The sequence below is a fragment of the Vidua chalybeata genome, chromosome 4 (assembly GCF_026979565.1).
Source record: "Vidua chalybeata isolate OUT-0048 chromosome 4, bVidCha1 merged haplotype, whole genome shotgun sequence".
NCBI classification, from domain to species: Eukaryota; Metazoa; Chordata; class Aves; order Passeriformes; family Viduidae; genus Vidua; species Vidua chalybeata.
The window spans coordinates 67,400,911-67,471,009 of NC_071533.1; the positions used below are offsets into that span (position 1 = coordinate 67,400,911).

At 49.2% G+C, this 70,099-nt stretch overlaps 1 protein-coding gene and 2 long non-coding RNA genes across 15 annotated transcripts in view; 1 reads left to right on the top strand and 2 right to left on the bottom strand.

Annotated features, from left to right (window-relative positions):
- Nucleotides 1-3,571: 3,571 nt before the first annotated feature.
- On the top strand, nucleotides 3,572-24,302 carry THNSL2 (threonine synthase like 2). 12 transcript variants are annotated; one of them, XM_053941163.1, is made up of 12 exons: nucleotides 3,572-5,638; nucleotides 6,310-6,537; nucleotides 7,198-7,392; nucleotides 7,642-7,794; nucleotides 8,471-8,701; nucleotides 9,549-9,697; nucleotides 12,348-12,473; nucleotides 13,392-13,531; nucleotides 13,654-13,862; nucleotides 17,817-17,881; nucleotides 19,158-19,212; nucleotides 20,331-22,615. In XM_053941163.1, exons 2-12 carry the CDS (start codon nucleotides 6,315-6,317, stop codon nucleotides 20,591-20,593), a joined length of 1,809 nt encoding a protein of 602 aa, XP_053797138.1. In that variant the 5' UTR covers nucleotides 3,572-5,638; nucleotides 6,310-6,314; the 3' UTR covers nucleotides 20,594-22,615. The 12 variants fall into 12 exon arrangements, with proteins under 12 accessions (XP_053797138.1, XP_053797137.1, XP_053797134.1 ...); XM_053941162.1 differs by having other exon boundaries at nucleotides 6,313-6,537; XM_053941159.1 differs by lacking the exon at nucleotides 3,572-5,638 and adding an exon at nucleotides 5,658-6,187 and having other exon boundaries at nucleotides 6,313-6,537.
- On the bottom strand, nucleotides 9,408-9,921 carry LOC128787185 (uncharacterized). The gene is made up of 2 exons (XR_008430600.1): nucleotides 9,873-9,921; nucleotides 9,408-9,709 (listed from the first exon to the last, which is right to left on the bottom strand). It is a non-coding gene; the product is annotated as an uncharacterized LOC128787185 (long non-coding RNA).
- A 41,712-nt stretch (nucleotides 24,303-66,014) lies between the features above and the next one.
- Nucleotides 66,015-70,099, bottom strand: part of LOC128787157 (uncharacterized) — a 9,751-nt gene continuing 5,666 nt past the window's right edge. The window contains exons 4-5 of one of the 2 annotated variants that reach the window (XR_008430587.1): nucleotides 68,070-68,142; nucleotides 66,015-66,287 (exon numbers count right to left, since the gene is read on the bottom strand). This is a non-coding gene — a long non-coding RNA (uncharacterized LOC128787157). Of the gene's footprint in view, nucleotides 66,288-67,481; nucleotides 67,705-68,069; nucleotides 68,143-70,099 lie in introns of those variants that run through there. The other variant, XR_008430586.1, reaches the window with a different exon arrangement.

Genomic DNA, 70,099 nt, shown 5'->3' on the forward strand with positions numbered 1-70,099 from the left:
TAAGATATGGTAGTTAGAGAAAGTAGCATGTAGTTTTTAGTATCCTCCTTTATATAGTATATTAGTGTATCATAGCATAGTTATAATAAAGAAATCATTCAGCCTTCTGAACTGGAATCAGACATCATCATTCTTCCCACTGGGTTTGTCTGCATTTTACAACAAGATCCCACCACACATCTGCAGTGCAAACATTTCCCTTTGACCCAGGCACATGAAGAGCCCCTGAGACACAGTGGGGATAAGGAAATTTTTATCTGAGCAAGTGCAGGAGACCGGTGTGTTTGGCATGGAAAGGGCAGCAGCCTCCAAGTGCCCACAGGTGGTCAGATGAACTCCAGTCCTGCAGGGACACCTGGCTGTCACTGTGGGCCAGTACTCACCTGCCCAGCTGTGCTCCCCTTCATCCTGATTTATCAAGCACAGTGGCTCACTCAGTGCTCCTCACAGAGGGTTGCAAGTCATTAGTCAAGGAGAGCGTCTTGGGGCCAGACAAGTGTGGGGAGGAGCCTGTTCCTGTCTCTCCCTGAGGCAAATATATAACCACAATCTGTGTATAAAATGAAGCAAATTTCAAGCAATAACCCCCGAGACCTTCTCTAGCAGACAGTGCTCCTTGGCTGGGGAAAGCAATGAGCCAAGAGTGATGCACCAGCCAGAGGGTCAGTGCTGAGGCAGGACACAGCTGTGAGGAGGGCAGAGAATTGCATGGAGTCTGACAGCAACTGAGCCTTCACCAGGTCCAGGGCCACAGAGGTGCTCCATGGGGAACAACCATGGTGCCAGCAAGACCAGAGCTGTGGACAAAGCCCAGGACTGCCACTGTCCACATCCCACTTGGTTATGTTGTGTTTTTATAGTCAAAGTGCCTCCCTGAGCACAGGTATCCCCCCTTTTGCATGTTATGGTGCCTGACTTTTCCAAAGTCACCTGGAGAAGCTGATAAAGCATCTCCCTTGTTCAGTCCCTAATTGGGGGTCATAGAGCCCACATGCTATGGGATTGCAGATTTTGATAAAAAATGTGGCTATGGGGAATAATGTAAACTTTAGCACAGTAGAACCAGATTGCACAACCTTCTCCAGGATACAACAGCTTCTCCAATATCCCACCAGTGATGCCAGCACTGTGCAATTCCTTGAGTTCCATTTCTGCTCTGCCTTTATGAGTGGGTCCTGCACTTTGGCCTACAAGACCCAAACCACAACACAGATGTCCTTGACCTGGTTGTGAAACACCTGGCTCTGAGGCAAGAGCGTTGCACCCAAATGTGGGGAAAGGGCCAACATGCTGGCAGCTCCTTGCCCTGCAAAATCACCAGAGGGGGAAAAGTCTGTATGTGCACATTTGCAGATGAGAGGAGGTGATCCATGTGGAAGTTCTGCCTCACATCAGCTGTGATATTGGCAATTTAGATCAGATTTAGAAAGTGGGGGAAAGAGCTACCTTTGCTGTAATACAGATGCAGCTTTGTACAGTTTAATTTACTTACAGTCATACATTTCTGTCTTCTATCTCTTTGACATGATGCTCAAATAAATAATTCTGGGTGCATGTTTGCCTGTGCAACTAAAGACATTCTGCAAACTTCCTTAGCCCCCTTCCTGGTGTAGATTCTGAGCCTGACTAAGTTGTGCCTGCCTCTGAGAAGGCACAACTGAAATACTTTGATTTCTGGCCAGAACCTTGCAGTTTTTACCTAGAATCTCCCTGTTCTCTCTGTGACTGTTCACACTTCTGTACATGAGAGGGCAGGGGACACATAACTTCAAGAACCCCCAGTGATACGCTCCTGTAAATTTTCTCAACATAACACACTTCCCACTAGGAGGTACTCTGTACAGGGCAGTAAATGGCATTGCAAAATCCCAAACACCCTGGTCACTGCCTTTCTGGACCTGCCTGGTGTTGTCTGGGTCACTTATATATGAAAGCTTTTGTTTGAATGTGGTTTTCAGACCCCAGACAACTTGTGGGCAGAGACAGACTGGAAGTAATGGGGATATTTTTGTTCTGCTCAGGGTTACATGTTTTTTTTATTAAATGTGGTGCTTTTTGGACCTGGATGAGACTTGGAGTCTTTTCTGTGTGTCCTCTTCTGAATGTCTCACTGGGGACAGGAGAGATCTTGCTGAAAAGAAGGTAATAAAATCCCAGGATGGAATCCTCTGGGGATAGGTGAACATGAAGAACCTCCTTCCCACCCCGATGAGCTCTTGCATCAGCTTTGTATCCAACCCTCCTGCCGCAGGACACCGCCCGTGCTTCCTTTTTCTCAGCTCCAAAACTTTGGAGAGGAGTTTCCCGGCTTTTGTTGGGATAGCGTCCGTAACGCGAAGGGTGGAGGGACCTGTGCGAGGGTGGGAAAGGCTGGATGGGATCAGGGAAAGGGATGTGCATCTCCTCCAGGATCCTGGACACAAGGCACTGCCGCCATCTAGTGACTTGGGATTCACCGGTGGCTCCGGCAGAGCCGCTGGTCCACAGCGCTCCTGGGGATGCTCTGCCGGGAAAATGGGCCGGGAACTCCGACCCAACGTGCCTCTTGTGCTTGGGACATCTAGAGGGGCACACTTTGCTGGAGAGGACGGAAAAGCTGCTCAGCAAACACGAAGCTGAGAGTTTTGCTGGGCTTGTCTTTGAGTGCTGCAACGTTTGGGGCTGAGACATGCTATTTTAGGGGGATTTGTGCAGGAAAAGTTTGAATTGTTGCTGTTATACATGTCTTTATGCTTTCTCAGTCCTCATCACGCTTTGGGATGCCTTTGGAAGGTGGAGAGGTTGAGGAAATTCCCCTGGATGGATGAAAAATGATGCATTCCAAAAAAAGAACAAAAAAAAAAAAAAAAAAAAAAAAAAGAAAAAAGGTAAAGTCTGACAGCAGCTTTACCTGGGGTTTGCAAATACAGGTGATTCCTGATATATGAGTCCAGAGACCACAAACTGCTCAGGAATGGGCAAGGTCCAAAGTAGAATTGCAAATCCCAGCAGGAATATGGAGGCAGTGAGTAAGACCAGGCTAATTAGAGGCTATTACATTTTCCAGCTCTTCATCTGTTGCTGCAGTGGATGAGTCCTGACAGGCAGCATGGACACACTCTTCCCCTCTTAAAAATTCAAAATAACATTAAAGAATCATAGAATGAATAATGGAATCACAGAATGGTTCAGGTTGGAAGGGACCTTTAAGATCATCTGGTTCCAACTCCCCTGCCATGGGCAGGGACACCTTTCACTAGACCAGGTTGCTCAGAGCTCCACCCAAGATGAAATGCCACTGTAAACTTGAGTTCATGGAAATGAAGTAGGGCTGAGCATGGGAAAACCTCTCCAAGTAAATGGCAGTGTCATCCTGGTTTGTGTCCCAGGCTGTGTTCTGTGCTCACCTGTGACTGCCACATCAGCAGTCCCTGCACCCCAGCATTAACCACTGACCTTGTTAATGAGGGTTATCACTGCTGACAGACCCAGGGCATGGATAGGCCTGTGGCAACAGCCTCTTTGTAGATACAGAGCAGCAGGTATCCTATCCTGGTGTAATTCTTTTTTTTTTTTTTCTTTTTTTTGCAGGGCTCCTGCATCCCAGAGAGATGTAATACTGAAGGAATCATCAATCTCATTTTAAGCTCTTCACTTGGAAAAAAAATTTGGATGCATTAATGAAGTGATTTCACATAGTTAAAACACACATTAAAAGAGTTAGACAGAGGGTAAGTGAGTGCCCAGAGGTGTAAGGTCCCATGCTGGTGGGAATAGGTGAGGTCTCATTGAAGTGTGCTGGGTGACTCTTGCAAAGATGTACATTGGTGATATTAAATACTTGCACTAAAACTATCAGCTTGTGCAGCTTGTAATAAAAAATATCAGCTTGTGCAGTTCTGCCTATGGATTTGATCCTGTCCTTGTTCTAGCCTGAATCTGAGCTGAGCTCAAAGTGTGCTCTGCCACTGCATGGGCAAGGAAGGAAAATCCTGAATTCACGTTGGCACACCATCATGGGGAAGGGGAGAGGTTAGAATAGAGGAGGCAAATCACATATCCTGCAGCTTTTGCTATTTCTTTTATTTCTAATATTTCAGTGTTTTGTCCAGAGATACTACTTGCAGTTTTTTGTGTCAGCTACCACTGGAGCATGTTGAGGAGCTGACACTGTTTTGGAGATATCAGCCACTCCCCTCAGCATCCAAACAAATCATCACTGGGAGCTTCCAGTGACTCCAGGGATGGTGATGGGGAGGTTTCACCATCAATTTAGGACCAATCCCTGAAGAACAAGGTCCAGCCTTGCTGTTTTATACAGAACCTTCTGAAAAGACGTGGATCCACATTTGGAATGGGGACAGATCTCCATTACAGGGTGAGCACCCCACTGCATGCCAGTGTGACAAGAGGACGTGGTGACTACAGGTACAGGGAGGACTGTGGGGCCACAGCAGGTTTGGGTGGCTCAGGCTTCATCTTTGCAATGTCATGAGGAATACTGAGCACAGAGATGGTGGGGAGATGCAGGCTGGTTGGTGATATAATTTATATAATTATAGATAAGTAGCTCCCTTCCTAGCTGATTTCCTAGAGGTGTGCTCTGCTCTGGCCCACTGTTTGAGCTCAGATGTGTTATTAAAACACTTCTGTTTGCTTCCTGCTCTGCTACAGCTGCCCTGTTCAACCTTGAGCAATACCATCAAAAGCAGCTCTGTCCAGAGCCTGCAATTTACCTACTGCCTTTACCTAAAGAGCCTGCAGAAAGAGTCTTTTGGGATGTTGGGTGCAGAAAAGTCTTTTTCCACACCACTGCCCAGGGCAGTGACTGGACCACTGTCTATCAGAAATTTGTCTCATTGCTCCAGTTAGAACCATAAGAATAGAGAGAGGCAATGTATTTAGTGTCAGACTCCAGTGCTTTGGCAAGTGGTATGTTCCTTGCTGCAGATGTGGGCTCCATGGCTCATAGCAGGCTGTTATCAGCCATCCTTTGTACCTCTGCTCCTGCCTGCCTGGCCTGAAGTCCTTTTGCTTTCTCCAGCACTGAGCTGTGTCCTGGGTTTGTGCAGCCACCGGTCCTGTGCTGACCTTGCCCTTCAAAAAATGCTAATTATATTAAAATAAATAGCAGCAAAGGGATGCACAGCCCTTCCCTTTGAAGATGTGGATTTTTTTTGCACAACCTCTCCCATGTCTCCTCTCTCCCCTGTGCCTCAGTTTCCCCGTTGATGTTACAGGGCTGTTGGGAGGCTGAGCAGAGCTGAATTCCAGACTGATTGTGCTTGCAAGGGACTTCTGGGGTTTCCTGACCCAAATCCTCCTTTAAGCAGCTTCAATCTCAAATTTAAGTCCAAACTCACGCTTTAATCAGGTCTCTCCGTGTTTCCCCACTTGAAGTCGGAATGTCTCCAGGGTTATACAAGAGACCACAAGGTCTCCGTGCCCTGTGCCCGATCACTCTCAGGTTAAAAGCTGTCTCCTAATATTTAACCAGATTTCCCCCTAGCTGCAGCCCGCACCTGCTGCCCCTTGTCCGGACTCCTGGCACCGGCAGAACCAGCTGAGCTCCCTCTCTCCCGCATATTCCCATTCCAAGGCTTGCCGCGGGCCGTCTCTGCCGGCAGCGGGAACACCGGCGGGCGGCACTGGGGACAAGGTTTCCGTGAGCACAAGCGCAAAGGGTGGCCGGGCTGGGAGCGGTGGCCGCAGCTTCTCTGGGCACTTCCCCGCCGAGCTGAGCCGCGCTGAGGGGGCTGCAGCGCTGCCCAAGGGCCTGAGGCGGGCACAGCCGCGGGGCTGCGCGGGCTCCGGGCTGACAAGGCCGGTCCCGGCGGCCGCTCGGCGGGATTTGCGCCAGTCCGGAGCATTTAGCTCAGCCCTTCCTACGCTGCGTCAAATCCTGTCCTTAGTTTAACCCCTTTGAACAAAATCAGCCTGCTCTGAAAACGTAGTGATTTATTTTTTAATTGAAAGCTCCAGCTTTTGCAAACAGCCCGCAAAGGTTCATGACGTGCTTCTGCAGCGACTTCTGCGCCGTCAGGGCTTTTCCTCAGGCGGGAAGTGTCTCCCCGGGCAGGGGGGAGGGAAAGCGGGACAGGGAGGCTCCAAGCTTGGCACAAATCCCAGGCAGCCTTTCCACCCTCCTGCAAAATGCCGAGTGTCCTGCACTGACCCTGGCTGCTCCAGCTTCCTGTGGGAGGAGGTGGTTTGTTCCCTGGGGAGCTCTGTGTGCCCACGGGGGAGGTTCTGGAGTTGTTTTGGGATGAGGGCCTGTTCCTGGTGCGGGGGTGCCTTGGGTTGCTGGCAGTGATTGCGGTGCCTCCCCAGCAGCCATGGAGTACGTCAGCACACGGGGAGGCACGAGGGCCGTGGACTTCGAGGGAGCCCTTTTTTCTGGCTATGCACCCGATGGGGGCCTCTTCATGCCCCAGCACATCCCCTCGCTGGACAGGGACACCCTGCAGAGGTGGAGCAGCCTGTCCTACCCTGAGCTGGTGAAGGAGCTGTGCTCCCTCTTCGTCCCGGCCAGGCTGGTCCCGCGGAACGTGCTCAATGGTGAGCTGAGCGGGGAGCTGCTCGCGGGGACGTGCACGAGGGTTTGGGGGGGGTCTGCATTCATCTGCCTGCCTTTCCCCCATCCTCTTCACGGCTCCCAAGAGAAGGAGTCTGCTGCACGTTGCCTGCTCCTTTCTGTAGCCTGCTCTCCTCTGTCACCTTGCTGGCACTAGTACAAAAAGTGTCCCCTGTGTAAAAAATAGGGGTTCTGGTGACAGAAGCTGATGTTGTGGCCCTGCTCACTGTGGGGCTCCCTATAGGGCTTTCTGCTGCTTCACACTTGCCTTGACATGTGGTTTTTAATGTTTTTAACACTTATGAGCTATCTTTTCCACCAGAGGGCAGCTGCAACCTCTGTCTCAATGGCATGTTGGTATAAAACTCGGGTTTCCTGTATTTTATGTTTTAATATAGTTTTCTGATTGTGTAGCATGTCCCCTGGGATTACTTAGCACAGAGCTGTCAAACAGCATGAAGCTGGGCTGGTTCATTCCTAATAACCACGAATAACTTGTTGGGTATCTGTCACTGCACCAGCAACTGAGAGCCTTTGCTTGTGCAGAAAAGTACCCAGGAGCACAAAGAGCACACATGCAGGAAGCCATGGGTCAGAAAAACACTCCTTTAATTTAACAGGCCATTTAACCATTTTTCCTCTAGAGCTGATCGACAGGGCCTTCAGCAGATTCAGACACAAGAATGTCGTGCATCTGTCCAGGCTGAAAGATGGGCTGAACGTTTTGGAGCTCTGGCACGGTGTTACGTATGCATTTAAGGACCTGTCCTTGTCCTGCACAGGACAGTTTTTACAGTATTTCTTGGAGAAAAAGAAGAAGCATGTCAATATTCTGGTGGGTGAGTATGACTCCTTGGAGGTAAGGTTCTTGGGCAGGCCTTTACCTTGAGACCCATCATCCTACAGCCTTCCCCAAAGATGCCCCAGGATGGTATTGCCTCATAATCTCCAGGCAATGCCAAGGTGGCTGCTCTGGCCAAAAACATCTCATGGAGCATCTCTGCATCTTTTTCTTAAAGTGCAGTGATGCAGGTTTGATTGACACAGCAATTTTTTGCTTTTCTTGGTGCTTCCTCACTTTGAAACAGGGACTTCAGGGGACACGGGGAGCTCGGCCATCGAGAGTGTGAGAGGGCAGAAGAATGTGGACATCTTTGTTCTGCTGCCCAAGGGGTTCTGCACCCAGATACAGGAACTACAGATGACTACTGTCATTGAAGACAACGTCCATGTCTTTGCTGGTTGGCACTGCTGTTGGGACTGTCCACTTTATGGCTCTGCTGTGTCAAAACCTTGACCCTAAAAGTCTGAGGGGCTGCTCAGTGGGGTTTGCAGCTTTAGCAGCTGCAGCCAGCTGGGTCATTGCTATCACCATGCCCAGACATCTGGCTAACAGGAGACAACATCCCCAGGTTGACAGCCAAGCAGTGGTTGGTCCAAGCCTCCATGCAGGTGGTTGGTGTTTGGCTGAACTAAATTCAGCACTGTTTTTTGTCACTAAAAGGATCTGGAGCCACCCCTTCCCTCTGTCCTCTTGCCTTTATGGGTGGTCCACCTCCTACCACTGTGCCATCCCAGTGGATTGGCATTACCACTGGGTGCTTGAGCTGCTTGAGTTCCCATGAACTCCTCTGCTCAGCCTGGTCTCACCTTGGCATCTCACAAGGGGATGCAGCATTTGCCTTCCTGGCGAGTTTATATTTGGTAGAAGCAAGAGCCCAGAGTGCTGTGTCAGAAACCACCTGGCATCCACAGGGTGCCACTCAAGCCCTGGTTCACACAGCCCCCAGGGCAGATGGGCAACTCCTGGCCACAGCAAACCCAAGGCTTGAGACCAACCCTATTTCTGAGCAGAAACACCTCGTGCCTGATGCACTGCTGCTGGCAGATCTAATCTTTCCTTTCTCCTTTTGACAGCTCATGGGAACAGCGATGAAATCGATGAGCCGATCAAGGAACTGTTTGCTGATGTCGATTTTGCTGGAAAATACAACCTGATGAGTTTGAATTCTGTCAATTGGTCCAGGATTATGGTGCAGATTGCCCACTTCTTCTATGCTTACTTTCAGTGCACCCCATCCCTGGATACCACCCAGCTGCCAATGGTGGAAATTGTTGTGCCAACGGGAGGAGGAGGAAATATCACGGGTAAAGGGAAAAAGAGATGGGTTAGATAAGAGAGAGAGAATGCTCTGATCTATGGACCAAAAGCACTTTACAGATACTGGGTATTGCTGTTTATTAAAACACCCACTCTCTGGTAGGATTTCTTCAGAACCACTTATATTTTATTACTCATGTATGGTTATTACTCAATTTAGGTGTCACTGATGATTTGCAAGGTGCAGAAAAACCCAAACCACCCTTTGATGATGACTGTAACTATCTTGAGGGTGGGCACATTAGGAGAGGACAGAATGTGTTTGATGCAGAAAGGAGGGAAAATGCTGTGGCTCTGATTTCTTAAGTGAGACATTAACAGAGGTGTGGAGTCCTGCCTGGTCCTCACTGGTTTGCATGGTAATGCCTGGTGAGGAGAACCACTCTTAATTGCATAATCTGACCTTCTAAATGAGAGTCCTTGATTGCCTCAGTCCCAAAATAGGTGTAAAACTATCTTATGAAAGCAATAAAGGATTTTACATATTCACTCCTCTTCCAGGCTGCCATCAGAGAGGCAAAAGCCCAAAATCTTCATCTCACCTGTTTGTTGTCAGCTGCCTGAACTCTCTGTCCCCTGCCTATCCACCAGCAAAAGTGGAGATGAGCAAGGGTCTGTGTTCAATGGCAGGTGGAGCGTTGCATCCCTGGATTTTATAATCTGTACTCTACCAAACCACTGAAGTCAGATATCTCAGAGTCCACAAGGAAATATAATTTTTGTCTGCTTCCGAACTAGATGCTCAATCAATTTGTACAATGACTTCTTTGCTAAATCTCCTTCAAATGTTTCTTCATCAAGCACTTATACATTTTTTTCACTTCTTTTCCCTAGCTGGCTGTATTGCCCAGAAAATGGGTCTCCCAATTCGACTTATTACTGTGGTGAACAGCAATGACATCGTTCATAGGACTGTTCAACATGGAGATTTCTCACTGGCAGAGAGCGTGAAGGCTACGTTAGCATCAGCCATGGATATCCAGGTATGTAGTGAGCTGGCCAAAATACAAAAATAGAAGATTTTGCTGGGGTTTTTTTAAATTTTGTACTCTGTTCTACCTGTAAAATTCTGCCACTCGATGCATTAGGAGGTGTGACTCATATTGACCATTTATGATACAGACTGCTGAGCTGAGATAGATCAAACTCCTCCCTCACTTTTCAGGGCTTGACTTTCTGTTCTTTGTTGTTGAGTGCTGGGTTTCTGGGGATCATTCTGTGCAAGCTTAGCAAGACAGGGACATTTCCACAACATGTGACAGCTAGAGAACTAAACATGCCATCATGTCACAATGGTTTTGTTGATGCTTCTGAAAAGCTCCACAAAGAGCAAGAGGAAAGACTAGGAAGGAGGTAGAGAAGTCCAGAAGAAATGCCTTGTTCATGGCTGTCTGCAGCTTGCTCAGAGCAAAACAAGTCCCAGCAGGCAGGGAAAGGCCTTGGAAAGAAAAGTCATGGAAGTACAGAAACCAAACACCTGGAAGCACATACCTCCCCTTTCATTCCCATCCTGGGATCCCCAGGGATCAGATCTGCTTCCAAGCAAGTGATCAAAGTGGGAAACCCTTGGGATTGTAGCTCTATGGCCTTAAGCTACCTGGATTTTCTGAAAGCTGTTCAAACACACTGGGAGGACCTGGGAGTCTGGAGGGACTGCCATACGTTGCAGTCACTAAGTCCTTATGCCCCTATCACCAGGCTGTGCTCTGCAGCTTGGCTTTCCTCCTGAGCCAGTAACTTGTGGGGCTTCTCAGAGCTCCAGGGGCAACTGGGCTTCTCTCTCAGCCCATCTCCCTTCAGTAGCACTGGTCAGCAAATGCTGACTTTGGGATCTTGGGGGCAGAGTCAGATGAGGAGATTTCCTGAGATTCCTGAGGAGCTGGATGAGTGAATCCCTCTGCACATTCCTCTCCATGGTTGCATGGGATGCCATTGTTCAGCTCACATCTGAAGCATCCATGCAAATATTTCTGTAGCTAAAGAGAACATTTGTTCTGGAGGGGAATTCAGGAGGTCTCTGGTTAGGACTTGTTTATAGCAGGTTCAGCCTTCAGGTCAGGTGGGATTGCTCAGGGCTTCATCCATTTGGGTGCTGGAGACCTTCAAAGATGGAGGGTGTACAGCCTTTTTAGGTTGCTGCTTCTGCAGACTAAAATAAGGCAGAGAAAACTTTCCTGTTAGATGCTGCCTGAAGAGTTGAAGGTGAAGCAGAAAGTCTGGTGTGGATGAACCTTGCAAGGAGCAATCCCAGGACAATCCCAGCAGACGCTGTGTCTTTGCAGCCAGGCAGGGGCTGTTCTTTGTCCCTGAGGTCAGGGAGAACCACAGAGCTCATATCCACACTCCAAAACTTTGTCCCCTCCATGACCTGGGCCCCAACCTTCTCCTGGACATCTCTGATGGTCTGGGACAGAAGCAAAAGCCTTACTTAGATGGTGAGGCTGGTACTTGCATCAGTGCCCTGGCCCACTTCAACTTACTAGTGTCAACATAGTGTTCTGTAATGGAAACCACAAGACTGGTGGGAATGGAGGGTGAAGGGGAAATGTGGGAAGAATGTGGGAAGGATGTGGGAACAGCAGAAAGAAGGACAGGAGAAAGGGTGTCAGGAGCAAAGTGTTGGAGGCACCTTCAGGAGCAGCTCATGGAAGTCCAGGCATGCTGACCTGTATCTTAGGACAGCCTAAGACAGGGGACAGCCTAGAGCAAAGGACAGGCTACACCCAGACTAGACTGAAGATTAGAGGCTGCAGGCTCTGGGAGATGATGGTGGGAAGATGAAGAACAGAACTGAGCCCATAGGACACCCAGATAAGGACACAAAAGGCTGAGTAAATCCTGATGACTCAACAAGGTAGGACACGATGGAGTGACAAAAGGTCACAGGCACTGTCAGCTGCTAAAAGTTATGAAGAGTTTATCCAAACCCAACACTTGAGCCCAGGAGGTGAGATGAGGACTCTGTAAATTGGTGCCCTTGTCCTATCTGTCCCTACAAGGTATCTCAGCCAAACCAGCTGGATGAATATTTCTTGGTGCTTGTCAACGTGCAGGAACGAGGCAGGGCAGAGAAATTGGTTTGGGACCCTCCTGTATAGTCTTGCACAGAGTTCTGCTGCAGTGTTGCAATGCTGATTGCTACACAGCCATAGAGGCCAGTGGGGCCCTATATGTGCCCTATAAATTCATGGAGATTATCAGCCAGCCCTGCAGGGAGCTGGGTGTCTCATTAAGTCACGCAGGAGCTGGGTGACTCACAGCAGCATCTGCAACACTGAGTAAACAGCTGGATATTTCTGGTTCTCCAATACACAATGTGTTATTAGCCTGGGCTCCTCGCAGTGATGGTACAGATGTGGTCAAGCTGTTGATTCATCAGGCATCCCTTCATTTTCTGTTTTAATCTGATGGTCACTGTCAGACTGCTCTGACAGGTCAGAGGTTCAAAAGACATTGTGTTCCCAAAGACTTGTCTTGGGATGTAGGTGAGCAAAGGGAAGACAAAAAGCCCACCCTGGCTTCCATGAAGAAAAACACAGTGGTAGGACCTCAGCCCTAATGAGACATCAGAGAATCCACAAGGATGCTTCACCCCTTGTTTGAATTTCCTCAGCTCTTGCCTTGTTATCCCAGGAGCCTTACAACATGGAGAGAATCCTCTGGCTGCTCTCGGGCTCTGACAGCTGCCTCATAAAAACTCTGATGGAGCAATTCAACATCTCAAAAAGGCTGAAGCTGCCAGAGGATTTGCACAGAAAGGTCAGTTCCTCATCCATACAACACTGTGCCTGTGTGTGTGTGTGTAAGATTATTGCTACCAGGTATTTCCAACTCATTTTCAGAATAAAAAAAAATCATAGTGGAGAGTATGCAACCAAAAATTTAAGTGTGGCTCCAGAACAGTTTTATATCAATATGTGTGCATGGAGATACTAAAAACCCCTTCTTTTTTTTATTTTTAAAGAATGCTCTTTCTTCATCACAAAAGTAACTTTAAAATTACCTGCAGTTATTTAGGTAGCATATGAAATTGGCCTATCCTTGGCCATGCACTGAGGCATCATACAGTGGATGCTGGCACAAATTGGGTGTTTGGGAGTGGGTCTGCTGAATTTGGTGCAATTCAGCCTTGCTGTTACAGCAAAGGGGAGCACAAACACAAAACAGAGAGACATAAAAGAGAAAACCAAACATTTGAGTTGTAAAAGGGCCAGGTACAAAATCCTGCCTTTTCCTGTCCAATTTGCGACGTGCTCTCCGTCAGAGAGCAGCCTTTGCCCAGTGCCCACTCCTGCTTGTGCTGCAGAAAGATAAATACTGAACAATTTTATTATTAAAAGCAAGAAGAGCTGTTACACTGAGATGTACAAGTCCTCAGAAACTCCCTCAGAGTATGGAAATAGCAGTGCAGAGGTGAGGAGCTGAGTCCTGGCTCCTGCCCACCCACACTCACAGCACCTGTGGACAGAAACCCCCTGCCACTCTCCATCCCTGTGGTTTATTCCAGCAGTGCCTCATCCCCAAGCTGCATCAGCAACCCCTTTTCCTTCTCTGAAGGAACCCATCCTCCAGCCTCTCCATTTCCACATGCTTTGCTGAGTGCCTGTGGCACAAAGCCAGCTGGGAACAACACATTGGGTGGTGGTGCCCTGTGCAAACCTCCCTGTTCCCCCACAGCTCTCAGAGACCCTGGGATCGTGCTCAGCCTCTGACCAGGACATTGTGGGAGCCATGCGGCGCTGCTGGGAGGAGAACCAGTACCTGCTGTGCCCCCACTCTGCCGTGGCTGCTTACTACCACTACTCACGGCCACGCAGGTAGGGAGAGCCATGGTCAGGAGCATTAGGGATTGGACCATGACTATCCCCTTGCTCCTGCAGCATCTCCAGCCCCAGCTCGCTTACACCATAAGTTTTCTTTGCTTGTCTTTCCTTTCCAGCATCCCCCGGTGTTGCTTGGCTCCAGCCTCTGCAGCCAAATTTCAGGATGCCCTTCTCCGAGCTGGCCTGGTTCCCCAGATCCCCCCTGAAATCACTGCTCTGACAGCAATGGAGACCAGGTCCACTCCCCTGGAGCGGGGACAGCACTGGGCACAGGTGCTCCGGGGCCGGATTGAAGCTGTGGCGCAGCAGTGGGAGGCACAGACGGGTCAGTCGCTATCCCAGGGCAGGTAGTCACACAGACCTGACTACTGGGCACAGCTGGACAATGCCTCCCAGGGCTCATTCTCCACTCCCAGAAAAGCCCTGTCTTATGCTGGGAGTCTCCATGCAATGATTTACTGGCAAGAATTCACTTCCCTGTGTAATTGGACTATCTCATAACATTTTCAGTAAAGAGTTCAATTATATGGACAATTTCATAACATTTTCAGTAAAGAGCTCTGCAATTGTATCCCTTTTTCCTAATAAATCAGAAAAACTGATTAAACTCTGAGTAAACCTGGCCATTCCATCATTACTGGCTGTTACAGAAAGCTGTCACAGCACTACTCACAGCTGCCTGCTTCTTGAGCATTATCCAGTGATTCTGGCTCTGTGCCGGGATGTTCAGCCCAGCAATCCCAATAGCACCCAAGATGCTCAGTAGGAAACACATAAAAGAGTGGAGTGGATCCGCTTTACCCATCCCTGTAATTTAAGTAGTGCCAGGGATTGTTCTCAGGCATTGAAACTTGCTCTGTGATAGTGTTAAATAGCAGATTTCCAGTTAAAAATTTAGCTGTTTTCCCTGGACAAGTTTATCTTAAAGAGCTACTTTCCAGTGCTGTATCTCCAGTGCTTTTGGGTCCTAGTCCTCCTTCAGACTCTTCCCAGGCAACTTCCACTGTAGCAAGTAGGAAATGGGAAATTCCCTTTATCTTCTGCCTGAAACTTCAGGTCTTTCAATACCACGTTCTCATCATATACATATAAATACATAAATACCTTGTGTGGGAGCTGCCTCCACAAGTCATGCATCTGGCAGGAATCTCTTGTGCCTAAAAAAGGGGGAAGAAAAATAGAAATAATTATACCAGGGGGAAAAATCCCCCTTTGCCATCAAAAAAAAATTCCCCCTTTGACATCAAAGGAAGTCCTGTAATGGGAGGATTAATTTGAAGGTTTAGTGGCATTTAACAGGCTAAAAGTAAATTCTGTGAAGTGATTCAGCTTGGGATGTTGCAGAATGTGCGGGAAGAGTGGGAAGCTTGGCCTGGGCTGCAAGCTGCCTTGCTGGCACCCAGGCAGCCTTTTCCTTGGCTCCCTCTGGCACAGCTGGCTCTGTGCCACCTCCTTCCATCCCACCGAAACCCTGCAGGAGAGGAGGGACCTGTGCCTCCTCCAGGGTGGGGGCTGAGGCTGCCCCATCCCAATTAATGGGGATGAGGGAAACAGCTTAGCTGAAAATGATATAAAAACCACAGCACTTGGATGTTTTGCTAACAGCTCTACTTACATGGATTGAGCAGCTGGGAGGTGGGGTCCAGGAATGATTTTTCATGAGGCCATCATTCACCCTTCTTGAAGAGCCAAACCAGCAAAATACCTCTTATTTAAGCAGCACCTTCATCCTCACGAATAACCCTTCCCCAAAGCATGACTTTGCACTGGGGGTGGCTCAGGACGTCTCTGGGGGTGGCAATAAGAAACTTCTTGATCCCTTTTGACCCCCATGATCAGCTTCCCCTTTCATTGATGCAGATGTTATGCTCATTGGACCCCACTGCCCTTAACAGCTGCCTCCCCAAATCCTGCTGTTCTCAGCCAGGCCCAGTTGCAATTTAGCTCTTAATCATATCTCAAGACACCCTGTGAGAGGGGAGAGGCCTGAAATTGTACCCAGTTCTGCACCCAAGTGACAGGTTGCAAACCTGGCTGGCAAGACCCCAACCCCTCACTGGGGAGCACTGTGAGTGGAGCTGGACTTGCAGCCTGCCAAAATCCTGGTGTGTTTTGCAAGCAGAAAGCATGACGAATACATTCCATACTCCCATCCCCTCAAGCAGTAAGATGAGTAAAGGGTCCAGCCTCATTGCAGGGTGAAAAGGTGTTTAATTCTCAACCATCCCTGAGGATACCCTTCTGGGGTGAGGATGTTACGTCTCCCCCAGCCCAAATCAGACTTTTTTTAGGGTAGGACACTATGAAACCCTCTCTGAGATCTCTGGAGCAGAAGAACAGCAGGAAAAGCCTGCCTGTTCCATGCCTGGAGCCAAGGCAGAGGGAGCAAGACAGGCTTGGCTTGTAGGGGGGCTGTGCTCCCACAGAGGGCAATGCACAGCCACATGTGCCAGCCCAGTGCCTGGGCCCAGTGCCTGGCCCCATGGGCATGCTTTGTCCCACCACCTGCTCAGGGACCATGGCATCCATGGCCACTCTCACACTGGGAGCTCCCACTCTGTCCCCAGAACTGGTGCTTGGGGCTCTGCTTGCTCATCCTTGGGTCTTTGGCTGAGAGGGAAGATCAGCCTGGTTTGGTGGAAAGATGGAAAATGGAGGGAGGAAAGTCACACAAAAAGTGGTACCTCCTCACCCAACACTGATGGGTGGCTGCAGGCTCTGGCAGCTTCACATGTTCCTGGGGTTAATGGTATTTTAGTCCTGCACACTCCAGAGCTGACCACAAACCCAGGACAGGCTTGTCAAATAATTGATCTCATCCATCAACTGCTCTTGCTTTTCTCCAGCAAAAATTCCAGTTTCAGGTCCCTGACCCCAAGCACGTCTGACAGGTCATCCAGGAGATAGTGAAGCCCACAAACCGCTGACAATACTCCATGGGGACACTGTGTTCCCCCACTGAGGGACATGGATGGGACATGTTCCCAACTCCTACCTCAAGGAGAAAGTAATGTCTTGGGATGGAGGTGCAGTGTGTTGAAATAGAGGAATAGTCATAGCTCAGCTGGAGTTTCTACTCAATACCTCACATGTACCAAAGCAACTTGCTGTCCTGAGCCAAATTCACTTGTAGTTGGCGTGTCCCACGAGGGATTGGGGTGCCTGTCCTGGTGTGGTTTGGGGTCTGTGGGACTACATGTGGGGTCTGCCCTCTAAGCCATCTGCCTCTGTGCCCCATGGGGACTTCATCTGCCAGCAGAGCCATGCTGTGGTTCAGAAAGATATTTTGAATATATACTCCAATCTGATATACTGATATACTCCATTCTGATATACTCCAATCATTAAGAGTGCCATTAAGAGATCTGTTCGCTAAAGGGGGACATGAAATGATGCTGACTGCTGCTCTGGCTGAGATAAAATTGAGAGGAATATAAAATCCCGAAGGAGCTGTGGGTGAGGAGTCTCTTTCCCATGAGCAGAGCAGTCCAGCCTTCCCCTGTGCTTTGTCACAATGTCCATCCCCATCTTCCAGCTTGTGGCCACCCAATGAATTGATCTTTGGGCAATTACTCCACTGACTGGGCTGTCACGTCCTTCTACTCCATTTATGAGCTGGGAGGAGCCCACAACATGGTGAATTATAAGCCAATGCTTTAAAACAGTGTTCTGAAGGTTTGGGAGCTGAATTATTATTTATAATGTCCTGGGGGCCCCATGTAATTTATGGACAGGTATGAAGACAAGTAGGCGCTCAGACATGGGGATGAGCCCAGTGTAAATGCTGAGATAGAAGGGTAGATAGATGGATGGATGAAGATAAGCTTCTTGGCCAAGAGAGCTGGAGATTGAAAAGCTGGAGATGGAGAAGGCTGCTCAGACATCTGTGCTCTCCTAGGGTGATACCTACACTCCCACTACTCTCACTCTGTAAAATGTCATCTCAAATGTGGTGCAAATGATTTGTTTGCTCTTATTTTTTTGAATTTATCCAAAGTGCAAGGAAAAAAATAAAAAGGAATTGCTTTGTTGTTGCAATTTGCTGCTAGGCATTCCTATGTGTGCTAATGATAAGTATTAATTAAATAGCTTTCTGTTGTCTTTTAAATGCAGTTCTTTCAGGCTGTAATTAAAAACAGACACCCAGCCCTTTCTGTCTACATAGAAAGAGGCAGGTAGGCCTCTGGAGCACTGCACTTCTTTCCTTGTAACAGAAGTGGAAAATGAGGCAAAACCAGTTTCCATTGAAAACTCACTACCCTGTGCATGTCCTTCACAGGGAAGGCAACCAGCTCAAGGAAATTAAAGGAATGTGACTTCCAAGATCTCAGCCCTGCAATCAAAGTAAGTTTATTTGCCCTCTAGATCTTTCAGCTTCATACATTTAAAAGACAGAGGAGATCACTTTGTTTGATCTCTGGGCTACACAGGCTGCTGAACATCCTCCTGATTCATTCATCATGCCCAGAAGAAACTTGTTGTCTTGTGAACATTTTGATCTGAGTAGCTGGAGATATGATTCCATCCCTCTCACTTGTTTCTTGCTTTCCTCAGCTTTTTTCACTCTTACTGTGAAAAACCAGACACTGCTGTAAATCCCCATCCCTGTGGTGCTCCTCTGGTCATTTTTAATCTCCCAACTCAGGGCATGCTGCTCAGGGAAACTGGAGCTCCCACCAGCCCTACCCCCTATCCCTTTCCCAGCTTAAAATAGACTAAAGCCCTCTAGAAATACAAATAAAATGTCAGATGCTCACGTGATGGAAAGCAACCACCAAATTTCCCATTTGCCCACAACACTGAATGACACCTAAGCCCAATTTTTTTCTGCCCTTAAAGGCAACTGGGCTTCACTTATCTAAAATGCTGCTGTTAATCAATAAATACATGGAAAGACAGTGGCTGTCTGCTGTGCAGCTTATGAGAGTGCTGGGGGAAGATGCAGCTCACTCAGAGGATGCCTTGGTCAGAGATGGCTCATGAGACAAAAGTTTCTGTGTTCAACAGCTGCATATATATTTTTTTTTTGTGAATGGAAACATTATACATTTGAGTAATTTATAACCTGAGATGTGTAGAACTTGTGTAATAAATACACAGAGAATATAAAACAGACACATTGCCTGTGAGAGGATCCTCGATTTGGGGCAGTGCAGCACTTTGGTCAGCCAGGGTGTTGCTCCTCTGCCTTGATAACTCCTCACACAGTTCATAAAACAGCCACAGCCCTTTTAGGGTCCTATCAACCCAAGGCTGGATTTGCTGTGGGTTTTTCTGTCTCCCTCAACCCTATGGCTATGTCTGTCTTGTGATTTTGATGGAGCTGGGCAGGTATCCACAGGGAGTTGGGAACACAAGAAGTGGTCTGGGACACTCTGCAGACTCCTTCCCTGGTGAGGGGAGCATGGGGCTGGGAGCATCTTTGGGGCTGTTGGTGGCAGCAGCAACAGAAGTGGCTCAGAAGGGATTTTTTTCTCAATTGTTTGTGTTTTAGAAATGAGAAAGGGGGAGAAATGGGATGGAAAAAGCAGGGGAAAAAAAGTAAACATTCAGAAATTAAATAATTAAAAAGGAGTTTGAATTTGTTTGAACTGAATCAAAATATTTTTTTTCTTTGCAGCAAACACGAGCTTCTTTTGAGCACAAACTGAAAAAAAAAAGAGCCTTAAAAAAAGGTATTTTAAAGGAAAAATAACTTGCTTTTAGCCCAAATTGTTAAAATTATGTTTCGGTTTTGGGAAAAAGAAGGAAATGTAGAATTTTTGCAAATTCTAGGAATATTTACAACACCATACCACAAAAAAGGAGGTGTTATGGGGGAGATGAAAAGCAGAACAAGAGGGCTGGAAAAGACTAGCCAGCAGCTGCCCTCTGTGGCTCTGTCCTTGCCCTGACACCCCTGAGATCACCCGGAGCACTTTAAGATCACGAGATACTGAGAACAAAGAGTTTGTGTTCTCTTTTTTGTTCTGTAGTTCCCTGCATTTTCAGGCTCCCAAAGCTGGTTCAGCACTTTTAGGGCAGGTTAGAAACCAATTCTTAAAGAAAGCAGAGCAGAAAATCAAATATAAAGTGGCTCCAGGAGGGTGATGCTTTCAGAAAAATAGCAAAACTAATGATTCCTGAAAAACAAATAAATTAAAAAGTGGTGAGCACAGGTCAGTGATATTTCGTGCAATTCCTCACTATTCATCTCATTTCTCTTGCCTTGGGACCCCTCAAGCAGAGCATCACAGGTATTTGCAGAACTTTTTGCTCATGAAATGAAACAGCAGCATGATGCTGCAGTAAAAGAAGTGGGAAAGGGAGAAGGAGCTGTGTCTGAACATGGCTTTATTTTGGTATCTGACACAGGGAGTGGAGCAGGACTCACTGTGCTAAGTCCTGGACTGACATGGGAAAAGGAAGATGAAATATTTTGTTATTGAAGTTTGCAATCAGAGCTTAAACAGCAGGTTTTGAGGGTGGGGTCTTTCTGTCACTGACTTTCTGTGTGACCCTGGAAAGGGTCGAGGTGAGGAGCAGGAGGACCCTCCTGCAGCTCCCCCAGCCTGGTCACTGCCATCTGGGTGGCTCCCGGGGTCCCACAGTGCCTGGGGACCAGGCTGCTGCCACCTCCCTCACCCTGAGCTTGATGCCCTGCAGCTCCACTTGGTCCCTACCTGCCCGGCAAAGCAGCAGCACCCTGGGAGCTGCTCGCTTCCGCTCCTCCGGGATGCTTGTGGGGATTAGCCAAGCTATGCTCCCTAAACCCATCACATGTGTTTCAATAGTTTTAATTGTTGCCTTTAAGATAATTACAGGCTGGAGAGCGCGGACAGGAAGAGCCCTGTGGATTTGCACCGGGGCCCGGGAGCACCGTTGTGTACGGAATGGGATATCTGCCACTTGGAAATGTTTTTCCTGCTTGGGAGAGTGGTTTGCATGCCAGAAACAGGGAATGCCACAGATCCCCACTTCCCATGGCTGGAACAACTGGAACAAGGTGTCTCCCTGCCCCCCACTCCACCTGCCCTGGGGAAAGAATCCTCCAGCACCTGGCTCAGCAGTTACTGACCCTTGCTCATTTAAGCTGCAGCTTTTTCCTCTTTCCCACATCTGTTCAGAAGGGAATGAGGACCTGAAGTGAGCAGGATGCTGAAAATCAGGCTCAGAGTGGGGTAAGGAGCATCCAGAGCCCACCTTGCTTAGAGATGAGGAGCAGCAGCCAGCCCCAGCACTCTCCTTGGCTCTTAGTGGGGTGGACCATACTTGGGTTTTTAGTATATTATGGTTTGTCCTGGTCCCTTGCTGGCTATCCAGCATTCATCACTGGAGAAAACACTTTCCTGATTTTAAAGGGAGATATCTCTGTGCCTCCCGTAGCCTGGAGTAATTCAATATTGAGTGATAGGATTGCAGTCACTGCTTTTCCTCTGTTTGCACCTTTCTTGCAATTATTTTGTAAGAGCTCCCTGCTGGAGGGCAGGGCAGGCAGCTCTCAGGAATAACACAACTTCCTGGATGCTGCCTCACCACAGAAGAGCTGGAGCAGCACTGAGGACCCCTCTTGGGGCACAGACCTTCCCCAGGGTTCACCACACAACACAGGATTTCTCCTGAGATCTTCTCCAGCCCGTTGTGTCACCAAAACAGGAGGTTCTTGGTTCTTGCCTTTGCACTTGCAGTAACCTTTTTATGACTGACGCTTTTTAAAATGAAAACAAGATTTCATTTACATCCAAGAGTTTGCTCCAGTGCAGCCTCCTGGTTGCAGGATGTCTCATGGCTGGTGTGGGTCCGGAGGATCTCGCTGGTTGCTCCCAGACACTGACACCTGCAGTAACTGGAGGGGTGATGTGGGGCCTGGCACACCGAGGGTGGGACTTGTTTTAGCATTCAATCCATAGAAACCCATTTAACAGCACTTCCCCTAAAGTGCTGCCTTTCTTCCACCTGAACTCCTAAAATGGAAATGATCATGGCAGGGAAAAAATTTGGAACTACTCAAATATTAAAATGCAGTGAAGGTGAACTGGCTCCTGGGTGGAGGGGAGGGGATGGGCCCCGTTGCTGCTGCCAAGGTGAGTTTTGGGGATCTATTCAGACCTACATCTGCTGGCAGTGGATTAGAAGTCAAACCCACCTGAAATCCAGAACTGAGCATCCTGAGGGGCTCCTCGAGGATGGGATATTCCCCTCCATGAGCTGCCGACTTTGCCCCAATAATCCTTCACATCCCATCCCTCTTCTCCCTCTCCCCTTTTCCTTTCCCTTCCCCTGTGATATGACGCATTGGCAAAGGAATAAAATAATCAGCTATTGCTTTATTACTTTTTCCACCCCTGCTTCCCTCACGGGCAACTGTATTTCGGCAAATGTTTTTAATATTTGCTAATCAAAGCAGCTCCAGTAATGACATGCTCCCTCCCAAAGACAAAATTACCGGGACTGGCGTTATCTAACAAACTCGTTTTGGCACAAGCGCGTCTGCGTTCGAGCCATTTCTGCCCATTCACAGGATTATCAGCCATCTCTGCAGCCAGCCCCAGCCCTCCTCTCTCATTCCTAGTTAATTGGTGTGAAATTGGAGCAAGTTCTCAGGTGATAATGTGTTTGCATTTACTGCTTCACTGAACCACCCTAGCCACTCAATCCCAGCTTCATTAAAGCTTCAATCTCAGCTTTTGCTCCTGGCTGTGAGCTTCAAACCCTATTTCCTGCGTGGCAGACATACAGCCTAACACATGTCAGGAAGACAGCTTGAGCAGAGCTGCTGGGAACAAGCACAGCTACTGCCCGGGCGCCGCTCCGGGAAAATCACGTTCGCGGTGGGAAAGATGCTTGGAGTCCCCACGATGGCTTCACGCTGCGTTGGTTGGCTCCCTGCTCTGGAAAAAGGCATCTTTTATACCCTTTAATTATACTTGATTAATGAATTAATTTTAATTTTTTTTTTTTTTGCTGCAGCACTTTGAAGATAAAAACCCCTTCGTCTGAATTCTGATTAGTATTTAAAGACTCAAGTGAAATATTTGTAGGCAGAAAAACCTAACCGAGGAATGCCTGTGTTCAAGCATTCAATAGGGCCTATTCACAGGATAGATTCCAGGGTTATTATTAGCAATAAGGTTATCTTTGGCATAATCTTTTTATGCACAACATGCTATTGGATTCTACCCTCCCTTTTCACTCAGGCCCTGGGGCAGAAGGTAGACAAACCAGAGCTGGTTCAAACCTTGCAAATGTTTTTCATGCAAGTGGAGCTGAAGCCTGGCAAAGTCTGCCATGGTTATATTTAGGACAAACCATAAGGTTTTTTTTGGTGCAAGATGCACGCCCCAGAACACTTCTGCATGGAGGGAGAAGTGTGCTGCCCCTGGGGTATCTCCAGCCCTGCCAGCACACGCTGTAGGGGACCTGCTGCACACTGGGGACATCTGTGACACCCTGTGGGGGGTGACCCTTCAATCTGAATGGAGAGGGAGGGATTGGGCTGGTCCTATGCCCGCAGGTCATGGAGGCAGCTCCGAACATCCCCCGGGCATGTGAGATTTCACGGGTCTGGACACAGCTCTGGGCTTGGACAGGTCTGGACACAGCCGGGAGAGAAACCCTGCCAGCCACACCACGGGGTGAATCTCTTTTGGGAAGCTGGAATCAGCTCTCTGCTGGGTTTGATGAGCCCCGGGGGTCCCACCTGCCCCCAGCCCCAGCCAGGAGGGCTGACACGAGTGGGGCTGCAAGTCCACAGCAATGGCTTGATCTGGGCATGAAAGGAGAGAGCAGCTGTCACCTGCCTGCCTCTTAATTTGGTGGTATTTCTAGCTCTCCGAAAGCTAAATGTAGGAGGTGGGGTTTTGTAGTTGTTGGTTGTTGTAGTTGTTGTTTTTCGGTGTTTTGTTGTGTTTTTTTTAATGGGTGGTGGGTGAGATTTTTCAAACGTGTTCCCTTTGGCAGGTCTATGCCAGCAGCGTTGGTGAGAACCCCAGGATGCCTCTGCTGGAGCCCAGGAATACCTTCCTTTGAAATTTGCCCTGTGTCTCCCCAAACCCACCACTGAGCACTGGGGGTGGGAGGAGGTGAGGCCTCCTTTGGCTGTGGTCCTTTACAGCTCAGCTGCTGTGCAGGGTCCCCAAGTCACCCCAAAACCAGCCCCAAAACTCGGTCAGGGCTGCTCCTCCGTGGCCAGGCTCCCCAGCCTGAATGCAGGCAGAGGCAAAACACATAGAGGAACATTAAAGGATGGCTGGTGTGGCTTTGAAACTGTGCGGCAATCCCCTGTAGCCTAGTTTTTAGAGAAAGTATTTTGTAGCTGGTTTTTCTCTTTGTGACTAAACATGGTTATTAAGGCCCCAAGTGCATTATTAAACCTGTTATTAAAAGTAAACATGCTAAGGAGAATATACTGTTGTGTAGCAAGCTCATCCAGGGCACTGGACCCTCTGGAAAAGTCATTAACATTTGTATTTAAAGTGAACATAGTTAAGAACATATTGGACTAATTCAGGGCCTTAGAGCTATTAAAATGACTGTCATTAAAAATAAATATGTTAGGCAGAATATGTTGCATAATTAAAATTATTACAGTGTTTACTCTGTTTTTTATACTGGCCTCCAGTTTAAGAGGTTATTTGTATGTATATCAAATACATATGTGTTTTTTGTATTTATACCTACACGGTAATATGTCTAACTATATATATTTGGTTATGTATTGTCTTAAAATGACTCTGTAGGATAAGTTTGACTTCCTTGTTGCAGGATGAGACAGAGCCCTAGTGGGATGAAGTCTTGATTAAAACCATGGGGGAAAAATAATAAATAAGTCTTGGCTATACGTAAGTGTTGTGGCCGCAGTCCAGTGGCTGTTGAGTTCAGTGGGAATCTTTCCTTGACTTTGCCATGCTGGGTCAGACCTCAGGAATGTGTCTCTTGCTTTGATGGTTTTGCTATTGGTAGGTCAGCTTGGAAAATCAGCAAATCAGCAGCTTTACTTTCCACAGGCCATTCCCAGGCCGAGCTCCACCAGGTTCTCATTTCCACCCGGTCCCCTGCAGCTCATCTGTCCCTGGGGAGGTGGCAGGGTGGGACCATCTCCCTGTCACAGGGTTCTTCCCACTTGGAGGCCTCATGTCTCGCTGTGTGGGAAAAGGTGCTCCCAGGGAAGAGTTTCTCCCAGTGGTTTTGGACATGAGCAGTGACCTTTGCCTTGCCAGTGCCTGAGACAAGTGGCATCCTTTGCCTTGCCAGTGCCTGAGACAAGACCTCCTGCCGAGGTGTAACATAGATCCAATCCATATAATGTATGTAAATGCATTATAGAGCCAGAGAATAGTCCAGGTTGGAAAGGACCTTTCAAGGTCATTTGGCCCAAACTCTCCTTCATCTTCAACTAGACCAGGGTGCTCAGACTCTGTCCAGCCTGACCTGAATATTGACACAGATGGGACATCCACCACCTCTCTGGACAGCCTGTGCCACTGCCTCACCACTCTCCTTGTAAAAAAAGTCTCTTCCTTATATCTGGTCTGGAACTCAAGCAGGGGCCATCATGCTAAATGCAGTCACCTCCCAGGGACCTGTATGGGAGCTGAGGCTTTTGTGATTCTGGGAGGGTTCATGGAAAAAAATAAATCTGAGTGCTCACCATACCAGCCAAGGGCTGTTTTCCAGTAATTCCTCTGGGAGTCCCAGTAACTCCAATACCCCACAGGATCAGAGGTGATAGGAACAAAGGTTAGGGTGGAAAAAGCTGTACTAAGGAATTGCATGGGATGGGGGATGTCCCTTGAAGAGCAGCCTGTTGGAGGGGTTTCACTGTGTTCATTAATTGCTGTGAAGGGGTTAATTAAACCCTGCTGGGTGGCAGTGACCAGCACCTTCCCCTCCAGCTCTTCTCCCAGGAGTGCTTGGGGTCTGCATCCCCAGTAACCACAGGCCACCCAGGAGTGCTTGGGGTCTGCATCCCCAGTAACCAAGGGCACCCTGGATGTCTCTGGGGGTCTCAGGTGCCCGCACACCCCACAGCTCACCTGCGGGGTGTCCCACCAGCACGGCCCTGAGCGGGTGTTTCTCAGGCTGGCACGACCCCAAACGCCGATCACAGGGGGAGATAAGCACCCCTGGCTTTCGAGGAACGCAGCGGGGAATGTCAGCAGATGGCACTATTTCTTCTGCCATAGGAGCTGCTGGTTCCCCCCACGGCTCTGAGCCGTGCCTGGTCCAGGGGAAGCTCCAGGCTCGGGGCAAAGTGCTTTCCAGAGCCCCACGAGCGCCGGGAGCCAGCCGCGGGCTGCACACGGGATGCGCCCGCCGGGGCCGGGAGCCGGGTAGGGAGTTCACAGGGTCCCCATGGAGACCTGTCCTGCTGGAGGTTGCCTTCCCATCGGCTTCGGTGCCCGACAGTGACTCAGTGATCACCAGCACAAACCTCAGGCCACGCTGCCAAACCACTGCGCTGCTTGTTTTGTATCGGCTCTTTTTTTAGGGTTGAAAATCGGTGTTTGTTGCTGACTCTCCAGCTGGAAAGGGAGGAGAAGAGAGTTTTTGTGACCCTCCCTGCTCCCCTTCACCTGCATCCCGCTCCGGGTGATACTGCTGTGACCAATGTCCCCAGATGCTGCCAGCTGGAGAGATGCCTACAGCCAGGGGTCTCAGTTGGACGAGTCCCAAGGGGGATCTCACCACCCGGATCGGCCCTATAAGCTTCTTGTATCAGCTGAAAACCCCTTCACCCAGCTCTGCCCCAGCACTCCGGGGGCCGCAGGACCCTGGGGCTGCTGTCTTCTGCCCTTATCCTTGATTTCACCAGCTCCAGGACTGCTCCTGTGGCTCCCGGCTGTACCTGTGCTGCAGCAGCGGCTGTCAGTGGCCAGCCGAGGGGACATTTTCCACCTCATTGAGTTAAACTTCATCTCCGAGAGGTGCTACCCAGCGCAACTGAATATTTGAATAATAAAACGAAACCGTGCTGGTGGGAGTACAGCTGCTATTACACTTATTAGTTAATTGTGGCGGTGTTTCAGAGCCCTAGGCATGCACCTGGACCCCTCGTGCTAGGTGCTGTACAAACAGGACGGAGGAGAAGACTTTGGCGTTTAAAGGCACTGAGTCATTCCTTCGCCCTCTCATCTGAAACCTCAGCTTTGTGTAAAACCTTTAGGATTTTGTTTAATGGGCGCAGCTAATGGTGAGGTAATCAGGGAGCCTTTCGACACAAAACCCAGCGATCAGTGGGTTGGATGCCTTTTGATCTCTCTGCGGAGCAAAGGCATTGAGAGGAGAAGCTGCGCGGTGGGGTACGGGGAGATGCTCTGCGAGTGGGCGGCAGAGACCGGCCCGGGGCAGCATCTCCCACACTAAGCCCCTTGCGTTAGGATCCAGCTGAGGACCATCACCCTCATGCCATGTCCCGGTGCACACTGGAACCTCGTGGGCACATCTCTGACACTGCTTAGATGTCACCCAAGAGGAGAGGGAGACCACTAGGGGTGACTGTCCCTCCCTGCCTCCTGCAGAAAGGAGATGTCTGTACGAGACTTCTGCTTGCAGAATATGCGTTTTGACCTATGGTCTCTAAAGGCACCCAAACTGAGCAGTGGGTGCAAGCCATGCCCTTTTCAGGCTCCTGGATGTGCTGCTTTTGTTTGGCCATTTCTACAGCTTTGCTTCCCAGAGGAAACCATAGAAAGGGGAAAAGGTCCCCAGCAAGTTCCTGCAGGAGAACAGTGGCTGGTGGATGCTCACAGAAGGGGTGGATGGTCTTTGCTGGGTGGTCACCTGGGGAGCCCAGGGTGTTCCTCCTGTGGCCGTGTGTACAGTGCACAGCCAGGATGGAGCAAAAGTCCTCTAGGCTGCTCCTCTCCTGGGGTGACTTCACCCAACTCCTTTGGTGTGTGGCAACATCTGGCTGGGGCTTGGGCTGGGGCGATGGCCTGAAGGGCAGAGGCCCCAAGGTGAGCCCGTGGAGCTGTACTCATGGGTACATTCTGATCTTGGCCTGGCTACACCTGCAGGACTCCTTTCCCTTTCTGCTGGTGTGAGCGAGGCCTAACACTAGAGATCACCTCAGGGTGGTGCTGCTCCTCTCCCATCACCTGGCACCTTGGCACATTGTATGGGTGCATGGGTCAGCTTTGCAGCCCCCCAAGACCCCAGACTTGTAGTTTTTTGACTCAGCTGGGACCAAACTTTGCCAGGTTAGTGTTCAGCTGGGTGAGCCACTGCATGGTCACAAAGAAGGGGTAAAGGGATATATGGATAGAGCAGGGGACAGATGCTTTTGGGTTAAGCATACAACTTCCTTCTCAGGGCTAATGCTAAGACAATATCCTTGGAAAGAACCTTGCAGGAGTGTGTTTAGAAGTGCTGCAGTAGAAATAGCAGCACTGAGGGTCTTCTTTTCAGTGGCAGCCAGCTCAGGGGATGGGGAAAGAAGATTGATGGAGGTAGAGTTGCTCCTGCTGGTTCCACATTTGGATGTCCCAGTCTGTTGAGGGTGTGCAATATAAAGAATAACCTCCTCTACAGTTATCATACCTGACAGGCAACCAAGAATAAATAACATGGGAAAATGATAATTTTATCATAATTTCTTCATCATCAGGAAATTGAATGAGCAGGGTAATGGAGAGGGTAATACAACTGGAGATCACAGCTAAAGCTGTAGCTGAGCACAAAATCATCCTGTTCAGCACTGAAAGGGAAGGTTTTCTGGTCTGCTTTGCATTAAATGTCATGTGTCTGAAACATAGGGATGTCAAGCTGGGAGACCAGGCCACTCACAAAGATGCTTCTCCAGCAAATGTCATGGTAGTCCTGACAAATGGCATCTCCCTTGGGCCAGTGAGGTGGTTTGGGTTGGTGCAGTGGTGGGTCAGTTTGGTCAAGCTAAAGCCAGAGATGGTGTGTCTCACTGTGTCACTGCATGGCAGTGCTGAGAGCCCAGGGCATGCCACTCACCCTGCAGGGTGGCTTTAGCTGGGACTAAACACCCGCTCTGTCCTGGGAGCTGGCATCTGCCGCTGGGGTCCTCTCTGCCCTGAGCTGTCACCAGCACAGATCCCATCCAAGCAGGGACATCTCTGTGGGGCAGATAAATTTCTTCACCCAGAAGCCCATTTTGCTGATCTTTCTCCTTGTTCCAGCCATGGGGGCCTCACCTACCCTGGCTAATGCTCCACTGATGCAAATCCTTATCTCGACCAGCTTCAGTCACCAGGGGTGGGAACTGTATCACTAAACGCAGTCAGGTAAAAGCTCCAGAGGTCTTGCTCTATTCTTTTCACAGTTGATGGAGATTTAATCTGCACATCCAGGGGAACTGAGGGTGCCGTTCATCTTGTCTTGAAGCAGTTGCAAGCAGGCTGGGTGAATTTTACCTCCAGAGGGCCTTTGGTGACTACAAAGGGAGTTGAGGTACCTGCTGTGCTCCAAGTCAGTGCTGCAGAGACTGACTGTCGAGTGATGCAAATGTCACCCCAGTCGCACTTGGCTCTGGGCTCCTTCAGCAGAGAGTGGAGAAAAATACCTGTAGGGCAACTCAGCCTACCTGGCCTAGACACGTCTCCAAAGATGGAGCAGGATGGGCCTCTGGGGCATCCTGTCTCTTGCTGTGGAGAGCAGATGTTTTAGGTGGCTGAAAGGTGTTAGAGGTGGGTTCTAGAAGGTAACTTAGGAGATGAGCATCCTGGCTGCCTTTAGTGTAAGATCACTGCCTCTCACCAGGCTGCAGGAGAGCTCATGGGTGCAGACCCATCCCTGCAAGAGGGTGGCTGCAGGGCAGAGAGCCCAGAGCTGTGTGCTGCCTCTCCCACTGCAGGGCAACCCTGAGTGCCACCAGCAGGCCCAGTGGGTCCCAAATGGGGCTACAGCCCTGCGCTGAAAGGCTGTGGGCCCTGGGAGAGCCCACCTGCAGAGGTGAAGCCTGTGGCTTGGAGAAGGATGTGAATGTGGATGGAAACCCTGATTTGTCAGGCGAGGACACTATCAGGGACCAACAAATAAACCCTGGGGACCAGCCTATGCGTGTAGAAGACGTCTTGTAGCTGGTTCTCCCATATGTTTCTCCTTCCTGGATCCAAACAGGTGACACTTGGAGAGTTTCTAGGAGCTATCATCACCCTCTATATCCATGACCATGTTGCCAGGGGTGTGGTGTCCAGACATGGGACCTGCCAGACCACTGACCTCATCCTTGGCTTTCATTGATAGCTGAGGTCTTTGGGCCGGCTCTCAATAACATGACAAAAAAGAGACCTGCAGACTATCCCAGCGAGGGGGAAGGGCAAGTGGCACAACGTGACTGGAGCTGGGTAGTGGGATGCTTGTCCCAACATCCTGCCATTTCCCCTGGTTTCAGCAGCTCAGCTGAGGGTGAGGTGTCCCATGAGTGTCCCAGGGCCGGTGCTCTGCTCTCCCTCCCTCCCTTTATCTGCACATCGTGCCATGCTAACAAGGCACACGTACAATGTTTGTGTGTGCATGTGAGACAGGGCGCTGACTCTGGGCCAAGTGAGAAAAATCATTAGTTACAGGCTCTGCAGGACTGAACTTGATGAGGAACTTGGGGCTTTGCCCCGACAGCGCTCGGCGCTGGTGCATTATTCAGTTTGTGGCTATGTTGATTTGCAGATTTAATCACTCCAACAACACATACAGAAAATTAATTTGGACGTGGGCCTGGTTTCTAGAGAAAGTTGGACCTAAAGGCGGGAGGTTGGTCGTGTGGCTCAGGCAAAGGCCCAGGCTGGGGAATATCCCATTTCCAGCTCTTGAGCCTCACAAAGGAGATGGGATGGAGATCGAGTGGCAAGGAGAAGTGGTGTTGAGTGATACTGGAGCATGGGATAAATAGGATTTTATCCCCACAGAGTCTTTCAAAATCAAAGCCCTAATCACTCAGCCCTGGCTTGTGTTCACACCTCTTGCATTCATGGGAGATGAGTTGGATGAAGGGGGAGATGCTCTCCTTTCCCCAGCCAAGGGATGGCCCCCAAGAGGTGTTGATTCAACAGACTTATTCAACACATTTCTAAAAATATCTCGGGTTGGAAAAACATTGCTACTGAGAGTCAGACCAGATGCACTATTCCTGGACTGCCCTAGCCTTCGGACCCTTTCCTCTTCCTCACCTTGCTGACGGCGCCTGCCCCCATCAGAAAACAGCATCTCAGTGGAGACACAATTCCTCCATGAAGAATCCATGGGTTTGGGTTGCTTCCAGCTGTGAGGGATGCTGCCTGCCCTCCTGCCCAGTCTGTGTGAGCTGGTGCTGTGAGAGCTGGCAGCAGCCTGCAAATCCCTCTGTCTTGAATTACCTGGTGAGCGCTCTCCCTCCTTTTGATCACAGACCCCTTAACTTTGCCTTCAGCCAGGGCTGTCTCAGCCCTGGATGTGCTGAATGGTCCCCTTTTAAAATGGGATTTAAGAGGGCATTAGGGACTAATTAGGTCTAATGAACAGCAGTGGCTGTTTTAGACCTGGTGCCTCCAGTTGACATCAAAGGGTGGAGAGGATTGGGTGAAGGCGGAGGAAGTGTTATCAGCAGCAGGAAAGATTTAGACACTGAAAAATCACCCCCCAGCAGGGAGGTTTGTGTTCCTAATCCCTCTGTGCCTATCAGGCAGGGAGGTGGTGTGGTCCTCTCCCATTGGAGACAGGTGGGATGGAGAAATCCTGGTGGGAGCCCATCATCACCATAGCTGCCTCCTCTGCCATCCCTCACCATGAGTGGCTGTGATGGATTTGGGTGATCTGGGGCCACTCCAATATGTGGGACACCAGAATAGGGTTACCAAGGGAGGAGGTGAGGAACAAGGTGGGAACAAGAGAAGGGTGGAAAGGGACACTGGACGCATTCAGAGCTGGGAGAAGGAGGCAGCTATTTGCCTCTCCTGGAAGCTTCCTCAGGTGCAGGCAGAGGTGACTCAAGGCTGCTCATACACAAGCTGCTCATTAGCAACCTGAAGTGCCAGTGCAGGACCCTAAGCCAGGCAGGGTTTATGTGCCCAGGGTACAGCAATAGCAGCTGAGTCACACACCCTACCCAAAACATTTAAGCCTCTCACCATTTTCTGCATGTCAGAGGGACCTTTATTGTAAGGGCCTGCATTGTCTAAACGCCGCGGCTCGGTCTGAGGGCACAGGCACTGCGCAAAGCCAGCGGTACCTGCCTCCCATCCAAAGCACCACCAGTTATCTCCTGCCATGACTCGGGCGGTTTCGCCACTGCTGGGAAGTCAGGGGTCAGGCCCAGCACCATGGGAGCCGTTTCCTGCCCTCTGCCAAAGCCAGCGGTCCGGGATAGGAGAGGTGGAGTTTGCCAACAGCGATTCTCCCCGTGATTCAGTTTACATGGCAGTATCGAACAGCGGTTTGGTCAGGGGGGATGTTACAGATATCAAATCCTTTCACTGGAAAGTCAGATCTCGGCAGACGGCATTTTGGAGAGCACAGGGAAAACAACAACTATTTACGGTTGTTGTTTAGGGTTATGGACGCAAATGCCCTTGAATGATACAAACCGTCTTAAGGGGAATTTTTGCGGCTGATTAAGCGTAACCACAAAGCTTCAAGAAAACATGTGTTTATTTTAAGTAAGTAATGTTGATTACTAATGAGAATACTTAGTAGATATGATCAAAGGTAGCTGAAGTGCCGTCATGATATCAAAGACTGGGATGGAACGCTTAATTTAGATGTTGAAAAGCCAATCTAAGGTGAGCGTCTTGAAAGTAAATATCATTAACAGTATCTAGATTAGACCAAGGTATAAAAAGAGTTGGAGGTAACAGCTTTCAAATCTCCCGTATAAACAGGCAGGTGATGCTGGAACTGGGGGAGGCGAGTCAGACACAGAGCCCAGGGTAGAGGATGGATTGTGCATCTGGCGCACGCAGCCCCTGGCCGGGCTCCCGGCTCTGCCCATCAGCATCTCAAGGGAGCTGGCTCTCAGGAGCCAGCGTGGCTCCTTTCTGCTCCAGCTTACCCAGGGGAAAGGGATGGAAATGACTCCCCTGCTCCCAGCATCTCCTGCTTGAGCCCTGGTGCAGGGCTCTGGCTGAGGAGGGAGGCTTGTGAGAGATTCTGGGTGGGAACAGGGTGTCCTCTCTGCCAGCTGACCCAGGAGGTCAGGCAGACTGATGGAGGGATGAGTCTGACAGTGCAGCTCAGTGCTCAGCCTCCAGGTGTCTGCATCCCACTTCTGAAGCCTGTTTCTCTCTACTACCCCTATCTTGCTCTATTAGCCAGAAGATGCTTGGGAAAGGGCTCCACATGTCCCCGCTGTCACCAGCCCTGTTCCTGAATGTAAAATTCCTGTAGTGGAACCCTGATGGGATTTGGGACAGGCAGGACCTTATATCCCCTTATCTTGCCAACTGTGTCATGTAAGAGGGAATATGTTATTAATTTACCCCATATCCGTCTCAAGCTCCCAGCTTAGAAAAACAGACAGTGTTAATTGGAAAAAACTTTGAACGTGGCTGAGTTGTGATCCACAGTGTCTTCTGCTAAAAACCTGTGCCAAGGTCCACAGCTGGCGACCTCCGTGGTGGCTTCAGATCTCTGTCCTCCCTGCCGTCTCCCCAGGATCATTGCAATCAATCCCCTCTCCGTCCCTGCTCCCATGTGAGCAGGGACCCTCTTAGCCCAAATGCCCTCATGATGGCCAGCACCCCCTGTGTCACTCCCACGCTCCGCAAGAGCCATGTTGGGATACGCTCTGCTCCGCACGTTTCCCTGGACCGAGCCCCTTTGATCGAGCGCTGCGGGGCAGTGAGCGGGTGCCAGACTTCTGCCCTGCCTTGCGTAGGCTGGGAGAGTTTTGTCTTCCCATTTGGGGCCCAGGGAGTGCCCACATCACTGGGTCTGCTGGCCACCCTGGCTGGCCATACGTGGGCCCAGGCGGCTCTTGTTGCATGAATCATCCCCCCTTCTCCAGCTGCACTGGTGGTCCCACATGGGGCCAGGGATGCTGGAGAGGTGGGAGAGGTGTTTCCCAGGGATAACCCCTCAAAAGGGTTAAAGGAAGGTGGCTTTGCAGGTAGGAGTGCCTGCTGGATGAGGGCAGATACCATTCAAAGAGCTGGGTGCTGGTCCTGCACATGCTGATGCTTTGCTACATCATTAGGAACAGTGCTTTGCAGAAAAATAAACTTGAAGTGCCTCTGAGCTGCTTTCAAACATGGATGCAAACCCCAGCCTTGCAAAGGCAAGGGGCACTGAAGCTTTTCAAAGCTCTGGTGTCCCCGTGTCCTGGCTGGATACTCTGCAGAGCCCACGTGGCTTGGGAACTGCTGGACACTGCAGGTCCAACATCTCAGCCAGGGCTGGAGCATCTCATCTCCAGTGAGTGGTGACAGTGCCATGTCAAGCTCTTACCAGAAGTCTCTTTGCTCCCAAGTGTTTTGCAGGCTCTTGACTTGTAACAACAATAGCAACAGAAAAGTACAAAAGCTGGTGATTTAAGTAGCTTGAGAACAAATCACTCCCCTGTTTGCTTGAGTGTCACCTGCTCAGTACCTGCTTCATGATATGGATGCACTGTTTTCTCTTGGGCAATGAAAATCTGCATTTCTAATACATTAGAAAAGAAAATAAATAAAATCTAACATGAACAAAGTGATTTCTGGCCCTCTTTGCATATTACAAAGGAACAAGATGGGCACAGACCCAATTCCTTTGTTCTTTTCAGATCTCTGCTACTGCGAGCAATATTTGTCAAGAGATTTGAAGCTGCAGATGAAAAGTGCTACCTACGGACCAAGTATTATTATTACTGCTTTAAACTCACACCCTTCAAGCCAGCTGGCTGTCCCTGTTTAAAGGGAGGTGTGTGGCCAAACAGGTAGGACAGACACCGGCTGCCAGGATGCCCAGGGTCCTTGGCTCGTCCTCACTGCCAAGGCTGTGGATACATTCCGCGTGCAGTCCAGCACGGACCCTCGCTGTTGATAGCACTGGGGTGGCAGCAAGGAATGCAAACCTGGGGCAGGGAGTTGCTCAAGAGCATTTTTGATACCCAGATTTTGAGATGGAGCTGAACAAGCTGCTTCAGTGTTGACCCTGCTGGGTTTACACCAGAAGGTGAATTCACGGTCGGGTTTGGTGACATGGAGGTTGGTGTTGTACAACCTTGGGTGGACATGCAGGGAAGCAGAATCTTTCCTGTCACAGCATTATTTCTTGGAAAAAGTGGTCTGCACTTACTGCAACTCTCCATGACCAAAGTGCAAGTGTATGGGGAGGAGGGATTGGATTTTATTTTTCATGTGATAAATCTATGCTCATAAAAACTTTGCTGCACAGGAGGAACTGGGAGATGCCCTGCCACATCCTGCCATCACACAAGGCTGTTCTCTGTGAGCAGGGAGCCATCCTGGCATCCTCAGCACCAACAAAGAGAAGCCCATCCATGACACTAAGTTCTGCTCAACAGCAGCTGAGATTAAGAAAGGTTTTCTTGTGCTGGAAACTCCATGAATAAGAATGTTAGGAATTGGCTTAAACCACTAGTGACATAATTAGAAGGCTTTTGATATGCCAATTTGGCTGATCTCAGTTACTTCCCCCTGGTGCTGGGGAGTGTCAGCAGAGGGATTAGCCTCCAGTCACTTCCTGACACTCTGCTAAATCTTCTCCCTCTTTGTTCTTCATCCAAGACAGGGGAAAAAAGGAAAAACAGGGAAGCAGCTCAGGAGATACTGAAGTGAAGCAGCATGTGCTGCATCCCTGACCTGCCTTCAGTTTACACTACAGGCTCTCCTTAGGGGTGTAATGCAATTACGGCTATAACTGGGTGCTATACATTTTAATCCCATTAGAAACAGCCTTTTAACAGCTCCTGACTGACTATAATATGTAATCTCATTAGAGACACTACCTTTATACCTTGTACAAGAACATGCAAGCAGAAATCAAAGGCTGGGATAAGGCTAACATGGTTTTCTTATTTTAAAACACTGTCTGCTTTCTTGCTTGTATTTGGGGTGCTGGTGCACAGGCACAAAGGCACAAAGTGTTTGGTGGGGTCAGGGTGGATGTGGTTTGGGGGCCACCCCTGGTTTTTCTCTTATACATCTTCCAGCAGCCATCGTGTCCTCTCAGGGACAGGGTACTGCTGTGTGCAGCCCATGTGCCTGATCCAGGTCTGCTGGCTGGGCACACGTGGGGATGTGCAATCCTCGTCACCCCTGAGGCTGGCTGCGTGCAAACTCAAGACAAATATTGACCGAGGCTGGGCCAAAGCTGGAAGGATTTCTCCTGCCAGAGCGTGTTCACTGCGCTGCCTCCCACGACACCACACTGCACTGACCAAAGCCCTTGGTGCGGGTACAGCTGTGTCTACACCACGTCTGCTTGTGCTGCTCTGCCAAAGGCCGGGAGGAGAAAGGGAGGGGTGATTTTTTTTTTTTTTTAATCTGCTCTCCTCAAGGATTTATCAGCGCTCAAGTGTCTCCTTTCATAGCAATCTTTGAAACTTTGGGCAAACTTCAGGCAGATTTTCTGAGGGAATGCAGACTTGAAGATATTCAGTTCCTACATCCTATACTAAAATAGAGTCCTGAGCAATTTTCAGGTAGATTTGAGCTCGTTAGAGATCACTGCCCAACACGGGATAGGGACAGTGTGGATGTCCCAGCCATGGGCCAAGCTTGGCGGGGTTGTGCTCCCTATCTGAGATTCCAAACTCTCAGACAAGTACCTGGCCACAGCTGGATGGGGGTCCACATGTCATTCCCATCCCAATTCAGCTCAGATGATGTTGAAATAGCAGCTCAGCCCAAAACACCGGGATGGAGAGCACAAGGCTCGGACAGAGCAGCAAAGGTCAGGGAGGGAGGACAGGAGGACAGGACAGACCTGTCGCGTGGGGACAGCAGGGCAGTCTCCTTTCCATGATGAAAAACCGAGATACTGCAGCCAAGGGCAGCCAGGACCTAGTCCTGGTCTCTTCCTGAAGGGAGAGCAGCTGGTCCTGACTTAATCTGAGCTATAGTATGAGTTGTCATGGACCAGGATGACAACCAATTACTTGGGCATAAATCTGTTAAAAAGAGGGGAAAAGGGCAATGTTGAGCTGAGCCGCACATCAGTCCAGTGTTGGGGGCCACTGTGACTGTCCCTCTGATGAGGCTTAAGAGATCTTGATCTTTGGGATCTTTAAAGACTGCAAAGACACTTATTTTTGCAAGAGGGGTGTTAATCCCAGCAGATTCAAAGGGGTGATAAAGCACTTTGTTTCTTGCTCTACAGTAATTGCAACTTCTGACAACTCTGATAAACTAAAATGAGGTTCTCAAAAGCATCCACCCAAGGCTTTGTGGGGCTGAAGTCAGGGTTGTATTTAAATGCCCCTAATGAGTACCTAGAGCAAATGGGAAAGACATGCAAATCAGATGTCTAATTGAATGGGCCTTTGAAGGAATATCCCAAGCCGCTGGGTAATTGATGGGTTATCTTTCCACTGGCTTGCCTTGATTGCATCTCCTTCCGCATTAGTCTTTCCTAGGAGTCTGGTTTAACAGGAAAAGTGGTGCACCAGGATTAAATGCAGCTCTTCTTCACAGACTGAACGAGGACATTTGCTGCCCAACAGTACGACCCTTCTGCAAGGCAGTCATTATTAAAATCTCTCTAGACTGCTGTTTCTTCCAGGCATGGAAGTGCCTTATCTTATTGCATCTGAGCACTGCACTCAGTAAAATGCCTCACGACCTGCTCTCCGAAGTGAAGGCATATGACAGATGAAATAGCTTTCCCATCAAGTTTCTTGGGCCCACTTCTCTAGCAGGAGTAAATTGATGTGACTGCCTCCATTTGGATGTAGCAAAGCTGATTTGTGCCATATGGAAATGTGACCTGTCTGACCCATTGGCTCTGTTGGTGTCTCATGAGGATTTGTCAGTGTTGCATATATGAATTTTGCTTTGCTTAAGAGACTTGTGTTATGTTTGTGCAAGAGCCACTTGCCAGCAGCCACCGTTATGGCCAAGCAACTTGCAGCTCAGCAATGAGCAGGAAAAAGATTCCCCAGCTGGAGCTCTGTTTGGATCAGAACTGAGGCATAAATCCCTAAATTTGGGGCGTGTCTATAACAGAGTCATCTGGGCTGTATGAGCTGTCTCCAGCACCTCTAAGCAACTCTGATGACCACATTTTGTCAAACACACAAATGGCCCCTGAGGACATTTGAGAGGTGCTGGGGTGTCTGAGACATCCTCAAGGGCTGGTTTATGTATCCATGGGAGACTGGAGGAGCAGCTGGGGGCTGGAGAGGGTGGGTACTCAAATACATCTCAACAACTGTCTTTAAGGCAACAGGTTTTTAGCTGAAGCTTCTGCTTCTCAGCTGAGTTTAAAATTACTTTCCTCTAGTCCCTGTTGATGACAAGAGAGGCAGATTTTAGTTTCAATTTCTCTCATTGGGGGAAAATTCCTTCCAGAGCAGAGTCTCAGGGATGCTGGGCCAGGACTGTCCTTGACACTGAGCCCATTCCTCAGTTTATCTTCAATCCTTACAGGGGCAGAAACCCCCAGTTCAAGGCCCCACAGCCCAACACCACCTCCAGGCTCCCCACAGAAAGCCAGCACAGGTTCCTGGCTGTATCTTGTTGTGTTTGAAGGGCACAAACATATTTGCCAGCATGCCAGCTCAGCCTGGATTTGTTTTGCATCTCTTTCCTTCTGCCACTGAGATGGAGACCCACAGCTCTTTCCTGCCTTCAACTGCCTTTGTAAGTTCTCATAGCAAAGCATCCCGTTCCTGGCTGCATTCTTGCCTGGTATTTACTATTTCTTCCTTTAATCCATGCCTAAATACCATGCTTTGCTCTTCATCTTTAATTTTCCAGCCCAAACCAAAGTACCGATACCAATAACCTTGCAGAATTTCTGGATTCAGACTGCACATCAGCAGTTCTGCCTTTCTGCCTTCCCCCTCACAGTGCTTTCATACCCTCATGGGTAAACCTGTGATGGGCCTGGTTTGCAAAGCCCCTACAGGGGCAACAGGCAGAGCATGGCCCTGCTCTTGCTGGCACTGGATGCTCTGAGGTCATTCCCACTGTTGGGTTTGTCCCAGTGCCAGTGTGGGTTGGTGTTGCCAGAGATCCACATCCAGGGGGAGTCACGTGAGGGCTTGGCTGGAGCGGGTCTCCATGCAGGATCTCGATTCTGGTGCCTGCACACCAGTGCTGGTCCATTTTTGTCCTGGCCAGTTCACTCACCAGCGTTTGCCACCTGGCTCCATGGCAGCCTTTGCACTGCTGGCCCCTTTCCTGAGGAGCTTCCCACGCAGCTGTGAGTCTTCCACCAAAGCCTTGGCCCAGACTGTCCACACACAAACCCTGAGAGCCAGGGCTAATGCACGGTGTGAACCTGGCCCCATGCCTGCCCTGGGCATATGGGTTACAGCCCGGGTTTCGCTTCAAAGCAGGCTTTGACCTGCCTGCTGTGCTTCAAGGATGGAGTTAGAACCTGGAGAGAAAAACTCTGATTTGGGTATCTGGCCAACAGCTGCCACAGTTCTCTGGGATGGTATTTCTGACCTCTGCTTCTATTGCTTTGCTTCTCAGAGATCAGAAATTGCTTGCTGTTTGCTGCTGTGAGCCCAATACTTTCACTGGAGACAGGTCTCAGCATGGGCAGATGCATGTGGTGGACACCAAACCACAGAGATCTCTCCCAGCATCTCTGCTCTTACAAGAGGATATCTCCAGCCTGGCAGAAGCAGGTCCTCCAGGTCAGAACCAAGGTGACCTTGTTGCAGATGCCTTGAGATGGGCTTCATTTCACTTTCTTTTGATCTTCTTGTCCCCCACAGGATAAACATGGGCACCTGGGTGGAAAAGAAGGGAAATATCATCCTTTGGCTATTAATCCTGGCTTTGATTGAAGTCCTGGCTGGTTCAGATGAAGTAGAAGCTACAGTATTACACGAGGTGCAAAGTCCTTGGAAGAGTCCTTCCCTGTTCCAGAATTGCCAAGGAATAAATGCTCCTCAGACATTACAGCAGCAATGGCAGGAGGCCTGAGGATGGATTATCACCACTCTGTCGCAACTAGACTCGATGATGAAAATCAAAATCCCATGCCATGATCTGGGGGCGTGCCAGCATCCAACCTCAAGGTGGCCAGCCATCTCCTGCCACTACCTGGGGTAGCCAGCCCCTGGCTGTACTGCTGTGCTGTCCCACACTTCCATGTCCCAGTGCTGGCCAGCTCCGTTGTGTGACCATCCCTTCCCAAGCGGATGTTGCTGAGACACTGGCAATGCCCTTGGAGCTCCACGTCACTGTGATTGCACCCTGCCATCTGCCCTGGCATCATCTGTGCCTCTCCATGGGGAAAGCTACATATGAGAGCAAATATCAGTTTTTTTCTTCTAGACTGGTTTGCATGATGTTCTTATACACTGTGTGTGTGGCAAAGGTTATTATTGCTGCTTCCTACTGGAAAACTTAATTTTGGACCTGGTTTTCTCTCCAGTTATAGAGCGGTTTGGATTGTTTTCAGATGGCCAATGCAAGGTCATATGAATGCCACCCTAAGTGTGCCACCTTGCCTTCTGTGCTCTTCCATTCCACCCTATTTCTGGTGTCATTGTTGTTCATGCATTTTTCCAGACTAGTTATACCTTTTTTCCCTCCCCCATTCTTTGAGATCAGCTGATTTATCAACATGGTGCTCCTTTTTGTGCTGAAGTCAGTGGGGAAGATGTGAGATGATTTCCAGCACTGATCCTTAGGGAGTCCCACCAGTGATCTCCCTTCCCTTCAGCTGATGTTTCACGCACAGGGCACTGCTTCCTTGCTCCCAGCAGCACCAACCATCTCCAGAGGAACTTGACATGCCTGTGTGCCACTCCAAAGTCTTACAGCAGTTTTTGAGTCTCAGAACCTTTACACTGTCCCTCCTGGTGTTTGGGAGATGTTCTGGCACTCACCATGCTGTTCATCCTGGGTCAGAGGGTTTAGCTGGGCAAACCACTTCCCTCCCTTGACAAATACAGGGAGCCTGGGCTGTTCTTCAGTTGGAGGTGGTCTTCACTTGTGCCTTCCCCAGCCTAACAGCTTTTGCAGGATAAGACAATGGGGTTCCCTGTACTTGAGCATCTCAACCCACTTCCTCAGCCTTGACTGCTTCATCTTCCAGACTTTCTTTTCTTTCTTCAAGCTTGTGGGGCTTGAAACAGATATTCACTGGATTCCTCAGGATGACTTGAACTAACTTCCCTTTACCTGTATCTCACTTCAGCCCTTATTTTCCCTTTTATTTTTTATTTAAACGGGTAAAAAAGACCCCAATTTTTCTGGTTTTTATCTTTCAAGTGCCTCTCATCTTTTTTGGACAGCTTGTTCTTTTTGTTCCTTTGTAACTTTCTTTGTCAACCCTGCTCCTTTTTCTTCCTGTTCCTTCCTGTCTCCGCTTAGTATCCCATTTCTCCTAAGGTACCTGACACCTGCCCATGGGTTCCTGGGGAGGTACAGCATCGAGCCTGCTTTTGTTTGAAGGTGAAACGAAGCACCGTTTCACCAATAAAAAGTTCTGACTGTCAAGCAGTGTGTTATTCAGGGCTGATGAATAACTTAGAGGAGATCAAAAGATATTAAGCTAAAAGAATTATTATACAGGAGCCTACGGGACCACACAGATCTCCCGTTCCAGCTAAAAAAGTCCCAAATTAACCCCCCACACTTCTCCCCCTTAAAAAAAAAAAAAAAGCGTGTGTGGTCTTGAACAGCCAAAGAAGCAAGCCATTATTTGTAAGTCTGCTATATAAAGCATAATTATTATCCTTTTTATCATCCAAGTTATGGGGCAGGCTTTTCCATCTTTACTCACGCCAAGTAGCACCTCGTGTCAGAAATAGCCGCGCTGGTTTGAAGGGGATGAGTCATCCCACAATCAGGTAGGAGGAGAACAAAGATAGACACGACTTCCCGGACTGGATCTCTCCCTCTTTCTGCCCCGATGTATGATCTCGCTCCTCCACGGCACCTATCAAAGAGCAACCGCCGGGAGCGTTGGTGCGGGCGCGCCTTCCCGCGGGCCTGCAGGCTGGAGACGGCCCACTGGAGCAACGCATCTGGTCTGCAGCTCCCTCCTTCCCGCTCCTTCCCAGCCGCTCCTCAGATGTGGGCAGGAGCGGGCTGTGGGCCGTATGAACTCTTCTGGCAGCTGGCGGCCCCACTCCCACTCGCCGCCTTTCCCATAGCCCCAAAACCCGTCATGTGACCGGCACATACTGGTGGGATTCCAGTTGGGGTGCTTGGCAAAGAGGATCCTCTCCAGTCATCGGGGGGCTCTGATGTCATCCCACCACAGCTGAGAGCAAGGTGAAAATAAACAGCAATGCCATGACTCAAAAAAATGTAATATACAAAGGAAAAAACTCCTCCAATAGCCACGGGGTTCTCCAGACCAAGAGCCGGCTTTTCTCAAGAGCCCAGTTTTGCTCCAGCTGAGACTTTGCCCAAACCCTCTGGAACCAGAATTTAGATTTTCACCACTTTTTTCCCCTTTTTTTAATTAACAAATTCCGAGAGGGAAAAGGCTGGTTGTTTCCTCTTGCTTGCCCTCACTGTTACAATTTGAAACCCACATCTGGCATTCGGAGTGTTGAGAACAACTGAGTGCCAATGTATTGGGGCTGATGAACCGCCCTGGGTTTCGGGGGAATTAGCTGTTTGCCCAGATGCTCTGGGGGAGCTCTTTAATATCCCAGTGGGAATAACACTACTAAAAAAGGAAAACCCATTAGTGCACGTCTGCTCTTGCAGAGGCTCCTCTGTTCCTGTGAGAGTGAGACCTTTACAGAAGGCTTCTGAGTTGTATCACCTCGGATGGCTCTGACAATGAGCAGTTTTAGGGCAATTTTTTTCCCAGCTGCCCCAAAACATCTCCCCACCCCTCACAGTCACTACCATTGTTGATTAGAAGTTTCTTTAATTGAATCAACCGGTCTGTTCACTGCGGTGAGCGCAGCGCTTTGAAGATGCATTAGAGCACACGTAGAGAGCACTGAGTAATGCAGGGAGATAAGCAGATGTGTTTGAAGCTGGGGATCCAAGAAGCCATGGAGGAGCACAAAAGGCACATGAAAAAGGTGGCGTCACCTCAGCTTCCCACAGGAGTCCTGAGGGCCCAGATCTTTGCCCTTGGGTAGGTTGGTTGCTTCATGCTCAGCATCCAGCCCTGATGTTGCATGCAGCGGCTTTTGTTGCTCTCTCCAGCCCTCCTCTCTTTTGATGCTCCTCCGCTCCGTGGCAGACACCATTCGGTTTCATGGCCAGTTTGGGTGGAGGCAGGGGTGAGAAAGCAGATCTGATTGTCTCTCTCAAGTAGTCCCTGTCTCTCTGTGCTCGTTTGGGTTCATCTCTTAGTGGCAAGATCTTTGCTAATACAAAGCCAGCGGGGCCGTGCCATGGGAAGGAGAAAAGGTGAACGTCCAAACCCTCGGATCTGCAGCTGGGAGCTTAGACGCTTGTCAGAGACACTTGGATCCTATAGGGATGTACATCAGTGCAGGAAACCTGACAGACTACCCAGAAGTCACACCTTAACTCAATGGCTGAGGTATAGGGACAATGGGAAGAGCTCTATATACCCCCCTAGAATGGGGGTTACCACCGTAAGATCTTTAGGAAAGATGTGATCCTTGGGGTCATTTTATGGTCTCTGGTGGAGAATTGGAAACAAGTAATGGTTGGAAACAAAACTGGAAGGAAGACTAGCAAAGAAGACAGACCTAAATTTTTAGAACATCTTGCTGAAAACCTATCTTAGGGCAAGAGGAAGAGCAAAACTTGGGAGTTATGGATCTAAGGATGGCAAGATTTTCAGCTTCTTTCCATAAGCCCTCTTTACCAGCTGCAAAGCACAGCACCACCCAAAAAAGCAAATTATTATCTTCATCTAGAGACATTCAGCATCATTTTGTCTTGCAGCATGTCCCAGAGCTCCCATAGGACTGACAGCCACTTGTCCCAAAAGAGACAGCCAGGACATCTCAGAGAAGCTTTCTCAATGGAATAAACATCCCCAAACTCATGAAAGGCAAATTGCCTTCTCTAATACCCGTGTGCTTTTTCCATGTGAGCAGGTGCAGATATTTTCTGGCTTGTGCCTGCCACTGGGCGTAGGTTCTGCAGGGCTGTTATCTCTCTCATCAGATGATACAAGTTCGCAGGCTCATCTCCTTCCAAGAATGCAACTGACTTAAAAAGAGTTCAAAAGAAGATTAGGTTTCAAGGTAACTGGAAGCTATTCAGTCAAAGCCAAGCTGCATAAAGCGAGGGGAATCCTCCTTCTACCTCCATGGCTGTGCAAGGCAAGTGGGAACATGAGAAAGGAGCTGAGAAAGTGTGTGTCTTCTTCACAGACACAAACAGGACTGCAAATTGGAGACAACCGCTACAAATTTAGCTAAAGATGCTTTAGAAATTGCATCTTGCCAATGTTTTGCTTATCAAGCTAGAGTGTTTGCTGGCAATTACCTCAGCAAAAACAAAAACACATGGGATCTCATCACTAGTGCTCCCTCATCAGCAGGGAGGTTGGCACTGTGGCACACAGAGGCCTCAGCAATGGGAGCACTTGGGTGCTCAGTTGGTGAAAAGCCCCCAGCCTGCAGCTGCAGGGTCTGTGTCCTGATGGCTGGGCAGTGTGGATTGGGGTATCTGTCCCCTCCACTGGCAGCTCTCTCTGCCTGTCCCTGTGCCTTTCAAACATCCAGAAGCAGCAGGAACAGCCACCTCCACTCTCCCAGCTGTACTGCCACCATGCTGCCCTGTCCCTCCTCTTCCCACAGCAGGAACACGCAGTCTCAACACACCTCATCCTCTGGACAGCTTTAGTGTCCCAGCTGAGGTGCTGTGAACCAGCCAAAGAAATGGTTTGGGGTGAGAGCGAGAACACTAGGAAATAAACACCCAGAGGTGGGGTTGGCCATGGCTGGAGCCTGGTTTGGGGACAGGTGCTTCATGGACAGGCTGCAGGGACATCTGTGTGGTGACTCCTGGCTCGGCTGGGCAAACTCAGGTTATAGTGGCACCAGACTCTTATGCCTGGAGACACAACGGTGCCTAATTCCTGATGAAAGCCCATCCATGGATCTGGGCACCAACCTTCTCTCACTTCTATAATGCAATGTCTGTTTTACAACAGGATCCTGTTGGACTGGCTGTGTCATTACATCCAGAGACAGTGTGACCCAAGCCCTGTCTGGAGGAGGAGTTTTGGATATGTTTTCATTACAGAGCAACATGTGATGTGCATCTAGCTGGTCCTGCAATCACAGGAGACTCCTCAGATTAACAGGATCATTCAGGTGGGAAGAGACCTCTGGAGTTTGTCTAGTCCAACCTCAGCTCTCCAAGGCTCGACAGCTTTGGTGCAGCCTGACCCAAAGCCTTGCCATTTGGAGACATGCAAAGGATGGCTTTGCCCTGCACTGAGGAGAGTCTTGGTCCTTGAGGAGCCTTCCAGGCTTGGCTACCATGAGGGAACCTGCAGCTGATTTCATCACCACAGAGGCCCCCACCACCAAGGGCTGAGGACACACGGCACAGGTTTGGGCAAGCCAGACCCTTCTAGAACATGATTGCCAGAGAGGTGTCCACACCCTGGGTTATTTTAAAGCTCTTTCACCACCATCTTCCAGCCTCTCCGAGCCCTGCCTCGACCACAGAGCACCTGGCAGAGGAAGGTTTAATCCCACAGGGATGGACAGGAGGAGGAAGTGCACTTGGTGGCAGAAAGCCAAGAGGTGATGCAAGGCTGCTGGTCCAGCCAGTGCCACCCAACCCACCAGGTCCTGCTGGATGCCGCAGAGCTGCTCCACACCTTGCTCAGAGCACAGGGCTCTGAGGGCTGCTGGACATCCCTGACCATAAGAAGGTCTCATCCTGCTTTTGTGGCCAGGCATGCTTTGCCTCCCTCCTCCACTGCCTGGTGTGAGAGTGCTGCTGGTCAAGGTCAAAGCTCTGAAAGCCCTGAGAAATGTCGCAGAGCTGTCCCACAGCTGAAAGGGTCACCCACAGGAGACCTTCCACACACCTCAGACAGCAGCTGTCAGTGCTCCTGTCTTTTCTTGCTCAGCTGCAGATGCTGAGCACACCAGCTGGGCACCCATTTGCTCTCCCCAGGGACAGATGCTGCTCTGCCCTGCTCCACATTCCCTATCACTAAGACAAGGCCTTTTTCTTCCCTTCTTTCTTCCTCTGCCCACCCAGTCTGGGGAAAAGCTTTACTTCTTCCCCACAGCAGTTCACTAAGGGCTGCTTTTGGGGTCTGACATGCAGGACCCCCTGACAGTCTGTGTAAAACCTGTAGCCATAAGAGGAAGCTGCAGCCTGGTACCCGCAGCAGTAGCTCTAATACTCACTAAACCTGTCATCCCAGTCTGGATTTGCTTTTAATAATCAGGCAGAAGTAAATGATTCACTTGTTGCTCATCTGAAGTTTGCTTTTTTCCTCCTGGAAAGCATTTCTTTGGGAGGGATGGACCTGAATTGCCCCTGTTTCCCAATACTCCTCAGCACTGACCATGCCAGCAGAGAAGCCAGATATGCCTGGGCATGGGATGGATGAGAGAATCCATCATCACCTTTGCCTGCCTCCTCTGAAAACCTGCTGATTAAAATGAAGTCCTGCTATTTCACTGTTTCAAGCCTCCTTGTCCCATTTTTTCCCAGTTTATTTCAGAGGGCCCCTTCCACCGCCACCCAATAAACAAAAAGAGGGGGATTTTTTTGCTGTTGCACTTGAGCATGGTATCTCTGGAGCTGCCTCTCTTTCCCAGAAGAGTGGAGCATGAGGAAAAGGATTCCACCCGCTACTTGTGTCTGTTTATTTACACTGTAAACAGCTTCTGTGCTGGAGCTTTGAAGAGGTGCCGCACATTTGTATGTCAAGATCCCTCCACGCTCTGTGTGGTTTTCCCACGTGATCTGAGCTCTTCACAGAGGAAAGTTTGCTCCTTTGCCTCCATCCTGGAGAAGATGAGGAGGGCCAGAGTGATACAGAGCCCCAGTGAGGGGTAATGCTGTCAGTGAAGGAGATTTGGGCTGAATTACCCTGTTTATGGTAACCTGATGCAGCTCTGCTAACGAGTGGTAATTTGGTAAATCCCCATTGATCATGAGCCCTAGAGTGACTCTCAGGAAGTTGTGGCTCCCATCAAACTCAGCTGAACTGCAGCAGCAGGAGTAGCAACCTGCCTGGACTGAGTGCTGGTTTTGTATAAAATAGATTAAAATAGACAGATAAATAGATAAAAAGATAAAATGATAGATCATAGACAAAAATAATTAAATAACTTCTGGAATTCTCTCCCAAAATATCTGTGCAACAGTTATTTAAATGCTATGGACACAGTAACTGCTTGCAGGGGATTATCACCACTGCAAAATCAGTATTTGCTAAAAATCCCTTTGGTAAACTCAATAAAGCCTTTTAATAAAGCAAAACCACAGCAGCTTCTCACCACGCTCACAACCTCTTGGGTTTGACAGAAGCAATGATGGATGTCAGAAAGCTTATCTTGGCAAAACAGCTCCTAACAATTCCCTAACCCCTGAACACGATTGTTATCCGCTAAGTTGCCTGCCTTACCTATTTACTATAAGCTATGAGTATGACCATGTGCCCCAGAACAAACTTAGGTCACTTTATTCGGTTGGTTAAATATTAGATTTACATCACTTCAAAATTAGGAATGGGATTTCAGTCATCCAGCAATTAAAAAATTTGCTCTTATGTCTTGAAATGCTTGGTGGCCACACGAGCATCTCCAAGGAGATGATTTGTACCCTGTGAGGTGCTCAGCAGCCAGCTGACAAAGAAGAAAAATGGGTATATTCCCAAATCCCAGGTCCATTAGTGTGCTTACACTGATTTCCTTCTCCACCTCATGCCTCCACTGTCACCCCTGGGACTTGTGCTGTGTCTGGGACATCTGCAGCTTCCCAGCACAGCTAAGCCTTGTGGTGTGCTGGGCATGGAGGCACAGGAGCACCAGTGGGAATAATCTGGTATTTTGCGTCAGAGGACAAGAGAAATGGCCTCAGGTTGTGCCAGGGGAGGTTTAGGTTGGATATTAGGAAAAATTTCTTCAAAGGTTTGTCAAGGATTGGAACTGGTTGCCCAGGGCAGTGGTGGAGTCACCATCCCTGGAGGGATGTAAAAGATGTATGCATGTGGCACTTGGGGACACATTTTAGTGGTGACCTTGGCAGTGCTGGGTTAACAGTTAGACCCAATCATCCTAAAGGTCTGTTCCAGCCTAATGATTCCATGATTTTATGTTTAGAAAACCACCCTCTCCTGACACCTTGCCTGCTCCAAGGACTCAGATTTGCCTGTAAATCTCTGTTATGCCCTGACTCAAGCCCTTTATGGTGGCTTATGGAACATCCCTGAATGCTTTCCTGAAGCCCCATGCATGACCTCTGCTGGGGTGTGAGGGCTCCTGGGTATCTCTCTTCTCCCTGGTGGCTGTGCCTGGCTTTGGTGGCAGTTTTAAGACACTTACCTGTAGGTGGCTTGTGCCTCACAAGTGGCTTTTGCTGATGAGCGGGGTGGGCAGGAGGACACAGGACACCAAGCAGCCACTGGTGTCCCTTCAGGTTTGTGCTGCTTTGCAACCAGACACAGGGTGTGACTCAGGTACACATATCACAGTTATGCTCAGGTACCCCGGCATCACTTATGCTGCCTTCTAAGGAAAAAGATGCAATAACTTCCGTGCTCCCAAGAGAATCCCTGTAGGAGAAGGAGAACAAAGCAGAGGTGTGTTTGCACACCAGCCTCGCAGATCCTCAACCCTTGATGCCAAGTCCTGGCTTGAACCCTTCTACCCCAGCAAAGCTGTCCCCTCCTGACCTTGAGCTCTGCCGTGGGGCTCGTGGGGCTCCACACAGCTGCAAAACCCCCTCTGCCCCCATGGGCTCTGCCCTGCCCGTGGGATGGTGCAGGGGATGCAGTGCTTTGGGGATCAAGGGCGACGGCTGCTGTGTGTGGGTGAGGCTGCCTCTGCCTGGAGACCCAGCAGTTAATTTGTTTGTTTCCTTTCTGTATAGGATATTGTTACCAAAAAAAGAAAGTGAGGTGGGGGGGAGAGAGAAAAAAGAAAAGCTGAGGCTAAATGATGAAAAGGCCTCTCTCCTGCAGCTATGAAATCTCACCCGGAAGGAGGCGAGGGGAAGTGTTTTCCAGCGGGGTACAAAGTCAGCAGCAGAGCTTTGAACTCGGGGGAACTCCACGGCGGCGCAGAGCCCTGCCAGGGAGCCCCAGCTGTGCATACCTCAGCTGCAGCTGGGGTCACATCCTGCACCCCTGCTCTGCGCCAGGATGGGCTCAGCAACGAGCATGGAAAGGGGGCTTTGCTGGGCAGGCACGAGTGGGACATGTTCCCCAGACCAAAAACTGACTCTTCTTGTCTTGTTTTGGGATGGGCCACCCTGAGCTTGTCCCATGGTCACCCTTGCCTGGCCCAGGCAGGCTCTGCTGTCCCCTTGCCTGTCCCCTGGCAGTTTGTGGGTCCCCCTGCACCCCTCCATTGCCACCACTGGACTCTGATCATACCCAGCACCCTTCACCACAGGTGCTCTGAATACTCCAAATAGGGGAAGGTTCTACTCAAATATGGTAACCAAAAAGCTGGGTTTGGAAGGGATCCCAAGTTACTTGGGGGAATTTAGGCAATTATCCCACCATACCTTTTTTTAAATTTTAATTTCACTCTAATGATTTCAGAGGTACCTTTTCCCCATCTCATTTACAAGTGAAAACACTCAGTTAACTAAACTGAGGAAGGAGTTTAAAAATTAATTTAGGTGCCTCAAAATGAAAGTAAACTTTGAGACAAGCAGTGGGCTCTGTGTGGAACTGGAAGCCAGGTGGAGGTGCTGCTGCTGGACTTTGCTTTTTGCTGAAGTGTCCCTCACCTTGTCACCAGTCCTGGTAGGGTGGGGTCTCTGGGGAAAGTCATCAGTATGTGGCCCCATTTTTTGTCTTGGATCACAACTGGGCCAGGCAGGAGGAAAACAACACCGTGAGTCTCCAGGAGAGGGGTGAAACAGAACAGCATCAGGCTTGGAGCCTCTTCTCCAAATTACCCCTAATATCCCCAGCAGCAGCCTTTGCCTGCCAGCTGCAACACTTCTCCTCCCTTATCTGCAGCTAATCCCTTAAACAGCCATTTGAAGGAGTTTTTGCTGTATTTGCCCAAGAAACAATTTCCCAGATTTGCTGTTTTCTCAAGGACTTAGAGCAGTGGATCATGCTGCTGTTCCCAGGGATCGAGTGACAGGCACCTCCACCCCTGGGAAAACACTGCCCAGCGCAGAACAGATGGATGCCACCAAATAAATCTCCATGTTGTAGGTATTTCTTGGGACTGTAATCCTTGAATAAACATCCTGCCACTTGAACCTGTTGTGAGGAGCACGATGGTCACCATCCACAGGAAAGATGCCAAGCTGCCACTGGTCCAGGGATGGGGCAGGAGGGTGGAGGTGATGAGCATAGATTTTGGGCTGGTTTGGGATGATGGTTTGGCTGGGTTGGCTTATCCTGGTGCTGAGGAGCAGTGGGATCAGGTTAGCTCTGGTCCCCAGCATCAGAAGGATGTGGACCTGTTGCAGCAACTCCACAAAGATGCTCAGAGGGCTGGAGCACCTCTGCTATGGAGACAGGATTAGAGACCTGTGATTGTTCAGCCTGGAGAAACTTCAGGGAGACCTTCTAGCACCTTCCAGTGTCTAAAAGGGGCTACAAGAGAGCTGGAGAGGGGTGTTTTACCAGGGCATGTAGTGATAGGGCAAGGAGAAATGGCTTCAAACTGACAGAGGGCAGGTTTAGATTGAATATTAGGAAAAAATTCTTTATTGTGGCATAGTGAGGCCCTGGCACAGGTTGCCCAGGGAAGCTTTGGCTGTCCCATTGCTGGAAGTGTCGAAAGTCAGGTTGGATGGGGATTTGAGTGACCTGATCTAGTGGAAAGTGTCCCTGCTCATGGCCAGAGATTGGAACTGGATGATCTTTAGGGTCCCTTCCAACTCAAAGCATTTTGTGATTTTATGGTTTCTGGGATGCCCACACTTAGACACAGCCCACAGTCAGTTTTATTTTTTGTGCTGAGGAATGAAGCTGGGAGAGCCTGTGAAGGATGGGCAAAGGGACCTTCCAGTTGTGCCTGGATTGCTCATCCCAAAGCTGGTACAAACCAGCCTGTGCACAACCAGTGTAACACATCTGCCTCCCAGCATCCCTGCAGGGACACCCTCGGACCACTCCTGAGCCACCCGGAGATGGAGGGGATTTCCCGGGAGCACACACCCCACCAGAGTGGGAGCACTGCCCGGACAAGGACTTCAAGATTCTCTCTCCCACTGAGAGTGAAACAATGCCATCATTTCAGCAGGGTGGTGCTTAATTAGCTTTCACTTGAAGGAAAAGGGGGCGGTGGTGGATGGAAGGAGGTGCGGAGAGAGCGCAGCAAAAGACCACGAGAAAATCCCCTTTTCCCGGTGCGGAGAGGGACGTTCCTGGGTGCTGCGGACTGAAACACCTGCTGCCCGGAGGGAAAGCCGGTTCCCAGGAAATGCAAGAAAGGCACTTTCCAATGTGGAATATGTTGAAAAGCACAGAGGAGGAGAAGGGGAGGGGGGTGGAATGGCTGCGGAGATGCATGAATATTAAAATGATTATAGCGCTTAATAAAATGCCGCACAGGGGAGGAACAATAACAGGTATTGTTGGCAAGCCTGACGCTCAGCTTCCCCTTGATTTGATGGGGCGATAACCATCGCAGTATCTCTTTCATGATCCCTGGCTCCGTATCTCTCTCGCGGCGCGGCAGAGCCACACACATTCCAGGGGAGACTTTGATGTCTCTCTCGAGGCGCAGCCCTGCCAGCCCTGGGCAGGCTGCGCCGCGCCGCGGCTCCCCCGGCGAAGGGCCGTGGGTGGGGGACACGGGGAGGGGGCTGCGGAGGGCAGGGGGGCCGTGGGGGGAAGCAGCTGGCAGCTCTGAGCCAGCTTGCTGCCAAAATACCCGGTCACTTCACCCCTGAAGATCTGAAATCCCAAGAAAATGGGATGCTGGGCGCTGCTGTTCTGTGACTGTCCAGTGAAAAACACTCAAGTCGGTCAGCCACGAGGGAAAAGGGCACTTTTCAATCCTCCATCTCCCCAGACAGGACAGGATTTGGGGCAGTCAAAGAGACCCAGTTAAATGAGAAATAAGAACCATTGAGGGAATCTTTTAAAAGGCTGTGCTCAGGGACAGACTGTGGGGGTTTATCCCCTGGGAAATAGTCTGGTGTCCAGACCTGGAATGAATGATGAATTTTGGGGGCTGGCAGCTCAAGCCCCTCTGACTGTCTCTTGAGGGAGGCACAGATGTCCCTGTAGTGACACAGGAGTCCCCCCATGCCAAAGGGATGAGCTGGGGGCTGTAGCATGGCAGGAACACAGCTGTGTGTTGGTAGGACCCTTGTTAGTGGCTGGGACCTAAAAGGTACCAAACTTTCCCAAGGAGGGTAAGAGGGCAGATGGGCAGGATTGGGAAGGGAGAGTGGGATTTTCAGCCAGGAGAAGATGATATCTCCAAAAGATGCTTAGCAGGGATGGATGGTGCAAGCACACTCGTGGGCATTTCTCCATGCTGCACTTGGTCTGAGAGCTCTCTGATTTTGGGGCAAGGTTGCCTTATTTTGGGCAAGATTTTGAGCATGCTGAAGACAGTGGAGTGGAGCCAGTGCTGCTCAGCCACAGCCCCCAAATGCTCTTTTGGTGCAATCTGAGAGGATAAAAGTTCTGCTGTAACTCACATGCCACTCCAGAGGGTCTCATGCAGTCTGGGCCTCATACCCCACATTAGCCACGTCTTCTCGCCCACTTTCCCTCCTTCCTTCCCTCGCTCTGCCTCTCTGACCATCTGTACCAGACAAACCATCCGAGCTCCCAAGCAGAACTGCTTGCTTTGCTCTTTTCAAATCAAACTTCTGCCGGTAGCTTAGACCTCACACTTAATTTGCGTTAATTGTTGTTGGGTTATTTTTTAAATTTAATTATTGGTTTCGGAACGCAACAGAAGGAAAAAAAAAAAAAGGCTAAGAAATTTTCCAGCCTTTTTTTTTTTTTTTTTTTTTTGTGAGTGCGTGTTTTCTTTCTCGTGGGAGGTGACCGCAGTGGGCTCACCCCTCCATGAATCTGGGGGGTAAAAGGGGGTGCTGAGAGCCAGGAGGGGGCCCGAATGAAGCCACCCTGCACCTTTATCCCCCCTGCCCGGCATCCTGGGGATTTGGGAGAAGAGGCAGTGGTGCCTTTGGTGCCGGTCTTCCCCTGCGAGGCCGTGCTGATGGGGGGTGTGTGTGTGTGTGTATGTGTGAGTGTCTGTGTGTGTGTGTGTGTCTGTGTCTGTGTGTGAGTGTCTGTGTGTCTGTGTGTGTGTGTCTGTGTGTCTGTGTGTGTGTCTGTGTGAGTGTCTGTGTCTGTGTGTCTGTGTGTCTGTATCTGTGTGTCTGTATCTGTGTGTGTCTGTGTGTGTGTGTCTGTGTGTCTGTATCTGTGTGTCTGTATCTGTGTGTGTCTGTGTGTGTGTGTGTCTGTGTGTGTGTGTCTGTGTGTGTGTGTCTGTGTGTCTGTGTGTGTGTCTGTGTCTGTGTGTCTGTGTGTCTGTCTGTGTGTGTCTGTGTGTGTGTGTGTATGTGTGAGTGTCTGTGTGTGTGTGTGTGTGTGTATGTGTGAGTGTCTGTGTGTGTGTGTGTGTCTGTGTCTGTGTGTGAGTGTCTGTGTGTGTCTGTGTGTGTGTCTGTGTGAGTGTCTGTGTGTCTGTGTGTGTGTGTCTGTGTGTGTCTGTATCTGTGTGTCTGTGTGTGTGTGTCTGTGTGTGTGTGTCTGTGTGTGTGTGTCTGTGTGTCTGTGTTTGTGTGTCTGTGTGTGTGTGTCTGTGTGTCTGTGTGTCTGTGTGAGTGTCTGTGTGTCTGTGTGTGTGTGTGTCTGTGTGTGTGTGTCTGTGTGTCTGTGTGTGTGTGTCTGTGTGAGTGTCTGTGTGTCTGTGTGTGTGTGTCTGTGTGTGTGTGTGTCTATGTGTCTGTGTGTGTGTGTCTGTGTGAGTGTCTGTGTGTCTGTGTGTGTGTGTCTGTGTATCTGTGTGTGTGTCTGTGTGAGTGTGTGTGTGTCTGTGTGTGAGTGTCTGTGTGTGTGTGGGTGTGTGTGTATGTGTGTGTGTCTCTGTGTCTGTGTGAGTGTCTGTGTGTCTGTGTGTGTGTGTCTGTGTGTGTGTGTCTGTGTGTCTGTGTGTGTGTGTCTGTGTGTCTGTGTGTGTGTGTCTGTCTGTGTGTCTGTGTGTGTGTGTCTGTGTGTGTCTTGCGCGTTGGCTCTGCCTTTGAGATTTGCCCCTGGTCATTTCTGCTGGGAGGGAGCTGAGGTTGGTGCTCTGATGTGGGTGGCCCAGAGTTTGTTACCCGAGGACAGCCGGCTTTACCTCTGAACTCCTGCCTTCCCAACGGTTGTTTCTCTGCTTGTGCCTGCTTGCATTTTTGCCGTGTGTCTTGCTGGATTGCCTTGACCCAAGCTAAGGCGAGATGTTCCGCAGGGAAGGGGGTCAGGCTGGCATGCCAGGCTGGTGGTGGTGGGGTATCTCCCACCCCAAGGCTTCCACCCGGCAGGCACATATAAATGTTTAGTCTGAGTAGAGCCAGCACCCATAGGGATTTGGAGTTGAAAAGAAAGGACTTGAAGGCAGAAAGCTCCCACTGTGTCATGGAGGGAGAACACATCAGAGGGAGGCAGTCAAAAACCCCTAGAGGAAAGGCAACCTGATGCTTTGCCCTAAGGTCCAGCAAAGTCATGAGCAGCTCCCCCAACCCTACTTGCTGTAGGTGCTGATGGGAAGCTTCCTTGGGGACTCCATAAACACTTATTATTTCCTCTGTCATTTTTCTCAGCAAAAATAAGGAAGAATTACAAGAACAAGAGAAGGGTTTTTTTTTTTTTTCCTTTTTTTTTTTTTTTTTTTTTTTTTTGGGGTGAAGCACAATCTGTGCTGATGCCAAGCAGCCTCCAAACCCAGGAGAGAAGGGAGGGCAAAATTCCTCCCTGACCCTGCAGGCAACCAGCTTATGCCTTGGAGCAGAAGATTTGATTGCCTTTTACCATTAGCTCTGCTTGCGTTGGTACAAGGAGTTATAAAAATGATCCTCCCCCCCCCCCCAAACTCCCGAAGCACAAAGGCAGAGGAGCGGCAGTGCCCAGCCCTCCCGACAGCCCTGACCTGCGGCGGGGGGAGGATGGGGACGGGGATGGGAATGGGGAGGGGGGTGGAAACACAGTGAAACAGAAAAAGATTGACCCAATATCACCCAAGCTGGAGAGACGTCGTTATTCCATTTAAGCCCGCTGAACAGTGCCACAGCAGGGAATCTGTCTGTCTTGGTTAAAGGTCTCGCTGCCAGCCCAGCCTTGGAAGTGCCAACACTAATCTGCAAATTGTTGCAAACCCTAAAGAGCCGCTGAGCTGGGAACCTTCCTCCAGCCCAGACCCCTATGGACCGGGATGCCCTTCCCCATTAATGTCCCGCTCCCGCCGCCGCCAGGCAGGCTCGGCCAGGCACCGCTCCCTCCAGACGGGCTGTAGTGAAAATCCCGGGCATTAAAATCCCGGCTCCTGCTGGCAGCGGGAATGGGATGTTTGCCACTGACAGAGGTTAGATTCTGCCCGGGGAAACTCTTGCATGCTCTGGAATAAATTCGTGCACGTCTTTCTGATTAGTGTCTTCCGGCAGGTCCCCAAATAGACGATGATTCCTTTGTCCTCTTCTGACCTCACGGATCACATTCAGAGCCTGTAGCTTTTGCTGAAATGCCGAGTTTTTGGCCTGAAAAATCGCTGGTGCAACCTCTGGTGTTGGCCAGGAAGAGGGTAGTCACATGTGCTCTTAGACTAACAAACAGCACTGTTCTTCTAAGACCATGGGTAGCAATAATTCAGGGTCAGTGGAAAGGGCATATCTAATAAGAGGACCTGGTCTAGAGGATAAAAAAAAAGGAAAAAAGGAAAAAAAAGGCAGCTAAAAAACCTTGGCTAGCGTGATAGAAGAGGATGGATATGGAAGCCTGGCTGTGGAGCTGGAGGCAAGAGGCATCAGGGAAAATACAGTGATACATGGAGAGGGATTGGGGATTGGAAAACCCTGGATTTGGCCATGTAAATCATGGCACCTATGAGATCTCAGACAGGTAGGAGGCTGTGACATGCCACCTTTCAGGCTGGCCAATTGCTGCACGTCCTAAGGACACCTAAGAAAACCTGTGAGGAGAGTTTCCACAGAGTCTATACATAGTGCTGGTTTTTGCTCAAGACAAGCAGGTAACCCAAGGGTGAGATCTGAGTCCAAATAAAAGACTGGAGCTGACAGAGGTGGTAAACAGTTATTCTTAGTAACCATATTTATTATTAAAAGTATCAGTTGGAATGAGAAATGTGAACAGCAAATTTAGAGAAGCATGAATTCCTTTGGCAGGAGCTTTAGAAGCAGCCAGGGTTTTAGTCAGGTTTTTTGAGGTCTGTAATAAGGTGCCAAAAAAAGCACAAACATTCTTTAGAACATTAAAAAAACCAAAACCTAACAAAACCTCCAGTCAATCACAAAAGGGAAAAAAAAACAATGTTACCATAAAAAAATTGCACTAAGAAAAAAAAAGAAGGCTCCTAGAGCATTATCCTTAAGTCATGTAAAAATCAAAAAACCACTATGCAAAAAATAACCTGTCTGCACAGAAACTTGCTTATGCATATGACTGTAGCGTGTGCCTTTGCTTGTAGTAAACATGCCCTTTGCCTTCTGCTGATGACATGACACTGGCATGTCACAGCTGATTTATAAACACAATTGGATTTTCAATCTTCAGGTCTAAATTCATTTCAGCAGACCCCAGCAGGCAATGTATCTCTGTTTATCTATAAATACCGGTTACGGTGCTTTCTTGGATAGAGATGGGTACAGTAGGATGTTGTTTATTTTTACTTGCTTGCAGTAAGAGGAAGCAGTGTTTGGTATCAGTCCTCATCATGAGCTAAGTGGCTGCAGGGCTCTTTCGAGGGCACTGAGCTGCAGAATCAAAGATGCAAGCAATGCTCTGCAGTGAACCCTTCAGGTTTTGCAAGGACTCACCTTGCAGCTCAGCAAGAGCGAGGAAGATGAGGACTGAGAAAGGCTTAGGAAATACAGCAGGTATTCCCAAGCCATGGGCAAGCTGGAGTTGCCTTGTCCAGGCTCTGAGGCTCCTCAGCAGCAGTGGTTCATGTGGGGCAGGTTGGGTGAGGGTCTTGGACTCAGTTCCTGCAGGTCCCTGCCAGGCTGGACGCTGTGGGTGCGCACAGGGAATTCAGGCTAATTTGGTGCCTCCAGCCCTCAGCTCAGGATCACAGCGGCCGCAGCCACAGGACAGTGCAAGTGGAGCACTGCAGGAACATGCTGAATTGCTTATCCCGAGGTGCTCCCTCTGCGAGGAAGGGCTGGCCTTCAGCAAGCTCCCAAGGACCAGAAGCAGAGGCCTAGGCATGTAGGCTGAGGGTGGAGAGGTAAACCTACCTCTGGGCTTTCAGCCTTTCTGCTGCAGGAGCCCAAAAGCCATAGGACTCTCCCTCTCCTACCCTACAAAGTTACTTCCCTTGGAAGCTCCTTCCCTCCAGCTCCAGGCTTGAGCTTGAGATCCAGATGTCCTGGTATGGGCCCTTAGAATCCTGAATAACCTGATGTTGGGTTAGGCAACCTTGGACATGGGGTTCTGGAAATTCTTCCTGGCCTCAGTGGCATATCCCTTCCCAGGAGGGAACCAGCTCACCTCAGAGACTGAAATTTCCATCCTACATGCAAAGCTGGGCTCTGCTCAGGAAAATCCTTGCTAGAGCTCCTGCAGCTAAAGGTAATGCAACATCAGGTTCATGTAGGTGACCAGTGAGATCCTTGCTCTGCAAAGGTGTCCATAAGAGTTGAGAAGAGACAATGTTTTGCTGCAGGCAATACTTCACAGGAGCAGAAAGGGTAAAAATGGCAAGGATTTAAAGGTGTTTGAAAAAGGCAGAGCACAAGAAGAAACAAAGCTGGGGAATAACCCTTCATGGTCCCTGAGCTATTTAAAAGAGGCTTAAAGGGATTTGGTCAAAAAAATGACAAGAGATTAGAAATAAAATCAAACAGCAGCTGTTATGTGCAGCCCTGTGTGGCTGGATGAACGTGAGCATCAGAGATGATCAATATCCAGACTGGTTTCATTCTGGTAGAGGAAGAAGAGGAGTAAAAGAGGAAGGAGGGAGGGGAAGAATTTGGTTGCCCACAGAGAGGCTGATGCTGCCTCCAGGCCATGGGTGGGTGCTTGGCCGTGGGGTCCAGTACCAGAGCAGCACCTTGGCTTAGACAGAGCAGCCCAGGCAGTTCCCCTGGCAGTGATAATGAACACGAGCCCTACGGGCTCCAGCCACCAAAACAATGGCATGAAAGGCAGCTCATCTAGACTTTCCTCTTCTGCCTTCGAGGAAGAGGCTTCCCCAACTCTGTGACACAACACCAGCCTACAGGGGGAGGACACCAACCCACTGTTTAGATAAGGAAAGCCTTTATCAAGCAGAAAGGAATTTTTAAGAGCTTCCGCTGGTGGCTTTGTGTTAACAAGATTTTCCCATGAGCGGTGACGTTTTATATCTAAATGGTTTCTAACATGATAACATTCCCAGAAAACATATTTGGAAAGAGCCATAGATCCTCAAAGTCTTGCCAGATGGAAAATAACAGCAATAACTGCCTTGGTCTTAGACAAACTTCAAAGCCTTGGTGTCTTCTTGTCTGTCTCACACTAAATTGGGAATGTGCATGCAGAAGAGTGTGAAAGCACAGCATGGATCTGGTCAGTATAACCACAGAGCTTAGTCCCTCCCCAAGGAATTTAATGTAACAGCACAGCATGGCTTGGCAGAGAGATGGTGGGACTGTTCCTCACTCTTGCTCTGTTTTATTAAGTGATCCTGGGCACATGGCTGATGTCCCATGTCTTGAGATGAGCCTTTTGGATCATCCAATGGATACAGGTTCCAAGGTCTGGTCCCAGGTGTCTCCTGAGAGTGACTCAGCATTGATAGGCTTTCCTGGATGATTTCCATGTAGTTTTAGGTCTCCCGCTCAGAGAAACTGTGGATGCCCCATCCCTGGAAGCGTTCAAGGCCAGGCTGGACGGGGCCCTGAGCAACCTGATCTAGTGGTGTCATCCCTGCCTATGGCAGGGAACTTGGAATTATGTGATATTTTTGGTCCATTACAACCCAAACCATTCTACGACTCTTTAGACCACACCCAAAACTACATAACCATAACCCACTCAGTGTACTGATGCTGCTAGACTTTTTCCTGCTGCCACTGGAAAAGCAGACCTTTGTTGCTTCAAGGTTTGGTCATCAAATTTACAGCTTTTAGAGGAACTCTACTGGAGCTTCAGTGAGGTCATGGGGGAGCTCAGGGTGCCCCAAGACCCTCACCTTAGCACCTAGAGATGGTCCTGGTCATGCTGGGGATTTGCCAGGAGAGCCAGGCAGCCTCTGCAGGCTTGCAAGGGAGTGAGATGCCATCCAACAGTGGAGCAGGCCAGCCCACGGACTGAATGCAGGCAGAGAAAAGCTCAGCAGGCAAACAGCACACAAGCAGCACGCACGGCAAACAAACAAACAAATCCAGCAAAGGCCGCTTGAGCCAGCCAGAAATCACCGCCCGGTGCAAAGGGGCCAGGGGTTTGAAGATGTGGGAGGAGCACATCTGCCTTGCCTGTGGGGAACAGTGACTGTGGCTGGACAGAAATGGGGCACAGATGGACACATGGACAACCATGTGTGGATGCTCCTAGTTGGGTGCGTGAGACAGCTTGGGCATGCAAACATTCCGTGCAAGACACGGACATCCTGCGAAGTGCACCCTTGGCATGAGCCTCCCTTATGCCTGCTGTACCTGGCCACACCTCCCAGCAAGGGAGCAAATAATTTGGCCATTGGGTTGAAGAGTGAAGAGGATGAAACTACTGCAGAGCAGCTGAGCTCATGGAGCCAAAGCTCCGAGTGTGTCCCATTGGAGTGAGGCTGAGCTCAACCCCATAACAGGATCAGAGGAGGAAGCAGTTATCATTGTCCAGGTCCCAAGGTGTCCCCCAGTGGTACAGGTGCAGCCTCCCGGGTTGGCTGTGCCCTTGGTGCTGCTCATCCCAGCAGCACGTGATGGGCACGTGGTGATGGTGGGACGTGCTGCTTGATCACGTCGCTGGAGTGGGAAGCCTGAGAGGGGAGGTCTGTGAGATCACAAAAACCTTTCCAACACTGGGAAGAGGGGAATTTTCAAAAGCACCCCGAGCAGAGGGAACGTGTGCTGTTTGGGTGTAGGACTGGATCTCCAGCACGTTCACCTCTGGCGTTTGTTTTGGGCCCAGCTCTTCTCTCTGGGGCCTTGGGGCAAACAGGAGTGCCATAACAGAGAGCCATGAAGAGAGTGGGGCCAGCCAGAGGCAAGGATTTTGTTAGCGTTTGGAGGAGAAAACAGGGAATTTCCACACATGGAAAAATGTTCCTTTAAACAGTGATTATGTAAAAATACAAAGCCACAACTGATAATATCTCTCACTCTGGGGGATGATGGAGAGTGTTTGTTTCTTTAATTGCATTTAATACTCATGAAAGTTACCAGCTTGCCACCACTGCAAGCGAAGCTCGTTTGTTGGATTGCAGCACACACAACACCAGCTTCCTTTCCACACTCCTTCAGCAGTGCATTTTGCCCTTGTTATTAAAAGACAGCTCCTAATTTAATATCTGTGCATATTTGATTGCTGGTGCTTTGCCTGTAGAGGTGCAAACTAAAATTAGGTCTATGATGAGTTTCTAAATGAGGAGATTTAGCAGTTAAAGGTGCATTGACTCCTGTTAGGCAGGAGCAGAGCCATGAGCCAGGCTCCTACTCCTGCCCCAGGTGAGCATCCTGTATCTTAGGTGGCTGCAGTTGTTATTTTTATCCCTCTGAACAGTCCTCATTCTCTCGAATTTCACACATTTTTTTGGTCACAAATGTAATAATTTAACCAGGGACTGGGTGGAAAAGTATTTCCATTGGTTTTGGATGTGCTGCCTTGGGATTTTCCTTTGACTCCCATTCAGAAGCTCCCTTCCCTTGGAATGCTTTCATCCCATGCTCTCCTGTGCTCCTCCTCGCTAAGGTAAACGGCTTGGGCTGATGTATAAAGGGATGCAGAGGAAATTCACAGTGCGGGCAGGAGCCTGTGAGAGCTGATGTGGGCTGTGCTCCTGTTGCTGCTTTAATTCATCATCACTGGAGCATGTAAAACCAGGACAGTCTCTGGAGCTGCAATGCATGAATCACCCTTTGAGAGAAACGTGCCCCTGCGTGCTCCGACAAGCCCTCCTTTTCAAAGTGCCATTGTCAAACCCGGCTTGCTAAGAGCCTGGATCCAAAAACCTCTCACTGCAAAGGTAAATTGTACACTGATCCCTGCCTGCAGTTTGGTGCTGTGCCAAAGAGGCGCTGAAACCTCCCAGTGAGTCATATAAATCACAATCCAAACCCCCGAGGGGGCTGGATTAATATGGGATCAATGTGAACGTGCCACGGAGTTATTTGATCACTACAATGCTGGTATTGACTGTTATACACCTGTTGTATCATTAGGGATTACATCTGTTGTAAACATGCTGTTTGATGTTGCAGGCTGTGCTAACCACATGCACTGTAATCATGGCTTGTAGCTGCTGTGGTGGCCTCAACATGCCCAAATTATGCTAATTTTCTTGTTGTGTGGGGTGGCCCAACAAAAGAGGTTTGTTCAGGGTGAGCCTGTGCAGAGGGAGATTGAGCACAGGATGCTGGGGGAGACAGAGAAGGGATGGGATAAGAGTCTGCATTGAGATGGAGATGAATGGGGACGAAGGTGAGAACAAAAATAATACCAGGTGACAGCAGACACCAGCTAAAGGAGGGAGTTTCCCAGTTCTGGCTCAAATTTATTACCAGAATAAGGTCTGAAAAGATGAAAAAGTCAAATAAGGAAGGGCAAGTGTGGCTGGGCAGGCATGAGGCAGGGTTTAGCTGCTGGAGGGGCTGCTGGTGATGGGGAGAAGTGAAATGAGGTTGCTCAGCTGGGGTTTCACACCACGGTGGGGTGGTGGTGCAGACCTGTGGATGGTCCCCTGTTACCAGCAGTGGCAGCAGCAGCCTCAGCAATCCCTCATTCAGTAGTGTGTGCTTACACTTGGGAGCAATTGATCCTTAATGGAGCAATTTGGGTTCACACCAGTGGCTCCCAAGACAGTATCAAGCCCTTCCTTGCTGGGTGTATTTCTTGATCTCTGTTTTGGCAACTTAAGCCTGAGGGATGAGTTACTTAAGGCTGACAATTTCCTTAATCCTCATTTTTCCTGTCTCAGGCACAAGGTTTCTTCCCCTTACTTCTGTTTCCTACCCTAGAAAGGAGCCAGGCTTTCTCCAGAAACTGTCTCCAGAACATCCTTTACTGGACATGCTGATGGCAAGATTGGAAATCAGCCTCTCCACCCAGTGCTGCTCTTCCAGTTGAGCATCCAACACAGATATGGACCTAATCCCCTGCATTTTTATTAGCCATGTCATGACTCTGGTGTAATGAACAATCTGCCCACGCTTTCAGATGGAGGAGCAGAGCAGGACACCCTTCCACCTCCTATATCCATGTGAGGGCAAAGGCCAAGGGTGTGTGATTATTCTGCTGGGGACACTCCTGGTCCCCTGGTCCCTCCCTCCTGGTCCCCTGGGAGCATGGTGCCACTGCAGTAACAGAGATCAGCCAGAGGAAGAGGGGATGAAACCTTTAGGATTAGAAGTGGCATCTTTAAAAAAAGTCAAAAAAAACCCAGAAAAGGATAGCTGTGAAGTGTTCTCTACTTCAACATTTTCTATAGGCTGAAGGTCCAGCTAGTATCTATGATGTCCTAAATTCAACCATTTCTTTATTTCTTTCCCTTTCCATCTTACCTGTCTTTTTTTTTTTTTTTCTTTCCCCCAGCAACATCCTGGGGATAAGCCAACAAGAGCTGTAAAACTCATACAAACTTGGGAAAGAAGACAATGCAGGAGGCATTCCCAAATATTTCAAAACTTCTGTGTTGTAGTTTTTGACTATTCCCAAAACTTTATTTACCTGAAACAGAAGAAGAAAGATTATGCCGAGAGTTTTGAGACTGCGGGGGATAAAAAGTGAATATTAGTTTCAGTCCCTTTCTGGAGGTACCTAGAGAAGGGTTGAGCTGTCTGCCTGACACACGTGGCCAGTCCAGAGCTGTGCAGGAAACAGTGTCTGAGGCTTTCTGCTTGACTGTTCTCCACACTGCCCCTGCCCCAGGCTGGTGCTGACAGTCAGAGGTGGCCTCTGGGTCACAGTCTCCTCCCTTGTGACCAGAAGTCAGTTCAGTGCTGTAACTTATGGGGGGGCTAAAAAGAGATGGAGCAAGAGTGGTATTTTGGAAGAAGCAGGTGAAGAGAGAAAGGACCCCTGAACAGGCTCTGACCAGGGCAGAGGTCCTGGGCTGACAGCAGCCTTGGGCTCATGACCATTATTTAAAATGTAATATTCTGGGTGGGACAAATGGTGGATGAAGTGGCTGGAAATCCTTCTCTTAACTCAACCCCTACAGATGACTCAACAGTGGAGCAAGTAGGATGCTGATTGGGTAGAAAATGCTGAGAGACCCCCACCATCTCTGAGCAGAGCTCCTCAGCTCTCATCTCACCCAGGTAAGCATGAGCCAGGGTGGGGCTGGCTCTGGCAGCTGTGGTGTGCAGATCTGGGTAGGAGCAGGTGGGACTGTGTCTCACTGGATTTCCTGCCACCTTTCCATTCATCTCTTCCTGCAATCTTTTCCAAGGTGCCAAGAGTGCATGTACAACTCTGGGTCATCTTTTCTGATCTTTACCTGAGGGGGTTTGCAGTAAAAAAAATGCCCTACAAACCATTGTGAGGCTCTGGAAGTGCTATTAGAACTCTTTAACCTGGGACAACAATTTCCACTGAGTTTTTTTTCCCTAAACCAACAAAATTTGGCTTTCACCCAACACCAACCCCTTGGGTACATCATGCAGCAGTGAAATTCCCAAGGACAACCTGGGGCACTGTGCAAATTCTGGGGCCCTTTTTGCTGGTCCAGGCAGTGCAAAAATAATCTGAGATGCCTTCCCAATATGCCCTAGGCTCTTCCTTATGCCAGGACCTGGCACACGGGCACAAGTCTTGCAAGCCTGGCTGCTCCTGGGTAGTGATGTGACTTCCCAGAGCAGATATACAGCTTAACTGCTCCATGCCAGGATGGGGCACAAATGGGCTTCTGCTTTCTGGAGTGTTGACTCACACTTTGAGGCAGGAGCATCGTTCTTCCACACTGATAGCTCAGAGCTCCCCATCCATCCTGTATCCCAGCAGCCTCTCCTCATCCATCCCCTTATTTCCTCCCTTCAGGTACCTGGGCTCTCCAAGTGATGCAAATATGACCATGGCCCAAAAAACCAAATTCCCTCTTGCCCTGTCCTCCCTCTCCCATGTCTCTCCCCCCTCCCCCCACCTGGGGATGAATGAGATGCTCGTTGTGGCTGCAATATATCATTCTTACTATTTGTTATGAGGTTTTAATGAGTGCGGAAGATTAGGATGTTTGCAACAGCGTAACAATAAAATACATATCTCGCTCATTCCTTGCCAAAAAGTACTCACAAATAATAAAAGTGAGGCTAGCTGAATGCATAAATCTCCTTTCACAAGCCCCCACCCACTGTGCAATAATTAGTACAAAGTGCAGTGCTAATAGATCATCTTACTTGTGTGGGAAACTTGACATTATGCTTTGTTTATATTATCCCTTTGGCAAGAATCTGCATGGCAAATCCTGGCAGCCAGCAAACAAGAGGCTCTCAAGGAAGGTTTCCAGACTGTCGTGCAGAAAAGCAAGCCACAGGATTGCGTGCTGGTCAGGATGCTGAAACCAGCTGGGGAGCTGAAGCGTTAGATCCAGCCTTTATGGAGTTGAGCTACCAAGTTTCCAGCTGACTAGGAGCAACATCCTGCGACCGATTTGCAAAGGGCTGTTCCCACCCCAGCCACAACAAATCAGTGTGAACCTTGGCTTCAGGATGGTGCCCTTTGCTTAATTATATATTCAGGGCCCAATTTACCGCCTGGGCCTCCTAATGGGAACAGACGGGGTCGCCCAGACTTGAGACAGGCACCGAATACGGCCCCTGCAGTCTCTGGCTCTGTAAGGAGAGGGTTTTCAGCCGGTGCCCAAATAGCGCCAGCTCCCAAGACCTTTCTCCTCCACTCAGCTCCTACAGAGACCTTGGCTGATGTGGGAATTACCTCTGCTGGGACATCTGGCTCTGTCCCATGGACCAGGCTTGCTGCAGTATGACTTGCTCATGATGGTGTCTCAAAATTCTGTCAGTAGGCACAAGGGCTGTCTTCAGCTCTCTGCTGACTGAAATGAGCTTTGGGTCAATGTGCTGGGTGGAAAGCCAATCCTCATCCCCCCAGTGCCTGTGACTCTTCACCCCACAGCCCTTTTCTCTCTTCTTGGCCTGAAGTCCCTTCCTTTTGCTTGTTTCTCTATCCCAGTGAGCAATGGAAAAAACAGAGCCCAGTTTTTGGATGCATTCCTGCCTGGTGAATCAGAAACCATTAGCAGGACAGGTCTGGGTACATTCACAGGAGGGCACGTTCTAGAGTTTCTTGCCAGTTGGGAGAATGGGGATGGGAAGTTTTCCTTTCTTTCCTTGAGAAATTTGGGAGTCACCTGCAAGCTGGCTATTTCAGCAGTTCAGAGAGAGTGCCACCACACAGGATCTTGTCCTAAGGACATATTCCAACAGTGGCAGCTTGTCCTTGCAAAGGCCCCACTGCCCACCATCCAGCACCCTCCTCTGCTGACAGCCTCCCCAGGTTTGTCCCAGCTGAGTTTTTCCTGTGTGCTGGGGATCTGAGCAACAAGAAAAAGCCAAAAATGCCAAGCTACACTCTTCCATGTGGGATTGTCCTCTGCTGTTTCATGAAGTCTCTGCACAACGTGCTCCACCAGGTCCCTGTGTGCTGCCATGTGTGGTCCTGGAGCTTCTCTCCCCGACTCAAGCTGGTGTTGGGGTGTGCCGAGCGCGGTGTCCTCAGCACCTTCCCTCCCCTTTGTGCTGCAGGGCTTTGGAAGGACTATCCTGTGAGAAGAGCCCATCTGCTGGACAAGCCCCAGCAGCCTTCCCAGCAGCAGGTGTGGCTCAGACTCCACCTTTGAGCAGGCATCAGCCTTGCACGTACAGATTCACTCCTGCTCCAGTAAAGTTTCCACATGTGTTTAATTCCCTCCTTCCCTGCTGGACCCCTCCTCATCCCATCCCACCCACTGGTCTTGCTCGAGGCTGGCCTTTCAAAAGCACTCAGGTTGTCCTGCTTTGTGGCTGGGGAATGGAGACAAGGTGTCTTATCCTGAAGTGACTCACCCTCCTGGGAGATACACAGTGGAATTGCCTAGTGCAGGCCCCCCTGCGCCCTTCTCCTCCATCTTTGTGATGAAATCACCAGGAAAGAGAGAAAGTTTCTACTCATGGGCCCAGCGGACATATTCACTTGGAGATCTTCACCCTGCTTGTTTCTTTTTAACTTGGGTGGGCACTCTTCCACGGGATCACGGCAGTGTCCTCTGCTGCTGGAAGAAACCTGGTATCAACTCCCTGACTTCGCATGGTGTTTTTAAAGCTTTAAAAAAAAAAAGAGTTGGCAGATGTGTCCCCACATGGGCATGAGAAGGAACTTGCTTTGTAAGATGTCATTCAGATAGGAGGAGCATTTCAAGCGCATCTTCTTCCATGCCAAACCCAGCTGCTAAGAACCACTGCAGAGATACTCCTTCCCTTTATGCCGTCGGGCTCCGGGAATCCCGGTAACGTGCGAGTAATCCTGAACAAAGTGCTGATGAGGCTGGTTCAGGCAGGGGGAACTGGGCAGAGCCCTGACATTTCGGTGACTGGTGAGGTTATCTGAGGGGAAAGCACTGGGAGCCCGGCGCCCAGCAGCCAGTGCCGGCAGCAGCCTCTCCTGCTAACCGCGTTGACTCCGCTGGCTCAGGACAATGGCAAATGGGCTGAAACATTGACAGTTTCCTCACAGACTCTTCCCAGAGTTACTAAAATTAACCTTTTTATTCCCCCCCACTGGAGAAATATAAAGCTCTTACTTTCTTTAACTTCGCTTTCCCACCCAGTGGGCAAAGAGTTTGTCAGTTCTACAGTTAAAATAATATATTAAGGATTTCCAATGGTGCAAGTCAAACTTCACATCTCCTAATGATTCTAGATGCCTTTTTTGTCCTCAGACATTTCAAGTTAAACCTCTATGAAACTGACCTTTTGGCTTGTCATCCTCTGTAAGGACCCCAGAGATGAAACACTTCTTTCAGTCTGTCACTACTGTCCGTACACTGCCCCCCCCCTTTTCCCCTCTCCTCTATTTTATCAGCAAGAGCCCATAATTGAGCCCCTTGACAATAGCAGGACTGTGCATTTCTTTGTCAACAACAATGGGCCGTCCAAGTTCATTACTGGAGATTGTTTAAAAATTGATTCATGGGCCAGTAGTAGTAGCTTATTATACAGCATAAGTGACAGTGTGATCTGGATGGAGGCCAAGTCATTCTTGACCAGTCATGTCCAATTAGAAAGAACATTGCACACATTCCTGTTGGAGCCACATTAATGAATTAGTCCTACCACAAACTGAGAGAAGCTTGCAGGACCCTAATACCTTTTGTTCCTAAGGATAATTCAGTAATTTATAAAGAGAACAGCGCAAAGCACATTAGCAAAAGAACAGTAATCGCAGGACTCAGACAGTCCTTACACTTGTTCTTCATTTCAGGTTTCTGGGGAGCTCCATTGCCCCTGAGCTCTGTGTTTCCCTGGAGAGCACAGACCTCTGACAGCCCTCCCAGGGCTGTGCTGGCAGTGCTGGTAGTGACCAGGGCTCTACAGGCTTGTGTGCACCTGAACTTGGGCCAGCATGTGGCATCCAGGCTCTGCTTCCCAGGATAACAGGACAGCCCAGGCGCACGGAATGCCATCATCCTGCAAAAGTCACATCTAAGGGCATTATTCTGTCCTGGTGCTTCCTCTTTGCTCTGCAAATGGCACCTGTGTAAATCCACTGAGTTGTGCCTGCCCCACACCTGGGGACATAGGAGAGAAGAGCAGATCAAGGCACAGTTTTCAAGTCTGGAAGTCTGGAGTTGGTGTTTAAGGTCGTATATCGCAGAGCCAATTTTGACGTGTGCCAAAATCCATTTAAATTGCACGGAACAGCTCCCAGGGACTGGGAGGCTTCAGGGAATTTGGAACCTCAGACATGCAGTGCTAAGGACAGTCTGTGCATGGAAAGTCCTTTCCAAGGCTGTGTTAGGGGGAAAGATGAGGAAAAGATGTGTCCAGCTTACCAGGTGCTGACCAAGTCCATGAGAGGAAGCAAGGAATGCTGTCAGCTGACATCTGAAGGATGCTGAGGAATTTCTGGTGTAGGTACAAGCGAATGCAATCCATGGATTGAATTATTTTAGCAGAATAATAATAATAATAAATTATTTTAGCAGAACTTGTACTTTGGCATGGGAGCTGCAGGTAAGGAACTGGAAATAGTATAAATTCCCAACCGAGCCAAGGTTAGCAATGCTCTCCATTACAAAGCCGACTCCCAAGAGGAATCCCCCTCCCCAGGAATGTTTACAAGTTAACTGTACAAAGCTCAGTGTAGTGTTACCTACTCAGGGGATATGATCACAAGCAGTTACTGCCGCCACTGTCATTTAATATATAACAATTTTTGACATGGAGCAAATTCTGCCTATTGGTCAGGAAATGTCCTTTATTAGGGACCACAGAAACCCATCATTGGTTGGCCCACATGTCCTCAAGTAGCTTTAGTGATAATAAATATACCAGCCATACAGCAATGTCAGCTTCCTAATGACAGTAATATCTGGACTCCTAAAATCTACCTGTGCACATGAAAAATAAGTAACTTACAGACAGCAGTACCAAACGACCATTTTTTAAATAAAAAATTATCATCAAGAGTGTATTGTGGCTATAAATGTTCATCTGCTGTCACTCAGCAGCCTGTGACATTTTAATGCTCACAGCTTCAAAGCACCTGTGATTTTGTTTTTTTTGTAGCTAGTGATCATTGATCTCCATGCTTCCTGTCTGTGCAAGATTTTAAAAATATGAAGCTCACCATAAATGCTACATCATAACTGAATAGGTCATGCAGTTTTAACTTTGTGTAATCAGAAATGTAGAGAATGTAGAAAAGTAAATGATTGATTACATTTGCCAGTATCTCAAAAATCAGAAGAAATAGTATTTTGTCTCTAATCTTAACATGGTCACAATTGAAAATATGTATAGTTAAAAATTCAGGGATGAGTTTTGATCCTAAAATGTGTTTACGTATTTGTTCTGAATGGAACCTCCATCGTCGTAAGGATGGCTAAATAAACTGTTGCTTTTGAATGAGAACAAACAGTTTTTGGAAAACAGGGATTGCACTCCGCATTCACTATTACACCATTACCATCAGTAAAATAAGTCTGAACATTAGAGTGTACGCACACACACATATATTCACATTTGAGTACATACCAAGAGCACACACATGCTGAAGGCTTGATGAACTGCATGATTACATTCTTGCTCACCAGTTTGATAAAAAAAGGACTAAATTGAGGGCTTTGGCTCCTCTTCAGATTCAGTAACTTTTGAGTTTCTATCATGATTTATGAATTTTGTCTTTTATATCCTGGTCTGGCAAACTGTGATGCTCAGGTAATCCTATTACTGCTCTTTTTATTTCCTTGTCTGATTACAGTTGTCAGTCCAGGGGCTTGAATTCTGCCTTCTTCAATTTTAAAATTACAGGGAAAAAAGGTGCAGAGATATTAGAAATCCATTTATCTAACCAATGCATGAAATTTTGGCATCATGACTAGTCTGCAAAGGACTTAAAAAACTCTATCTCCACATGTCAAGTCTGTTCTATAAACTGGGTAGACTTTTTGAAGGTGTCCAGCACTGCAGGCATCCCGATCTTCTCAGCAAAACCATCTCACTGCATCCTGACCTTGCTGCTGGAAGTGTTTTCTAATGGTTACAATGAATCCAGACACCATTACTGTTGTGCTGCTCCATCATAATGGCTTTTCATCCACAGTTAATTGTTACCTGCATTTAGATTCTCCTTTGCCCTCCTTGTTCATTTTCATTGTACTGTGCATGTACATTTTGCACTGAATCATTAACAATATTGTGAGGAACAGGATGGGCAGAGTAACTCAGCATATGTCAAGTTGCATGTGAAATAGTATCTAGAGTGTTTAATAAAATTATAGGCAGAGTTCATTTACTGTCTCAGAGAAGTTTTGAGGAAAGGAATTTTTCATTTCTCAAGGTGAGCCATTGACTGTCTTTT

Excerpts from the sequence above, each read along its gene's own strand:
- THNSL2 (XM_053941163.1), top strand. The coding sequence starts at position 6,315 with ATGGAGTACGTCAGCACACGGGGAGGCACGAGGGCCGTGGACTTCGAG. Across the intron at positions 6,538-7,197 it reads CCCGCGGAACGTGCTCAATG|AGCTGATCGACAGGGCCTTC; the intron begins GTGAGCTGAGCG and ends TTTTTCCTCTAG. Across the intron at positions 7,795-8,470 it reads CAACGTCCATGTCTTTGCTG|CTCATGGGAACAGCGATGAA; the intron begins GTTGGCACTGCT and ends TCCTTTTGACAG.